At 44.2% G+C, this 72089-nt stretch overlaps 1 long non-coding RNA gene across 1 annotated transcript; it reads left to right on the forward strand.

Annotated features, from left to right (window-relative positions):
* Window positions 1-13305: 13305 nt before the first annotated feature.
* Window positions 13306-41336, forward strand: LOC133105375 (uncharacterized). The gene is made up of 4 exons (XR_009703843.1): window positions 13306-13396; window positions 36768-36904; window positions 40553-40773; window positions 41017-41336. It is a non-coding gene; the product is annotated as an uncharacterized LOC133105375 (long non-coding RNA).
* The last annotated feature ends 30753 nt before the right edge of the window (window positions 41337-72089 follow it).

The raw sequence follows: 72089 nt of genomic DNA on the forward strand, positions 1-72089 counted from the left end.
GTTCATAACTGATGCTTGGTAAATGTTTACTGAATGAAAACATGAATAAATCTCTCCAAGTCAATAGATGTAACAACCTTTTAACAGGTTGCATAACATTTTCTAATATGGATGGACCATGATTGACTTAACCAGCCCCTATTAATGATGTTGTTTCTACTTTTTCTTACTTTAAACAATATTTGTGATAAACATTTTTGCATAGCTACTTTAATATGTTGGTTCTTTTATTTCTATAGGATGTTTTCCCTAAAGCTGGGTTGATGTATCAAGAGATAGGCATATTTTACATTTAATGGCCATTCCCAAATTTTCCTAATTACAGTTCACAGGCAAATCCTGAAAAAAGGTCTCAACCATTTCCCCAAACTGAGGCCAGGGTAAGATTACCCTTAGGTCAGGCAAGGGGGCCTCTGTCCTGGGCCCTTACACTTTAGAGGGCTTTGCGTGTCAAAAAATTAAATTTATTAAAGGCCACACGGGACTTTTTCTCGCTTGGGATCTTGCATTCAGCACTGGGCTGGCACAGTGTGACCTGCAACCCTGAACGTGAAAGCTCATGATTAACACCATCTCCACCTTTCCTCGTATTTTGTCGAAACAGGAAACAGCTGAGTCCAAATGCTGTGAAGGCTTGTGGGTTGACCCCCTGCTGACCTAGGAGACAGTCACTGCTTTGGAGGGAGAAAGAATTGATTGGGCTGATATTTGTAGATAAAATACTCCTGTTGCATCCCTCCTCTCAGAGAGCATGAGTTCAGCAGGTCCTGACATAACCAAATATTATTTTTCAATAGTGCCAAGAGTCTATTTTCTTCTTTTTTTGGTCTAAGTTGTGATTCTGGAGGCAGTCACAAGTTAGCTGAATATTCACAACTGTTGTACATGGTGTCTATGTCAGTTATCTATTGCTGTGTAACAAACCACAGTGAAACTTGGTGAATTAAAACAACAGCAATTTATTTGCTTGCAATTCTGGGCTGGGAGCAGCTGGGAGCACCTGGGCAATTTTTCTTCTGATCTCCATTGAGGTCACTTAGGCAGCTGCTCAGCTCAGCTGGGACTGGATGGTCCAGGATGGCTTTGTTCACATGTTTGGCAGTTATGCTGGCTGTTGACTGGGATACCTCAGTTCTCCAAATGGCCTTTCATCCTCTGGGCTAGAATGGGCTTTTTCATATAATGGTAGAAATGTTCCAAGAGAGCAAAAGCAAAAACTTCTTAAGGCCTGGCCTTGGGAGTTGTACAGTGTTACTTCTGTCTCATTCTGTTGACCAAATGAAGCCTTAAGGAACACCCAGATCCAAGGTAGGAGGTAGCAGCGGTAATAGACTCTATCTCCTGATCTTATTGCAAAGGAGCTGGACGCAGGGAGGTGTGATGTGTTGGGTACCATTACATAAAAATATACCATGGTGTCTGACGAACATTTTGCCGTAATAGAGAATTATATTTTTCTTACATTTGTATACATGTAGTTGTAGTTGTAAGATATTTGAAGTGTAATACAGATTCCTTGCTTTGTTTATTAAGTGCACATTAAACCCCCAGAGTTGTGAAGTGGTGTTTTTTTTTTTTTCATGATTTGAGATTCTACTTTATTTGTTATGGCTTAGACAGAAATTGTAAAATACATTGTTAAAAATCACAATTACAGAATTCAGTAAGTGGCAGCTGCTATTGTTGTTCTTGTTAACAGCAGGACCGAGGGTCACAGCAGTAGCAGTACAGCACTGGCATGGAAAAAAACAGGGTCTAACAGATTAAATGAGCAAAAACACATTTTTTAAAACACTTTTACTACTGAATCACATACATTTCAAGAGCATTTTCTTTTCTTCAAATCAATTTAAATGCTTTCCATGAGCAAGGCACTATACTGGACATCAAATAACAACAAGTAACCATAGCAGACAAGGATTCTGTGCTTAATATACGCTGGGCGCTATGCTGAGCACTGTCCAGACGCTGTCTCACTTAATCCTCACAAAAATCCTATAAGATGTTCTCGCTTATTGTACCAGTTTTTGGATGAGAAAACTAAAGCCTGGAGGGATTAAGTAGCTTAGCCAAGGTCACACAACTAGTGGCAGAACTGGGACTTAAATCCATGTCTCTTTGACTCTGATTTTAGCCAGTATACCTTGTGTAGCGCATTTTGATTGGACCCCATAACAAAATCATGAGCAGGGCCAACATCGTCACTATATGAAGAACACAGCTCCAAAATGCAAGTATAAAACATTTAAAACAACATCCCGCACACAGTAATGAGTGCTCAATAAACATTTGCTGTTATTGTTAAAAAAAAATAATCTGTCAGACTAGTCTCACAAAAAGAAAGTCACTTGCATCTTTTATGCTCCTTGGCCAAAAAGGCAAAAATACACAAGTATCCTCCTCTGTATAACATTAGAGGAGGGGAATTAAGGTCAAATTCATGTAAATTAACACAAGTTGCTGGGGGCAGGGGGGAGGTTTTTGTTTTTTGTGTTTTTTTTTTTTAAATCTAAGGTCCCTTTCCTTAGAATTAACCAGTAGAACCCATATATTTATATTTTAACAGATTGATTGATTGATTTCAACAGACTGATTTCAAAGAGTTACCAGTCTGACTGGTTTGGTAAGACGCAGAATATAGTTCAGGAACCTCTGAAGGAAGAATAAAAAGTCCATCCAAAATGCCATCAATTTTGGCCTGTAGATTTGACTCCACATTAGAATGAAGTTTAGATAAGAATTCGACTGCACCAAGATCAACCAAATGCTGGACTGCTGGGGATACTTAACCAATGTGTTCGACAGACTCAGAGCCTCTTCTTTCATTGGAACAGACAGAAAATTGAACCATTCCAGCAAATGGAGAAAAAGTAGCCTCTCCTGAAACAGATCAGCACAGCAGATTAAGTTGTGCTCGGTCTTGCAGAGAATATTCTTGAGAGTGCGCTCCCTGATCTCGGCCAGCTGATGACCGAGTTTCCCGATGAGCCCCATCAGGCCCATCTCGTCCTGCTCAATCAGCCGCCGCCGGAGAATTCTGAAGTTTTATTTTTATAATAATATTTAATAAGATTTAACTGAAAAGTAAGGGACTTCCCTGGCAGTCCAGTGGTTAAGGCTTCACCTTCCAATACAGGGCGTGCAGGTTTGATCCCTGGTCGGGGAGCTAAGATCCCCCATGCCTCTGGGTCAAAAAACCAAAATATAAAACAGAAGCAATATTGAAAAGTAAAATATATAAATAAAAAATTCAGCTTTATTTAAATACTTTTGATTTTAAAATTTTATATTTATTAATTAAAGTTCTTGTGTTTTGCTTTGTAATGTCAATAAGTTTGAATGTTTTAGAAGAACGACTTTATTTTGTAAACTCTTAGATCATTGGGAATGAGTACAAGTTGAGTTGGGATTGGTTTAGAAAACATGACTGTGTAGCCCAGAAAAGAAAAAAGCCAGAAAAGGAAAGGTATTCAAAAAGATCATCTGCTTAAATTTTTAAAAACCAGAAACACTGAAAGTGCAATCTTCTGTTGAGTAGGTTTCTCATAAAATGTGTGAGCAGAGAACTTCAAAAATTATCTAATGAACTTTTAATTGCTGATTAAAAACTGAAAATGAGCAAGAAAAGTATTCTCATCAAATTCATGACTTGAACAGGTTAAATGAGATCCCTGCAACTTTATATTTTTTTACTAAATGAAGATTTAATTACAGATCCAAAGAATAAGAATGTACGTGGCCTTCATTTGCACTTGAGAGACTTAGGGGTGGTGAAAATGTGCCTGTCAGCCTCTCTCCAGCGTCTGTTTTCAGATTAGGCAGCAGAACAGTGCAGAGTCATTTCCAGAAGTCTGTGCTTGTCAGACTCTTCAGGAGGGATGAGACCCCTGGGACACTCTGGGCCCCTGATGGGGCTGGAGAAAGAGCCACACAGACTCCTGCCAGAGCGACTCCATGGGGCCTGGGCCCTGATGCCCCCGTGGCTGATGCTCTTGCCCCCTACTCTGCACCCCTGGAGTCACCTGGGCCTTTGCTCGCCCGTCCCCCTGAGTAGGTACAGGTGTCACTTCTGGAAATGAAGGCAGCTGCTTTTCTGTTTGCACTTCCCTCCCAGCACAGCCCAGAGCCCTATTTACCTACAGGAACCACTGCAAAGTGACAGCCCCGTCAGATCTGTACATCTAGTAGTTGCCACAAGTCACTCAGTGTAGAATGGGAGGAAATAGAACAGGTTCCTTATCCCTGGATTGAGGCAGTGGAGGCCCAGAGAGGGGAAGTGATTTCTTCAAGATCACACAGCTCCTCAGTAGCAGAACCAAGACTCTCAATGTCCAGTTCAGACTCTTTCGTTGTGAGAATTAGGACTACTGAGCTGTCTTCACATTTTGGTAGAAGCTTGTTGTTTTGGTTTTTCCCCCTTTTGTAAGACAGCCCTACTATCCTGGTAATTAGTAAATGTCCACAGGCTCAGGGATTGGGTGAATTTATGAATGAGAATATAAAGATCTTAAATAAAGATAATGACATTCTCCCTTTTCTAGGACCCTCTGCTTGCTGAGGCAGCCCCGCTTCCAGCCATCAAATCCTGTAGGAGACTTTTGTTTAGTCTGGGGTGTGGGTTATACTTTCAACTGCATAGGTTTAGAACCAAAGTTAGGGAGTCATAAAAAGACCTCAGCATCCTTTTTGTTATGACATGTGAAAAGTGAATATCTAGACCCCCTGATTTTTTTTTTTTTTTAGACCCCCTGATTTTTGATAGCAGAAGTTTGGAAATAATTGTCCATCAAAAGAGGACTGATGAAATGGCTTATCCTACAAACACACAGCAGCCTACTATGGAGCCATAAAAAGAAAGAAATGACACGAGAGCTTTCCTTTTTACTTTTAAAGTCTTTGGCTAATTAATAATCTGCAAATAGAATATCGTGAAAAGCCGGCTTCCCACTCTGTCTCCCAGGCATCAAGTTCTCTTTCCTGCAGGCCACCAGCATGTCCTACTCCTTCTGTAACACTTTAAAAGACATTTCATGCACATAGAAGCATTTACATGGATAGTCTTTTAAAAAACATAAATAGAAGCATATTGAAAAACACTACCCAGCATCTTTTTTTTTCACATAATACATTCATTTATTCAATAAATATTTACTGAGTACCTACTATGTGCCAAGCACTCTTTTAGTCATTTGGAATTTGGTAGTGACCAAAACATTTCTTCCCGTCATGAAGCTTGCATTTTTGTGGGACATAAATAAACAAGTAAATATATAGTGATAAGTGGTAAGTGCTATGGAAAAAAGCAGGATAAGGGGATAGGTAGTGTGTGTGTGTGCATGTGTGTGTGTGTTTGTGGGGGAATTGTTGCTATTTTACATGGCATGGTCAGCAGAAGCCTTGCAGGTTAAGTGGTATTTGAGCCAAGGCCTGAAGAAATGAGGGAGTGAGCCATGCATGTATCTGGAGTTGAACAGTCAAAGCAGAGAGAACTTCCCATGCTGAGGCCCTGAGGGAGGAAAAGACTTGCTGTGAGGATCAACAAGACAGCCATTGTAGTTGGAACTGAGTGAATACATCTCAGATATTCTGTATCATGAGAACTTTCTCATTATTTTTTACATCTGCATTTTATTCCATTGTGTGTGTGTATCATAGTTTAATTAAGCAGTCTCCTATTATGGAAATTTCGGAGACTTTTGGTCTCTTGTGATTGCAATGAATAACCTTATCAGGTGGCCCTTTGCACATGTTGAAGTTATCTGCAGGATTATTTCCTAGAAGTGGAACTACTAGGAGGTCAAGGAGGTGTGTATTTGTATTTTTTATAGATTTTGCCAAACTGTAACCAACAAAGAAGTTGTACTATTTTTGTCCCACTGCCAACAACATATTGATTTTTTTAGTCATTCAACAAATATTTATTGAGCACCTACCAGGGACCAAGTAAATGTAAAGGACTAAGAATTGAAACAGAAACCCCAACTTGTCAAACATATCCTGACTCACAGAACAGATATACTGTGCCAGACCGAGCCATGATATGCTTCACATACTATCGAAACTCAAATCTGCAACACCAGTTTGTTCAGACCTAGAATTCCAAGATAAGACCACTGGCACTTCCATTAATTCTCTAGTTTACAAAATCTAACTGATCCTTGCAAAGAGCACCCTATGACTAGGTACCATATAGGGCAAAATGCACCTGGCAATTAAGGAGATCATTTTTTTCAGGCTAGGGCAATAGGGGAAACATTCATGAATGAGAGAGGTCTCAAAGAAGGGGAAGAAAACTTTCAGTTTTCTAAAACAAAGGAGTCATTGAGGAAGAGCAGAGGCAGCTCTTATCTTGGAACTGTACTGTCACTTCCAGTGTACAGTTCACTGGTTTTTGGTATATTAGCAAAGTTGTGCAGCCATCATCACAATCAATTTTAGAACATTTTGATCACTCCAAAAAGAAACCCTGTACCCATTAGCAGTCACACCCCATTTCCCACTGCCCAGTCCTAGGCGACCATTAATTTACTTCCTGCCTCTGTAGATTTGCCTATTCTGGAAATTTCATATAAATGGAATCATACAATATGTGGTCTTTTGTGACTGGCTTCTTTCATTTAGCATAATGTTTTCAAGGTTCATGTTGTAGCATGCGTTAGTACTTCATTTCTTTTTATTGCCTAATAATATTCAATTGTATAACACATTTTATTTACCCATTAATCATTTAGGTTGTTTCCATTTTTTGGCTATTATGAGTAATGCTGCTATGAACATTTGGGTACAAGTATTTGTGTGAGCATATGTTTTCAATTCTTTTGGCTCTATACCTAAGAGTGGAATTGCTGGGTCTGCTGGTAACTCTATGTTTAATCTTTTGCAGAACTGCCAAACTGTTTACCACAGTGGTTGCGCCATTTTTACATCCCTACCAACAATGTAGGAGGGTTCCAATTTCTCCACAGCCTTGCCAACACTTTTTTTTTTACAGCTATCCTAGTGGACATGAAGTTGGATCTCATTGTGGTTTTGATTGGCATTTCTCTGATGACTAATGATGTTGAGCATCTTTTCATGTGCCTATTTATCTTAGTATAGTTTTAAATTGCATATCACTTTTTTATGAGTAAGGTTAGGCATCTTTATATATGTTTAAGAACCCTTTGTATGTTCTTTTCTATGAATCGTTTATGTCCTTTGTTTGCTTTTCTTTGGGGATGTTGTCTTTCTTTCTTTTGTTTTCTTTCTTTCTTGGATTTTTCAAAGAACCAGCTAATAAATTTATCTATTAGTGCTATAATTTTTATGTTTTCAAATTCACTTCTCCTTTATTAATTCCTTCCTTTTACTTTCCTTAGGGATAATTTTCTTTTTCCCCCCGACTTTCTTGAGTTTTAGGCTTAATTTATTTATTTTTTAATTTTTTTAACTAAAGTATTTTTTAGTATATATTTTTCCTCTGAGAACTGTTTTAGCTATATCTTATGGGTTTTGATGTATAGTTTTTATTAACATTTTTTTCTAGATAGTCTACAGTTCCTTTCTTTTTCCTTTTTGAACCAAGTATTAATTAAGGGATAGTTATTTTTTAACAAGCCCCTAAAGGTAATTACTAGATAAGAAACACCAACTTTCCAAATTATCACTGAAAACGCAAACACAATAATAAAACAAAACCTATAGAACCAAACGTAATTGTCATAGCAATAAGTGTAATTAGGCCAAATTGACCTGTTAAAAGAGACTCTCAATATTAGATCACAAAGTAAAACCTAATGATAAAATGATTAAGAAAGATTGAAAATGAAAGAATGAGAAAATGTGTTTTTACCAAGTAAGTGTAAAAGTTTAGCAGAGATCATTATCTTAATACTAGACTTGGATGAGTTCTAGGATAATAAGGTTGTGAAATTCATGATATAACTCTTTTTAATCTACGTGATATATAACATTTAACATCTATGTAACAAATAATACACATTAATAAAGCAAAAGCTAGAGGAAATACAAGGAAAAAATAGAAACATCAGTAAGGGAGATCATTTACCTCTCTCTTAGGCCATGCTAAGGTAAGACCTAAATAATATAATTTTTTAAATAGAGCTGCTTGATATATATTAAACATAATCTGAAAACTAAAAATTCATTTTATTTTCATGTATCTCTGGTTACATGAAATTAAATTGACTTTACAGTAATTAGTTCACCAAAAAAACTTCAATGAACTCAAAAGTAATGTAACTGTAGTAGAAAAAAGAAACTTTTTTCTTTTACCCTCCTAGGTTCGATATGCAGAAGGCGTTTCACAAAGATATGAGACTCAAGAAGGAGGCCAGATGATGAGGCTCATATTCCATTTTAGGAATATACACACATGTACACAAATATATACACAAAGGAAAGAGGGTTTTGGGCTTTTGGGTTGACAGATAGTTATAGATAACCAAGCAGTAAGGTCTTTTTACTTTCTGGTTCGATAATCAATTTCTAGTTTTGTTACATTATGATTAGAGAATGGTATCTATAGTCTTTTGGGAATTTATTGACAATTTTAATAAATTCTTATTGAAGAATTATGGAGGGTACCAGAATATCACCCAAAAATATGCCACTTTGGCACATACGGATTATTTTGAGCTAATTTAAAGGCAATTGAGGACCAGAAGACTCAGGAAAAGCTCTTTACCTCCTCCACTTGCCTAAAAATAAAGGATTTCCCCTTTTGTAAAGGAAATTTACATTTATGAAGGAAATTTCCATTTACAAAGATGTCTCCATACCAAGAAGAGAGCTACTTTGGAGACAACTGCTTATCACCTGAGAGACTCTTAACCACATAACAAAACAGTCTTATTTACCATACCCCTCACCAGCCTTTTCTATATATAAGATCATGTCATCTGTAATCAGAGATAACTTTACTTCCTTTTTTCCAATTTGGTTTGAATGCATTTTATTTCTTTTTCTTGCCTAATTGCTCTGGCTAAAGACATCTAGTACTACATTAAATTGAAGTTTTACAAATTTTCTTTGTAATGTGAGCAGCTCATCCTGGCTTTAGCACTGAAAGTCCCATGTCCTTGGAAACCCCTCAGTCCCTGGAAAGCCAGGACAGTTGGTCACCCTAATTTTCTTTTATAAGCAATAATGGAATTATCATATTTCCTCTTCCTTTCATTTCCTTTCTCAGGAAGCTCTTTATATAAGTAGTACACAACCTTGGCTGTACCTAAAGGAGGTTAAAAAATCCTGATGCCTGTGCCCCTCACCCCCATAGATTCTAATTTAATTGGTTTGGGGTGTGGCTTGGGCATCCAGAATTTTTTAAAGCTACTCACATAATTCTAATATTCAGCCAAGGTGGAGAACCACTGGTATATAAAGATATGGAACTATCTCCAAGATATATTGAATGCAGGATGGTGTGCATAATATACTACCACTATGTAGAAGGTGGAAAAGAAGAGAAGATATTTATATATTTGCTTATGTATATAAAATTATCTTTGGAAGAACGTAGAAGGATCTGTTAACATTGGTTACTGCCAGGGATGTGAACTGGGGATAGGGAGGGAGACTTTTCACTGAGTACTTTTTTGACTTTGTGAATCTATCATCTATTTTTAAGTTATTTTTAAATTCTACCTCTTTAACCTAGAAAAAATATTCACTGTCCTGCAAAAGTAGATATAACTGAATAGACAGTATGATCTTTTATTTTTTTTAAAGCCCCCAAACCACACAAATTTAACAATAAGACCACCAGCAGCAGCTATGCATAAAAAACATTTTCTGGGGAAGGAAATTTAAAATATACTACATACAAAATTACATTAATGTAACATATTACATTACAAAATTAAAATACATATATAAGTATATATGAGTATACATGTACATATATGTATATGCTGTGTACACACGCACACAACAAAGGGAGTTTAATGGTGAAACTGTAGCTCTTTTGTTTCTTATAGATTAAAAAAATAAACCATATTCATTATTTTTATAATAAATATAAAATAAAAAATAGAAAGAAACCTAATAATCATGTTTTCATCTAAAGGCAGAGTTTTTTTTTTTTTTTGGCTGTGTTGGGTCTTCGTTGCTTCACGTGGGCTTTCTCTAGTTGCGGCGAGCAGGGGCTACTCTTTGTTGCGGGCTTCTCATTGTGGTGGCTTCTCTTATTGTGGAGCATGAGCTCTAGGTGCACGGGCTTCAGTAGTTGTGGTGCAGGCTCAGTAGTTGTGGCTCGTGGGCTCTAGAGCGCAAGCTAAGTAGTTGTGGTGCACGGGCTTAGTTGCTCTGTGGCATGTGGGATCTTCCCGGACCAGGGCTCGAACCCGTGTCCCCTGCATTGGTAGGCGGATTCTTAACTACTGCGTCTCCAGGGAAACCCTATCTAAAGGCAGAGTTTTGCTCCCCTGGAAGGAGTCAGCTTTGCCTTGCTGATGTGGTGGATTTTGCTCTTCTCATTTTCTTTCTGTGCCACGTGGGCTCCTCTTTTCTTGCTCATGAGGAAACCCAACCACTGAGGTTTCAAATCAGCCCAGCTGCCTCATGGCAGCGGCTGGAAGAGGGCTACCACTGGAGCTGGGCAACTGCCAGCAGATGCCCAGGCAGACTTTACTGACTGCTTCTCACATGATGGCATGCTAGGCTGTGTGTAGGGCAAACAATCAGGAGACAGGACCCTTCCAACAAGGCCTTGCCTGTCTGAAGTGGCAGCCAGGACAAATGCACAGAAGCAGGCCTGTCCTAATATTTATGGGGCCAGAATGAGAGTATCAAAAGAGTCCCACATCCCATATGTCAAATACTTAAAAGCTGTAACTCAGGCTAACACACTGTTGACTAAAATATTTATTCTCCTCCCTTAATAAATATAACTTTAAAACACCAGAGAAGGCCAGGTTTGAATGTAGAATTCCCTCTGTGATTCTTTGGAGTTCTGTGCTTGGATAAGGCTGTGTCAGGCAGCTTCTAAGATGGTGTCCACTGATCTCCACCTCTTACCCTCTTGTGGAATCCTCTCCTCTTGAGTGTGGACGTGACCCACAACTTGCTTCTTTCTTTCTTTCTTTTTTAATTTAAGTATAGTTGTTTTCCATGACTTGCTTCTAACCAATAGAATGTGCTAAATGCGATGGGATGTCACATCTATGGCTAGGTTATACAGGATAGTGATTTCTCTCTTGCTAGCCGACTCTTTCCCTGCCTGGTTTTGATGAAGCAAGTTGCCACGTTGGAGAGGCCTCTGTGGCAAGTACATGAGGGTGGTCTCTGTCCAACAGCCAGCAAGGAACTGAGGCCTGCAGTCCAATGACCCTTGAGGAACTGAAATTCTGCCAATAGCTACATGAGTTTAGAAGCAGATGCTTCCCCAAACAAGCCTTCAGGTGAGACCTCAGCCCTGGACAACACCTTGTGAGAGGCCATGAAACAGAGGACCCAGCTATTCCCTGCCTAGATTCCTAACTCACAGAAACTGTGAGACAATAAATATGTGTTGTTTTAAGTCACTAAGTTTGCAGTAATTTGTTACACAACAATAGGAAACTAATATAATGGCACTGCTGGAAGAGTTGTCCTTCAGTCATGACCCCCAGTTAGCTACTCACTTTCTCTTCTGACCCCCTCTTCATCTGGAATCTTGAGGGGCTTCATGCTCATCTTTATAGACACCCCAGCTTCCATGTCAGTTCTGCCTCCCCCACTCCCTACTCCTAGACGCCCTTCAGGCCTAGAGGGGGCACATCTTAAGCTGGTGTAACCAGCTTAAGAACAATGCTGCCCTTGGAAGGGTGGGCTAGGGGATGATTTCACGGCCATTCATGCAGGGAATTCCAGGGTCCTGGGTACTCAGAACATTTTAGAAGAGGGGATTCAAGTCCTTGCCCCCTCCCTCCCGACTCCCACCCCACTGGAAAGGACATGGCTAGAGAAGGGGCAGAGCAAGGCCCTCCAAAGCACAGGGCCAAGGCCAGGGACTCCTCTCACCCACTCTAAGGCCAGCACTGACCTCATGAGAAGTGCTGGTTGAGGGCCAGGTGGATTGGATCAGACCCAGAGAGCTGCCCGAGGAGCGTAAATGAGCAGAGCTGCCCCACATCTGAGGGCAGTCTTCAAAGCAAGCTGTGGGTTGAGTTGGACCCTAAAGGTGGGAGGGCTTAGAGAGCAGGGAAATGGGAAGGCCTCCAGCAAGGCAGCCAGCACTGAGTTGTGGGTTCCCAACAAGGCAGTTTCTTTAGGGCAGGGTGGTGAGAAGTTTGGGCTATGGAGTCAGAGTGCATCTGTTAAAATCCTGCCTCTGCACCCTGGTTGTGTGACTTTAATCAAATTACCACACTCCTGAGTATCATCACCTATAAAATGGAGACAATAATGGCACCTACTCCCTAGGTTCTTGGAGAGGATCAACGCATGTAAAATGCCTGGGAAGTACTTCATGAATACTGGCTATCACTAAGGAAACTGAGGCTTAGAGCAGATGAAGGGTGATCTCTCTGCTCCCCAGTGCTACTTGCCTTGTCTCATAGATCGGAGGGAGAAGTGAGGAGCGGTTTATACAATTGCTAAAATACTCATTTGCTTAACAAGCATTGATGGAAACTTTCAGTCTGGTCCTAAGTTACGCCATCCTTCCTCAAACTGCCAGAGCCATGAAGAGGTGTCGGGAGTGTGGAGATCTGGGTTCCGTGCTGCCTGCCCTTAACGAGTGTGCTGTCGGGCAAGACACCCAGTCTCTGCTGCTTCCTCTGTGAAGTGGACCGGTTACCAGTGTCCCTCCAAGTGTGGACCACGGGGCTGCAGCCTCGGCATCACCTGGAGCCTGTTTGAAGGGCAAAATCTCAGGCCCCGCCCCAGACCTACTGAGTCAGAATCTCTGGGTCTGGGGCCTGAGAATTTGCCTTTCTAACACATTCTCTAGGTGATTTTTTGCCCACTGAAGTTTGAGGATCACTGGTATGGACTGCCAGAGGTCTTCACAGACCTGGCTCCACAGACCCCCTCCCAGGTACTGACGCAGGAGGCCTAAGGGCTGGGCCTCACCAGAGCAGCTCCACTTGTATAGGCACCGATGGGGTTTGGAGGAATCAGATGTTCTGCTTCTACCTGTTAGAGTTTAGAAACTGCTTGTTATGGTCTGAATGTTTGTGTCTCCCCAAATTTGTATGTTGAAATCCTAACCCCCCCAACGTGATGGTATTAGGGGGTGGGGCTTTGGGGAGGTGCTTAAATCTTGAGGGTGGAGCCCTCGTGAGTTAGATTAGTGGTTACAAGAGGCCCCGGAGAGCTCCCTGCCCTCTTCACCTGGAGAAGCTGCAATGAGAAGTCTGTGACTCTCACCCGCCCATGCCGGCACCATGATCTCGGACTTCCAGCCTCCAGAACTGTGAGATATAAATTTCTATTGTTCTTAAGCAGCCCAGTGTGTGCTATTTTGTTATAGCAGCTTGAATGGACTAAGATACTGCTGGGCTAGGAGCAGGGCCGCCCAGTGCAAAAGGAAAATGCAGGGCGCCTTGTTCAAAAAGCAGGAGGAGAGCCTTTTTCTTTTGCCTGTGGTCTCCCTCATGTCTTGTTGTTTTAAAATTTGCTATTTAATGTTACGCCCTCTCAGGCAGGGGATACTTGCGGGGTGAGTACAGACCCTCACAGGCTTCTGGGGTTCTGCCCCAATCCCCACCCTTCCTGAGCTTGTGCCCAGGCCCCTGCTGAGGGCGCTGCAGCTGACAGGGAGACCTCTGAGCTCTGGCTGGAGCAAAAGTGATTGCAGCTGGAAGAAAGCAGTGCGGCCAGCAGCCACCGGGTACTTAGGGTGATTAATGAATGCGTTTGGAAATTTCCTCCTGCTTCAGCCTCAGCCGGCACCTGAACTGTGGTCGATGCAGCAGTACCTTTCTGTATAATCTCTTTTGACAGCTGGGAGGAGGGCAAACCCACAAGACTAACCCAGTTACAGCAAAAGAGAAATCTGGCTGCTCCCTGCTGACAAGGGGAACACAAGGGCGTCTCAGTTCAGAGATATAATGCTTCAGGACCGGCGAGCTGCCAACACAGAAAGTACTTGCCTGTCCAGCTCTCTGGCATATTTTTACTTCGTGACAAATGGTGGCTGTCACTGCTCGGCTGTGTCAAGTAGGGTGATGTGGAGGGAGCCAAGTGGATTGGGCTCCTCGTACCCCCATAGCCAGGCCTGCGATGTGTCAGCCCGGGAGGAGATGTACAGTAATAAGACGCCTGATCAGGGACTCGGAAAAGCTGGGGTCTCTTCTGATTCTCTGTCTCACGGGGTGGCCTTGGGTAGACATTCAGCCTGCCTGGCCTCAGTGTTCCCATCTGTAACATAAAGGTATTCAATGAGATTATCTCCCAGCTCCACCTCTCCCATATTTATACATTTCATATGATTCATATGATTAAGGATTAAGAGATATTTCAGCCTGTGCAGTTAGTTTTACAGGAGGAGCATTAAGAACGTAGGGCAGAGTGGGATATAAACCGGAGGGTGAGTTGGTTACATCACAAAAATGTCATTAAAGAATTTGATGCTTGTTTGTAGGCCATGGGGGACCACTGAAGGCATCTCAAGAGGAAAGGGTTATGTTCAGAGCTGAACCCTAGAAAGATGAAGTAGGATGCCAAGTTTCAGAAGAACAGAGGACAAAAGAAGCCAGTTAAGGGGCTATGCACACACATATTTGCCCTTACAGGACGGCACCACTGCCTTCCTAAGGATGGTCCTAATTCACATGCCCACCAGCAGGCTGAGTTCTTGTTTCCTCATAATCTCACTATTACTTGGCATTATCAGACGTCTGCATTTTTGCCAACCAAATGGGTGTGAATTGGCATTTCACTGCAATTTTAACTTGCATTTCCCTGGTTAGTAGTGGGGTTGAACATCTCTTTGTATATTTATTGGATGTTCCCTCTTCTGTGAGTTTGCTGTTCAGTCTTTTGTCTATTTTTTCTTATGTTGTTAAAAAAAAAAACAAAACCCATAGATTCTGGTTACTAATCTTTTGTCAGTTACATGCAGTGCACATGTATTTTCCCAGCTTGTAGTTGGTCTTTTAACTTTGTTAATGGTGACTTTAGAAAAGCAATCAGATAATCGTTAACATAGTTGAATTTATCAACATTTTAACTTATGGTTTGTTCTTTGATATCTCTTTAAGAAATTCTTCTTGCTCTCAAATCATAAAGCTATGTTTGATTTCTCCTATGTTGTCTAAAAGTTTTCATATTTTCTTTTTCATCTTTAGGCCTTTGCACACTGAATTTATTTTTGGGTATGGTGTAGGGTAAGGAAGGATCAGATTGGCTCTGGTTTTATCTTTTTCACACGGATACCCAATTGTCCCAGCACCACATATTGCGTGGTTCAAGGCTCGGCTCTGGTGCCCAGGGCCCAGGAGAGGGTGAGATAAGCGAGGTGCCCACTCTCAGGGGCGTGAGGGTCTGCAGCAGAGAGTGAGCGCTTCCTTCAATTTTGCGCCCTGGGTGCCTTGCTTGCCTCATCCTATTTGGGCCCTGAGCTCGATGTCCCCTTCCCTTCAGGGGACCCAGACTGTGGCAGGAAGGCTTGTCCTGATAAACGACACACATGGACTTTGGGTCTCCTGCCCAGGAATGTTGGTTCCCGAGACAGAAGAATCTTTGTGAAGAAGGAGGAAAAGGAGCCCTGGAATCTCCTGTCAGCCCAGGCTTGGGCTAGGGAAGGAGGGATGCCCGGGACTGGGTCGGGGGAGAAGGGCGGACCGGGACTGATGCCCCTGAAGTGCTATTTTCTGAGGCTTCTGGGGGCAAGTGGCTGGTGCCTAGGGGGCCTTTCCCCTCCACGAGGCCTTGAGCAAACCCTGCAGGGTCTGGTACTTGTGGGTTCTGCCCCTGCCTTCTCCACAGAATGTGGGAGGTCTTGAGGGCACCCCAGAAGTTTAAGCTACTGCATAGACTTGGAACAGATAACAGAGTAGAGAAAGATTTTTTTTCTTTTAATTCTCTTTCAATCCTTCTAATTGTATCTGGGAGAAAGTCTCCCTTTGGTCTGACTTGTCTAATACTTGCTAATCCCTTCTTTTAACTCCTAGAGATTGGACCTCAGTCTTTGCAGCCTTGGGAGCTATGGTATCTGACTAGATAGTTAATCACATTGTTTTGTTTTCACTGTATTTATTTTAGGGGAGTTGCCTTCTATTCTGGCAAGTGATGGCAGTTTGCTGTTAGTGATGCTAATAGGAAGTTTCCTTTTTGATACGCGTATTTGAGCAAAGAAGTTCACTTTGTGTATGTAAAATCACATTTATGTGTGCATTTGGATAAAGAGAGGTATGTTGATGGTGGTGATCTCATGGTTTTTTGCCTTCCTTATATTTTTTTGTGTTGTTTGCATTTTTTTTTTTTTTTTTACAATGAGCATACATTATTTACATAATCAGAAAATAACTATTTTTGTTAAGGAGAAAGCATGTATGTTTACATAAAGTATGTTTAAAGGAACACATTAAGTATAGAATAACACAAGGACTATGGCTTTGGTGACATAGTTGACAGCCAGGGGTAGGGCTCCCTCTGGGAGACTGAGGAAGGGGGAAGAGCAGGCTGAACCCAGGCAAAGGGCAAGGACAGCTTTCCTGTCGTGGGAAATTCAGGCACCTACTGCCCAGAGGTTGGGCTTTGTCCCTTCAGCATCGTTCAGAGGATTCTGTTTTAGAGTCTCAGTTACAAGTTTTGAATCACGTGGATCCTTTGGCGAGATGTGGCCAATTTTCTGTGGTGTGTTAGATCTTTGCCTTGCCTGCATTTACATGCCCCAGGTTGGGGTGCACAAAGGGAGCCTGGCTGGGGTCTAGATATCTCTTATTTGAGAGTGCTGTTCTTTCAGAGGTCTGTTGTGCCAGAGCTGACAAGTGACAGCTTTCTCCCTGCTGGGCTGTTCCCCGTCTGCAGGTGACCGCTGTCTGGCTCTCTTCCCAAAGAGTCCTGGCAGCTGGTGCCAGTTCACGGTGCCGGCCCTTCCACGGGGTGGGGGGCATAATTTAACAGGAGCTCCTGGGGCAAAGGATTCCTGATGCGTAGCCCTCTGAATCCTCAGTTCACTGCCCTTAGGAAAAGGCTTTTTCCAGATCACACCCCGAGTTACTGTTTAATCTTTAATGGGGTCAACAGAGTCCAGGCACAACACAGAGCAGATAATTAATCCCAGATCTTCCTTCAGGGTTTATCTGGCTTCAAGGTCTGATTCCTGGGCCTCTGATTATGGGACAGACCATGTGGCCACTAATCAATAAGCACTGTAGTCAGTGGGACAAGACAGTCACAGGCCCTGCCCTCCTGGAGGTGGCAGTCTGTTGGAGAAGGCAGACAAATGATGGCAGGTGTGAAGAGGGTTTGCAGGAGATGGGGTGGGCTGCTGTGGAACTCAGCAGTCATTTGAGAAGGGGATGGAGGGGTGTCTGAACAGGAGATGGTTAGACTGAGACATATAGACAGAGCTTGCCAGGTGAGGAGATGTGGGAAGGGGCGATCCAGGAAGAGGGAACAGTGTATGCAGAAATCTGGACCCTGCTGTGTTCAGCTGGGAGATGCCCTTTAGGTGGCTAAAGAAGAGAGACCAGGGTGGGGAGATGGGCAGGGCCCAGATCCTATAGGATCTCTTTGGACAGGAGTGGGGGACAGGGCGACTTTGTGCCCCAGGGACATTTAACACGGTTGTCACAACTTGCTTGTCACAAGTGTGTGTGGCGGGGCCCGGGGTGGGGGAGCCACTAGCATCTAGTGGGTGGAGGCCCCGGATGCTGCTAAACAAACCACAATGCACAGGACGCCCGGCCCGGCAACAAAGAATGACCCAGCCCCAAATGTCAGTAGTGCTGAGGTTGAGAAACCTTTGTGTGGGACCCAACTTTAAGGGCTTAGTTCCTTATTCTAAAGCCGAGGGGAAGCCATGATGGGGTTTCGCACAGGAGAAGGACATGATCAAGTTTATGTTTTAAGGTGATCACTCGGGCTGCTCCTAGGAAGGTAGTTCTGGACCCATTCATTCTCCAGCTTGGGAATTTCCAGCCTCTGTGATTCCCTGCCTTGGGGGCTTACCTTTAATTGCTTTGTGGCTATCTGGGTCTCTACTAGGGCAAGGAAACCGATTCAGATATTTAGACACTGAGCAGGCCAGGGGCTTTCCACTGGGCACAATAGGCCCTGCACTAGAGCCTATAAAATGTTTAAGGCCCGTGTGGCGGACAGAAAATGTCCCCAGAGATGTTTGTGTTCTAATTCCCAAACCTGTGAATAAGTCACTGTACATGGCAAAAGGGATTTTACAGATGTGATCAAGTTAAGGCACTTGTAATGGGAGGATTAACCTGGATTATCTGAGTGGACCAGTGTAATACAAGGGTCCTTAAAAAGGGAGCAAGAGAGTCAGATTCAGACATGTGGTAACAGAGACAGAGTCCAGAAAGAGATCTGAAGAGGCTATGCTGCTGGCCTTGAAGATGGAGGAAGGGGCCAGAGCAGTAAAATAATGAATGCGTGTGCCACTAAATTTCTAGTGATTTGTTAAAACAGCAACAGGAAACTAATACAGCCTGGAAAAAGTTTTAATTAATTCTGAAATAAAAAAGGAAAACTGCACTATAGAAATTAAGAAATGTCATTTATTTAAAAATTTGTTTTATAATATTTAATATATACAAAAAGTACAAAGATGAATTCAACACACAGCCAGATATACTCACCTGACTCAAGAAATCAAGCAGTTCTCATACAGCTGAAGCCCCTTGCAGACCCACCCCGGATCTCATTTCCCTCTCTTCCTTCCAGAGGTAATCAATATCCTAAATTTGGTATTTATTATTCCCATACATTTTTAAAAAATTTATTTATTTATTTACTTTTGGCTGTGTTGGGTCTTCGTTGCTGTGCGGGGGCTTCCTCTAGTTGCGGTGAGCGGGAGCTACTCTTCGTTGCGGTGCACGGGCTTCTCATTGCTGTGGCTTCTCTTGTTGCGGAGCATGGGCTATAGGCGCAAGGGCTTCAGTAGTTGTGGCGCACGGGCTTAGTGGCTCCGTGGTATGTGGGATCTTCCCGGACCAGGGCTTGAACCCGTGCCCCTGCATTGGCAGGCGGATTCTTAACCACTGCGCCACCAGGGAAGTCCCTATTCCCATACATTTTTTTTTTTTTTTCCCCCATACATTTTTATACCTGTGTCCCCAACCACTATGTAGTACTGGTTTGCATGCTGTTTCATATACATGACATCATAATGTGTGTATTCTTATGCAACTTACTTTTTGTATCTAACACGTTTTGAGAATCATTTTTGTTGATGGATGTAGTGACTGCATATTATCCTATTGTATAAATATGTCATAATTTATTTTGCTGATAAACATTTAAGTTGTTATCAATTTTGGCTATTGCAAACAATGGGACTGTAAACATTTTTTTTTAATATTTATTTATTTATTTATTTTTGGCTGCGTTGGGTCTTCGTTGCTACGCAGACTTTCTTTTTTAATAAATTTATTTATTTATTTATTTATTTATTTTTGGCTGTGTTGGGTCTTTGTTTCTGTGCGAGGGCTTTCTCCAGTTGCGGAGAGCGGGGGCCACTCTTAATCACGGTGCGCGGGCCTCTCACTGTCGCGGCCTCTCCCGTTGCGGAGCACACACTCCAGACGCGCAGGCTCAGTAGTTGTGGCTCACGGGCCTAGTTGCTCCGCGGCATGTGGGATCTTCCCGGACCAAGGCTCGAACCCGTGTCCCCTGCATTGGCAGGCAGATTCCCAACCACTGCGCCACCAGGGAAGCCCCAGACTTTCTTTAGTTGCGGTGAGCGGGGGCTACTCTTCGTTGTGGTGCGCAGGCTTCTCATTGCGGTGGCTTCTCTTGTTGTGGAGCACGGGCTCTAGGGCACGTGGGCTTTGGTAGTTGTGGTGTGTGGGCTCAGTAGTTGTGGCTTGAGGACTATAGAGCGCAGGCTCAGTAGTTGTGGCGCACAGGCTTAGTTGCTCCGTGGCATGTGGGATCTTCCCAGACCAGGGCTCAAACCCGTGTCTCCTGCATTGGCAGTCAGATTCTGAACCACAGCACCACCAGGGAAGCCCTGTAAACATTTTTGTGCCTGCCTTTTGGTGCGCCTCTGCAAGGGTTTCTCTAGGGTTGATTCCTAGGAGTGAAACCCCTGGGATCTTAGATAAACGGATTTTCCAGAGAGTTCCAAATGCTCTTCAAAAAGGCCAGGCCAATCTATACTCAACTGGCAATGCATAGACTTGGTAGTGATGGTAGTATTGGTAGACTGTAAAATTTTTGCTGATGTGATGGGTATAAAATGATATTTTATTTCTGGTTTTAACATTTATTTTCTAGATTCTTATGGAATTGAGTATCTTTTCCTATGTTTATAGATCGTCCCTGTTTCTTCCTCTGTGAATTGCCTGTTCATCTTTTTGCCCATTTTTCTATAGAGCTTTTTAGTATTAGTATGTAGAAATTCTTTATTATTATTTTGGATACTAAATCCTCTGCAGCAACATATGTTGTAAATATCTCCTCCCACTTTGTGGTTTGCTTTTCATGAAGACATTCTGTCTATTGAGGCAGGGATATCATCTTACTCCAAGGCAGCATTTGAGCAGAAATTAAGTTCCACAATCCCCTCAGTATCCTGGTCTATTACTTAGTTTCAAGGCTCAGCTGGTGCAGATCGTTAAGGGGTGCTCCATAAAATGATTTTCAAAGGTGAAGAGAATCTTCCGGACATGCTCTGAATTATTAACATAATTCATTATGAAATGATGCACACATATTTATTCAAACCAGAGGTTACGAACTCAACGCCTGCAGGGGGCCAGGTGGGTGACATAAAAGATTAAAGTAGGCTGGGTAGGATGTGTAGCCCTCTCAGAGGCACTTATTTGAGGCTGCCCTAAGCGGTTTAATCCTCCCAACCCTATGAAGTAGATTCCAGAATTACGCTCATCTTACAGATAAGGAAATCTTAGGCTTGGAAAAGTTAAGCAGCTTGCCCAAAGTCACATAACTGGAAAGTAAAAGAACCAAGATTCAAAAGAACCCTAGGGCCGTCTGCCTTTAGGGCCCATATTCTTAACTATGATGCTAAAATGCTGCTCAGGGTATAAGAAATAGTTCACGTTTCTTTTAACTCTATGATAAGAAACATGGCAGTGCAGGTGAGAGTATAAGTGGCAAATAGTGTTGGGAACTATTAGGGCACAGTGAGGACTGTAGCAAGCTGGAGAGAAAATGCCTGTTACGTGGGTCCTCGATTCCAGCTTCCTGATGTCAGCAGGGAATGCAGATCAAGTGTTGCCAGATTTTTTTTTTCCCCAAGAAAACCTGGAAATCTAGATTTTTATGGGAATGGCAACTAATTTTTATGTACTGGCTATCAAATTCAATACTTTTACAATATTGCTCAGAACAAATAAAACATTTTTGTGGGCTGCCACTCTAAGACCTTTGATTTAGCCCAGAATAAATTATTTGTTTACAACCTGAACTACCTTTGGGAGTAACCACTTTCATAAGAATCATGAAATAATATTTCCTTCTACTTGCACTAAAATAACCTCTTTGAAATAACAAGTATCTCCCTGTATCATAATGCTTAGGAATTTGGAGTCCCCAATACAATCTCACAGACTTCAGTCATATCTCATATTCATCATCTTCTTTCCAGACAGAAGTTACAACTGATGAAGTAGTCATAGAACCTGGGACTGATGGTCCTGGTATTGACTAGCTTTTTACTGAAACTTATGAAAATGATTGTTTTTTTCTCCCAGGTCAAAGCAAGTGTCTTGATGTCAGTAATTTACTTGAAAATACTGCAGCATAGATGGTGTAATGCTGGGTACTTGCTAGTTAGATTAAGCTTCAATTCTAGGAGCAGTCTACACCCCAGGGCATCAGCTAGCATTGTATCAGAAAGAAATTAATATAAATTAATTTATATTTTGATCCACAGCAGACACTGCTGATCAGCACAATGAATATCCTAAACGGACTTTATGTGATGGAATTAGTGGCTTGGTAATTAGCATGAGGAATGATAGAAAAGGGCTCTCACTGACAAAGTTAAAGGTAGTCAAGTATGTGAATAGGCTAAAATATTGTAGAGGCACTCCTCGTGTTTGTTTGGACAGAGTATCAGAGCCTAGCAAGACCTTTAGCATGAACCTGTGAGGATGGTGCCAGACACTTGATCCTGAGCCACTCCTGTCTTCAGACGTAGCTTTGGGAGGGTTCTGGTTGTCTGATTCTGCTACCACAAGGATAATGAAATCCTGCCTCTGAAATGTTGTTGGTTATGCCTCCAGTGGACTGTTCATGCCAGGTAGTGGTTGGATCCCTTAAAAGGACAAGAGCTGGGACTGCATGGAACCTATGGAGCCAGTTGCATGAAGTGTTCTGTGCCTAATTGCTCATTAATATTTGTTTAAAAAATGTCTATATACGTGGATGGACCTAGAGACTGTCATACAGAGTGAAGTAAGTCAGAAAGAGAAAAACAAATATCGTCTATTAACGCATGTATGTGGAATCTAGAAAAATGTTACAGCTGAACCAGTTTGCAGGGAAGAAATAGAGACACAGATGTGGAGAACAAACATATGGACACCAAAGGGGGAAAGCGGGGGTGGGTGGTGGTGGTGGGATGAATTGGGAGATTGGGATTGACAAATATGCACTAATATGTACAAAATAGATAACTAATTTTAACAAAATGTCTATATAGGGGGGACTTCCCTGGCGGTCCAGTGGTTAAGACTCCATGCTTCCACTGCAGGGTGTGTGGGTTCGATCCCTGGTCGGGGAAATAAGATCCCGCGTGCTACATGGCATGGCCAAAAAAAAAAATGTCTATATAGGGGGAACATTTTGGTCTGAGATTTACTTTCATTATAACTTAATAGCCGGGTGGTGAGTAAGCAGCTGACTCTCACCCACTTCAAACTGTTTGGGCTACTTATAGACGAAAATGATCTTAGGCCAGTTCCCAACCACAAGAAAATGGAGAAGCCAGACCATAGCCATGTGAGGTGGTAACTGCAGGCCTCAGGAGTCTGCACGCCGTCATCCTCGCTTCCCGGGCCCTCCACACTGCAGATGGGCCTTTGAGACTAGACTCGAGACCCCTCTCTTCTCTTCCCTCCTCCAGCCTTGGAGGTTGCTTGTGAGGTCCGAAAATGTGCACGTGCCCAGTAGAATCAGGCAGCTCCTGTAAGTCTGGCCCCTCCCACAATAAGAAACACACAGAAAAGCTGGGCTGCAGAGAACCAGCCCAGTGGAATGCTCGCCAGCAAACATTTTAATCTAAATTCTGAATTAGTCAAAGAAGTAGTTTTTCAGTGTGTGTATTTTTGGGAAGTATCCTCCACACTGTGCTAGGTTACAGAAACTTACAGACATGTTCCTTGCCCTTAAAAGATTAACAGGATATCTTTCTGTTTCAATAAATAGATTGATAAATATAATAAAGCTCTCCTTCAGAGATTACCACAGCACAAACCAGTTCTTCCCTCGGAGAAACCCCTGTGGTTTTCCTTTTTCTTTAAGTCCATTCCTTTCTTTGTGAAATCTTGATTTCATAAATCTTTCTCTTGTCCCCTTTATTTTTGCCTGCTATGGTCCCTAAAAAGCTTTCTGTGGTCCCCCTTCAAACTTCAGCATCCATTGCTCCTTAAAGTTTTACTCATTCCCTGGCATGAATCTTTTTTTTTTAAATCATTTAAAAAAATATTTATTGATTGATTTTGGCTGCGTTGGGTCTCAATTGTGGCATGCGAGCTTCTTATTTGTGACATGCGAACTCTTAGTTGTGGCATGCAGCATCTAGAACCTAGGCCCCCTGCATTGGGACTACAGAGTCTTATCCACTGGACCACCAGGGAAGTCCCTCTGGCCTGAATATTAACCTTCAAAATTACACTCAAAACAGGGACTCTCCCCTGTTCTCAACAGAGATGAGTGTCAATGGATTTCCAAAGCATTCCTCTGCTTCATGTATAGATATCTTTTCTCCCCAACTTCATTTTAGACCTATCAAGGACAGGGTCTAATTTTAGCTTCTTTTGTATCTCCCTGCCTTATAGCACCTGCTCTACAAATAAATTCTCAGAAGACAATCACTTCTTACCCCATCTGGAAGACTGATAATCCATAAGTGTACAGTTCTATGTAATGGAAATGGAAAGCTCTAGATTTGAGTGGGGGGCACCATTATTGTAACTAACATTTTTTAACATCTATTAATCTAGCATTTCACTATGAAGTAGGTACTATTATTATCCCCAGTAACCAATGAAAAAATTGCAACACCATAAAGTTTAGTAATTTGTCCAAGGTCATGGGGGAGCCCTAACTGAGGGGAGTCCCAAGCACTGCAAAATGATCTGGTAGAAGAAGGGGAAGGGTTGTACGGGGGGGCGCGGATTTGCTTCTCAGCAAGACTATCAAGTAAGGCCTCTTAGCTATTTTGGTAGTTCAAACATATATTCACAAATTCTTTGATACTTCTCCCTTCAAGAAGTGAAGCCAAATTACCTCCCCTTGAGTGTGGGCTGGCTTGCTTATAGGATAGCATGTGGCAGGAGTGACAATGTTTGACTCCTGAGACTAGGTTATAAAAGGCACTGTGGCTTCCTCCTTGCTTTCTATCCTGGTCACTCACTCTGGGCGAAGCCAGCTGCCATGTTGTGAGGATACTCACTCAAGCAGCCCAGTGGAGAGGTCCATGTAGCAAGGAATGAGGCCTCCTGCCAACAGCCAACAAGGAGCTGAGGCCTTCTGCCAACAGCCACGTGAGCAAACCATCTTGGAAGCAGATTCTCCAGCCCTAGTCGAGCCTTCAGATGATAGCAACCCCAACTGACTTCTTGACTGCAATGTCACAAGAGACCCTGAGCCAAGTCACTTGGCTAAACCACTGCTCAATTCCTTACCCATTCAACCTGTGAGATAATAAATGTCAGCTGTATTAACACTGCTAAGTTTTGGGGTAATTTGTTATACACCAATAGATAACCAATGCAACTAAGTTAACCTCTAAGTAAGCAGTTCTTAACCTTTGGTGAGGTATCAGGAACCCCTTTGAGAATCTCATAAGAGCTATGAACCCTCTTAGAAAAATGCACAGACACAAAAACATGTAGCTCACAGTTTCTCGAGGATCGTATATTCTGATAAAGCCCATTCATGGATCTCAGGTTAAAAATGCCTTCTCTAAAACTAGAAGAGTCCAAGTATAAATTGTTTCCCACAGAATCCTTTTCCTGTGGATGACTAATTTAAAGCATTTTTAAAAAATTCTTTCCCTCAGTTTATTTTTCCTTGAGATAGAAGAATCAGTTAAAGAAGAACTCTCCCCGCCCCTCACCTCTACCCCTCGCCCCCACCCGATTCCCCCAGGCTCTTTCCACCCAGCACATTTCAAAGAGCAAAGGGGTCAAACTCACTTTTCTCATGGTTCTATTTTTGTGATTCAATTCTTTTGGAAGAGAGAGGGTAACTCGTGGGATTTCCAGAAAAGTCAAACAGTAATTACTAGAAATACAGGAAGGAAGTATGTTCTTGAAAGATTAAAGCTCCAGAGTTCAGAGCTAAATGAGTTGGCCTGGTTTGTATTCTCGGGAAACATTGGCGCTTTGGGGGAAATCCTATTGAGCTCACTTTTCATCCACTTGAGGCCCCCAGACCATGTTTTCACATATACCCATCTCCAGGCTGACATCACTGGTGCAAAGGAGAAGCAGAGTTATTCCTCTCCATTTTCTACTTGGGAAGATAAAGATGTCAAAGGGAACACAGACACAGGAGGAAGAGCAATGAAACTTCCTCTCTGAGGTCAGTACCTCCTGAATCCCTGGAGGCCATGATTTCTGATCAAACAGTAATTGCGGCTCTGAGTTACTTCTGCTTTAGGGACCCAGAATGGTTTTCAGTTCTATTCATGGGCACATTTCTCTGGGCTGCAGAAATGTATGTAATGCGATGCAGGAAATGTAACCCGGGAAGAGAGAGAGAGAGCTTTGGGGGCACCATGGTGTGTTAATTTGGGGCAAATTAAGACATCCTATAGGGGTTGGATATATGCGACTGGAATTTTGGAGAGATCTGGGTTGGGAGATTTTTGGTAGTTAAAACACGAGGATAAAAGAGCCTGCTCGCGGAGAATGGAACCCTGAAAGCTTATGGGTAGAGGAGGAAGAGAAGCCCATTGAAGTGTGGGAGGAATGGTCGGGAAGCTGGTGAGAAGAACCAAGAGACAGAAGGATGTGAGAGAAATCAATGGCCAAGGGAGTTTAAAGATGGAGAGAAAGTAGTTTCAAATGTGAGAGGATGGATTAGGGAAGTGACAGTTGAAGCATGTCAATTGTATTTAGCATGAGTAAGGTTCACTGATGGTCTTGGAAAGAGCATATATCAGTGGCATAGAGGAGACAGAAGCCAATTCGAGCAGGCTGAGGAGTGAATGAGCTGAGGAAGTGGCTCACATGAATATGGCTAAACAGAGTCACCCAAGATTTGAAACCAGATGAGGCAGACTTCTTTCAACACTATCGTGGGCAGGAGTGTAAGAGGCAGTTGGAAGGCTGTGGCGAAAGGACCATATTCACTTTGCTGTTTGTTCATAACCTACTTTCGCTGAATGAATAAAATCATATCTTTAATAAACTGAGGGAGCTCTCTAGAGATATAAACTTTGGTATGGAGAAGATGCAGCTAAGTGAGCAAAAGCCATCCGCCCAAATTAGAACTATCAGAAGAAAAAAGTCTTGCCAGGCACAGTGACACACAAGAAGCTGATCAGGAATCAAAGAACTAAAGGGTAAAATGTGGTGAGGGAGCTGCAAGTAATCCAGAGGTCAGGGAGGGAGATAAGGTGGTCTCTGCTGCCTTGTCTAAATGCAATAAGCTCTGAGACACTCGGCCTCTCTGAATAATCAGCACCGGTCTTAGATGATCTAGAGAGCAAAGAGGAGATGAACAAATTGCAACAGACAATCCTAGGACTTAGATTCAGAACACAGAGAACATGGGACTTGTAGTATTATTTTATTTCAAATACATTGATTTTCTGTGTGTTTTAACAAATATCAATAATGTTATAATCTTTCTGGTTTTAGAAATTGAGTACAGACAACATTTTCTAAGAAGTTTCCCCAGACGGCTGGTAGGGGCTGCCCTCAGACTCTTGCTGTGTTTCTCTGTGTTCCCTGAAGGCCTATCCCTCCCTCTATGACTGTGTTACTATGACAACCTGTCCATTGGTTCTGTCCCTTGGAGACACCGGTTGCATGTGATCCCCAGCCCTTTGGCAGAGCCCAGTCTGCAGGTCCTCCGGGCCACACCCTCGGCCTGCGTTCAGGTTTAGGTAACACTCCTAGGGCCTCAGGCCCCACAGGACTCGCTGGCCTAGGTCGGGACCCTGTTCCTACTGGAGACTGCCCTGCCGCTGCTCCCAAGCTTGTTCCTGCACCCACTGCTGCCCCCGAGCTGGTGTCTCCTGTTGGGACACCAGCTGTGTTATGCAGGCTAGAAAGATCGAATGTGAGGGCCAGCACCAACTTGCAGGAAGTAAGGCTGGAAGCCCACAACTTTTTTGTGATGTGCTCAGCCTCACAAAACCTCAGCTGACTGCCTGCTGTATCCACAGAAAGCTCCACCACCTCCATTAAAATACAAGAAGAGAAGTAATCAAAGAAAATTTTCCTGTCGAACATTTGGTGACAACCAGGTATAAGGAGAGGAACAATAAAATATGAAAATGATGATGACTGTTATGCTCCCAGATGCCCTTCCTGTCAAAAAAGTCCAGCTTGGAGGATGGAGTGGGGAACTTGGTCACACAGCTGTGAGCGCAGGACAGTCACAGGGGCAGTTCTCTTGCTTGGGGGTCCAGAAGAACAGAGCGAGCCTCCAGGTTGATTTCTGGGAGCGTTGGCTTCTTTGATGTCACAATAAAGCAAATGTTGGACTTTGTCAAAAATTAGAAGGCAGGCCTGACTCACTTTGCTGAACTTAAAGCCATGTGGCTTCTTTGGGGACTGACTGTGGAAAGTCCTTAATGCCTGTAGTGCCATTTGCTGTTGAGGAGTTTTCTGCCACAGTGGCTGCGAAAACAGACCCCCAGTTGGGAAAGGGCCTCCTAACAACCCGGTCACCTTGTGTCGGCTGTCACAGGACCCTGAGATCCTATCTCCTGCCTTCTGGACCCACCACCTCCTGGGACCTGAAGTGGAGCCCCACCCCTAATGCCCACCGAGAAAGTTTTTTGGAAAATAACGTGAAACAATGATTTTATTGTTTTTGTTTAAAATAACATATTTATTATAAAAATTCAAGTAATATAGAAAAGTACAGTAAAAAAAGTAAAAAAACCAACTCACTATGAATCCTACTGCCCAGAGACAACCATTCCCAACATTTATAAAGCATCATTAGAGGCTCTATTGGTATGTGAATAAATAGATAGAATGACTGAAAAAATTTTATAAAAATAGGATTATACTCTGCACACCATTTTAGATGAAAAAAAAATTAATATTGTTTTACTTGAATATAATGTTAGAAGAATTGAAGCAAAACTTAGAAATGACTAAATTGGTTGTTTCTTCACCACAAGTTCTTAAAAGAGTCTTTTAGAATTACAAAAAAGAATGAAAAACATTAGAAGATTGAATTTGCTATGCTTTAAAAAAAAAAGACAATTTTCAATTTTAAGTAATATCTATTGATCTTCTGCTGTGAATGATGAGGAATTACCCACTCTTACATTTTATCCCATGCCCAACTCTTGTCTCTTGACTTTTATTATATTCCACTGTTACTGTTTATCTCACTTCATTTTGTTCTCTGACTGTACTTCTTGCTGTTGTTTAGTTTTAGCTCTGTATTTAATGAACTCAGTGCTCACCCCTTCATGTTACCTCAGTGTTACAAGTTCAATTGTATTCTCCCCAAAAAAGGTATGTTGGAGTCCTAATTCCCAAGTACCTCAGCATGGCCTTATTTGAAAATAGTGTTTACAAGGGTGATCAAGTTAAAATGACGTTATTAGAGTGGGCCCTAATCCAGTATGACTGGTGTTCCTATAAAAGGGGAAATTTGGACACAGATATGCACAGAGGGAAGACCATATAAAGAGACATAGGGAGACCACCATGTGAAGATTGGAGTTATGCTGCCACAAACCAAAGAACGTCTGGGGCTACAAAAGCTGGAAGAGGCAAGGAAGGATCCTTCCTTAGCTCCTTCAGAGGGAGCATGGACTTGCCCTCACCTTGATTTCAGAATTCTAGACTCCAGAACTGTGAGACAATATTTTTCTAAGCCATCCAATTTGTGGTGCTTTGTTATGGCAGCCCTAGGAAACTAATGCACCTAGGTTCTCTATTCTAGAATTTATTTTGACTCCTTCCTTGGTTGGATAGATGTCATTCAAAAGTTGTTTTTTGATAAGGCTCCTGGATGCTTTATTCCCTAAGGTTTTGCATGCCTGAGAATGTTTGTCTTTATACTTGAAGGATAACTTGGCATGTACACAACCCTTGAATTTACTTTCCTTCAGACCTTTTTAGATGTTGGTCCTCTGTCTTTTGGCATTGGGAAGAAGCCTGAAGAAACATGATTTTTCTCTCTTTATATGGTTTATTAACTATCTGACTATCCATGTGAGATTTTCTTTATCCTTGATGTTTTATAACTTCAGTAGGATATATTCTGACGTTGAAGAGTCTATATCAATTTTTCTTGGAATGTATATGCCCTTTGTGATTTGTAGGTTCAAGTCATCTTTGTTTTAAGAAAGTTCTCTTCAATTTTATTTTTGAAAATAATTTATATTTAATTCCTTGTATTCTCCTTCTTCAGAAACGCATATGCTCCTTCAGAAATGCCAAGGATCCCATTGGTCTTCTATAACAATGGCAGTTTTCTCTAGAAACATTAACAAATCTTGGTTTCGTTGTTGCTGTTCATTTTGTGTGATTTCCCAGATTCTTTCCACTATAGTTCAAACTACAGTCAGTTATTTGTATCCTATTTTCTTTTGCATCTAATATAGATTCCATCTTTATCAAGGTTTACTCTTCCATTTTTATCCTGAATATACTAGCTTGCTTTTTATCTTTTTCTTTAATTTTTAAAATCACTTCTTTGAATTCTTACGTCTTTTCTTTAGGGTCTTTTTCTAGAAAGATAGTGTTATCTGAAATTTCTTTGAGAATATAGAAAATTTATCTGAACATCTTTTCTGTTTCCTTGGGTAATTCTTCTTGTGATATTTATTTTTTAAGCAGCTTTTGTGTACATTCCCTTTCTCTACAATTTCTATGTGTAAATCCCATTGTGGTTTCTTTTTGATTATTACTTGTCATTGAATGAGGTCTACTACTGGCTGAATAATAGTATGACAAGTAGAGAAGTTGGTGGGGGAATTAAAGTCCTTCAACTTTAACAGGTCTTATTGTCTCACACACCCTTTCAGTTATTTCCTTTTCTTTGGGGACCATCTCCTCTTAGCTTTTAGTGTTCTGGAAAGCCATGTGACTTAGACTCATAAGCTTCCTGTGGTGCAATCCAGTGGTCTCTGCCTCACTTGCGCCATCCCCTTGCATCACCCCATGCACTGTTGTCACATGTCTCTCTCTCTGGAGGCAAGGTCAGCAAGGTGATTCCTGCAGCCCTACCTCCCCTGCCACTCTGCAGGATGAATCCCACTCTCTACAGGACATTCCCCAGTCTCTGGAGGCAGCCTGTGCTACCACATCTTAAAGATGGAATAAAGATGTCATCAGCCAACCTTCCACCATGGACCTTTGGAAAGATATGGGTCCTACCGCGGGTCCAAGGAGGCACCTGGCATCTCTCTTCCCTATTCCGGTTCTGATCCCACAGTAATCAGCAGGTTTACTCATGGTTTTTCATTGACAGGTTTGGTCCTTCCTTGTCTCATTGAAAACAGAGGCCTCCTCCCTCTATTTTTCATTTCTTTTGCTTTGTTCATTTAGCTTCATAAGAGGAGAGTGGAATAAATATTTTACAGGAAGCTTCTGGTCTTGAAATGCTAATTGATAATAGAATCTATTTATAGCTTGGGAAGATTTATTTGTATTATATTTATATCTGAATATACTATAAATTGTAAATAGGAACATGATCTATTTTTCCATTTGTTTATATTCTTCTGCTATCTTAGTTTTAAAAGTGTCCTTGTTTATGTCATGAATAGCACTCCTTAGATTCTCTTTGTTTGCTTTCAAAATGAAGATGTCTTCATGACTTTTTATTACAAAAATAGCACATGCTCATTGTAAAATATTAAACAATACTAAAAAGAAAAATCACAGTGAAAATCACCTAAAATCCCACCATCTATACATAACTACTATAAATTTGTGTAATCATCTTTTGAGACATTTTCTAAGTGTACATAAATGTTTCTGTAATTTGACAAAATGAGGTCATAAATGCTGTTTTGTAAAGTTTTAAGATGATAAAAGTTCTGTGTTAATACATTATCAATGGAAGAAATTCAAAGGAAGAAGAAAGCCCCTCCTTACTCTCTCCATCCTCTTCCCCTCTCTTGGGAAAAGCACTTGTCTCAGACTTCAGACCTCTCTCTGTTATTCATTTACATACATTTATAAACACATGAAACATACATGATTTTTGAAAACATGAATTAGATCATACTGAATATGACTGAAATTCTAAATTCGGTATTTTCTTCTTTGTTATTATTGTGAATAGGATCTCATTTTTAATTAATATTTCTAATCAGTTCAAAGGAATTAAGCTGTGTTTTGAATATACACTGCATCTTATATTCATCCACTTTACTCAACTGTTTTATTAATTCACATAAAGCCTCCGCATGGCTACAGTGGCCACACGATCATTTTCGGTGGCTGGGGTGAAGGTGGGACTCACAGGGCTTCCTGTTTTGCTACTATTTTTAATAACAATGTCTGCTTTGCATTAAAGATAAAACCAGCTCTGTTTTAAATAGCTCCGTATTATGTTATTGTAATATATTTCTATTCCTCTTTTTTAAAATGAAAAGTGACTATTGAATTTTATCAAGTGCTGTTTCAGCATCTGCTGAAATCATCACATTTTCATTATTTAATCCAGTGAATTGGATGATATTTTATTGTTATTATTAATAATAGTTGCCTTTGTGTCAAACCCTTCAGTCATTCTTAGGATAAAGCCTCTTTGGCCATAAATAAATATTAATGAAATTTATGTATATTTTAATGTGAGATTTGTGGGTGGCTTCGATCTATAGGTGAAGATTCCCTAGACCGTGCTTCTTACTCTTTTTATCACTATTGTCCCCCTAATAAGAATTTTTTTCCTTAGTTGTCCCCCATGTAATTTTAATTCCACAGATACACTATCTATCTGTATTTGTACTGTTTGTATATCTGCACTTCCTACATAAAAAAGAGTAAGATTCTGTAGCCCCTTCAAGAACCAAATTGCTCCATTGGAATGCATGGAGCTGTCACCCCATTGTGAATACATGGCCTATAGTATTCTCTGTTTGTATATTACCTTTATTAGATTTCAGGATCAAGCCCTGTGTATCTTCACATCTTGGAATGAACTATGCAATAGGTCATACTTTTCAAGGTTCAGAAACAATGTATGGAATAGCAGCGCTGCTTTAAGTAAAGACCAAGTCTATTCATCAGCTCCTCTCTGACCATCCTAATAAAAACAGACCAAGAAATACATTTGACCTTTGTCATCACTAACAAAGTCAGCCCCAGGGCCTTCCAATTCTGGTTCAGTCTGTCCCTAAAGAGACTTTGCCAGGCAAGACTTTGTAAATTGTAGCCCACAAGCTCTTTTCTTCACAGCATCAATCTCAGGCCCTTCAGCATGTGGATCAGAGTATTTGCAATACTTAGTGGATAAGACAGGTTATAGGACAGGAGAGGAAACCAAGGGGTGAGGGCCTAGAATGTCACTAGACCCCTAAAGCTGTATGCATTGCTTAGCAGGAGAACATGGCAGCCATGGAGAACAAGACTCCATTGGGGCAGCTGCTTGTAAAGCCAAGAAGTGAAGCCAAGGATTGACAGTACAGTAGCTGGGTTTGAACCCAGAGAGAAGAAGTGGAGGGCAGAGGTTGGAGTCACCAGCTGAGCTGTAGATTGGGATGTTGCAATAGGTATTAAAGTACACAAGGGTGAGAGCCCCAGGCTCTGTTCTCAAAGGCTTATATTGCCTGTAGCACATGCCTCTTTTGGAGCTTCAGTCCTGTCTTAAAGGGCTAGAACTCCTTGATTTCCATTTTTCACGGGAGGTAGTTAGTCTGGGAAAGTTTGGGAGGATTTAGTATTCACCCATATTGTGATGGACACACCCTAAGGTGACCTCCAATAAATAACACTCCTGTATAATAATCCCCTCCCGTTAGATGTAAGTGGAACCTTGTGACTTGCTTCTAACTAGTGTATCATGGCAAAGGTGATGGGGTGTCACTCCTTAATTACATATGATAGATATAGATATAGCTAGCTAGCTAGCTAGACAGACAGACAGACAGACTGGAGAGATTCTCCTGTTGACCTTGAGGAAGCAAAATGCCATGTTGTGAACTGCCTATGGAGAGGGTCACATGGCAAGGAGCTGCAGGTGGCCTTAGGACCTGAGGATAGCCAACAGTTAGTAAGAAGCTGGGGCCTTAGGCAAACAGCCATAAGGAAATGGATTCTGCCAACAGCCAATGAGCTTGGAAGCAGATTTTTCCCATCAAGGCACCAGATGAGAACACTATACAGTTAACACCTTGATTACCACCTGTGAAACTCTGAGCCAGGAACCCAGCTAAGCTGTACCTGGACTCCTGAGCCAGGGAAACTGGAAGATAATAAATACGTATTATTTTAAGCTGCTGGATTTGTGGTAATTTGTTATGCAGCAACAGAACACTTGCCATATGTGTGTGTGTGTATGTGTATGTATATATATATATAAAATCTATATCTATATACCTGGACACTTCTGGTTGAGTAGCTTTCTAAATTTCCTTCTCCCTCACAAGTTATTGGTTTAATATTTACTAGGTTAAGTATGGACTTCCATATTGTAAAGAAAAAAAAATTGTTCTTTTCACTCATATGTTCAAATCTTATTAGCAAATGCTTTTGTGTTCTATTCTTATTTTTAAATTTTATATATTGGTTGGTATCTCCTTTCTCAATTCAGATTTTATTGAAATGCCTTTACTTTTCAAATACTTAGCTTTTGGTTTTATTTACTGAGTCCAGAGAAATTATTTTTTACTTTCAAAATGATCTCCTTCTGCTGTTATGGTCGTATTTTCTTCTTCCTCTTTAGTCTGGCTTGTCTTTTCCTTCCTTTTCTCATATTGTAAACTGAATTCTTTCTAAAATATTCCCTTTTATCAACCACCAAAAAAGAGAAAATTTTAAATCATAAAATTTCCTAAAAGTACTGCTTTGACTACATTCCACAGAGATTACTGTGGCATGTTTTAACCAGCATTGTTTTCTGAATAAACTCCTTTTGTGTTCTTTATTTCCTTTCCAATTCAACTGTTGACTCAGTAAGTATTTTTACATTTCCAAGTAGTTGGTTTATTTTTATTTGTTTTGGTTGTTACTTTATATTTCATTCTATTTTGGCCAGAGAACATAGCACATTTCATTTCTGTTCTTTTTGAACTAGTAGAGATTATGTCTGTGGTCTAGCATGTGATGTATGATACCATATGGGCAATTGCCATGGACAGTTGGAAATTATACATAGTACAAGATATCCATTAATTCTGTCTCTAAGAGATTTTTTTCTCAGGGGCTGGGACAGTCTCAGGAGCTAAAGTGAGAGTTGAGGAATATCTAAAACTGTATTAGGAGGGGGACTCTGGTTCCAGGCTGAGCTGGGAAGGGCACCACTCAAGTAGCCTAGGAGTGTGTTGCTGAAATAGAGGGGGAATAGTTAAGAGAATAGCTGGTACGACAGGCCAGAGAGGTGGAGAAATAATGTGTCACATGCACAGTGAGGCAGGTCCAACAGTAGACAAGCAAAGAAGTCAAAGAGGAGATAAAGAGTGAGGGGTGGATCTCTCTGGCATATTTTGGGGTGGTATTTTCTGCTACCCTTCAAGGTCAAGAACAGCACACTGTAGGAGAGCCTGAAGTTAGGAGGAGCCGGAACACTTGATAACTTCCACAACCTCTGCACTGGCCCTGGAGGCCTGCCAGACTTTACCTTACTTAGGAAAAATACTCCATTTGATTCATCTGCCATACCTGCATTTCTATTATTATGCAGTTGAATTCAAGCCTCACTGAGGATAGGACAGTAAAATCTCTTACTATAATTGTTTTTCTAAAATGAAATTTTCTTGTATGTATGCCCATTTTTGCTTTCTGCATTTTATAACTGTATTTTAGGGTCATATATATTCAATGTTCTTAATATTTTATTATTAAACATGTCTTTTCCATTATATGATGATCTTTTCATTCTTTTGAATACTTTTTCCTTTTATTTGGTAGGCAGTGAAAAGCAAAAAAATTTTTTTCTCATAGAAGAGAGTTAAAAGTTCTGATTGTTGTTAGTTAGGATCAAATGTAGAAAAGAAAATGTTTATTGTTTGTTTTAAGTTAATTGCCCATTACTGCTAAAAAAAAAAATATGACTTACCACACATACTTACTTGCAAGATACAAATAAGGAAAAGAGAGACGGAAATATAAAAATTAAAATAAAATATGACCCCAGGAAATGACTAAACATGATAGTAAATGAATACAGTCAAAATTCTTCTACTGTATACAAAGCACCCCAGTTCATATCGAAAAAGAAAATCCATTAGTAAATTATGAGGTACACCCAAAGGTTTTTTTAAAAGAAAAAACTTGGAAAGTTAGATGACTATTTCTATCAAAATCAAACAGAAAGAAGGGAAAGGAGGATTTCTAGAATCACGAGTGGCCTCTGAGGGCCCCTCATCTCCTCAATCCGGTTCTCCCAAGGAGAGGGGGCCACTGCCCCCAAATGCCTCGGCTCTAAGGTGTGCTGTCAGGGGTCCCTGGAGGCTCCCCTTGTAGTGGGTACAAATCTCAGTCCACCAACTCAAGTGAAGAAGAAACAGAAGCTTCTCTGTTCTCCTTGACGCAGCTCAACTTCTAGTATAGTCTCCCAGGCCATCAAGGTGTCCCGATTCATCCCAGCCACATGCGGTCCGCCCCCTTTTCCTCCGGGTGTCTAGTTCTGGAGGACTTCCTGTGGCATGAGGATGGCACAGCAGGTGCTCCTTGGTTGCTATGGGGACACAGGGTCCCTGGGGACTGGGCGCCCCTCCACTGCTGTGCTGCTCTTGCGTGCCTGCAGGTCACCCTGCCAGGCCATGCCAGGCTCTGTCTGCCTTGACACACTGCACACCCCCTCCCTTCTATGGGGTCTTGGCACCTCTCTGAATGGGATTCTATGTAGAAAATGAGGCACAGGCCCCCTGTTCTCAGATCCTACATGTTCATTCAGGATTTTGCTCTCTCCCTGGGGCTGTGCTCAGGACACAGGTCCCCAAACCCTCTTGTCCATGATCCACTAACATTTAAGACGGGGGTAGCAAACAGTCTCAATCCAGTCCAGGAGGTTTTTATCTGGCTCAGACAGTATTTAAAGATTCTTTTGAAAAGATTATGAACATCTTTTTAAATGAGAGTTTTGGCATTTAGATCCAGCTACCGATTTACGGGAAATGCAGAAGACAGAGGAAGTATGTTAAATGACACCAACAAGATCCAGACTGTGGAACCCTCTACACGATAAAGGACCTGGCTTCATTAACAGATACATCGCAAGAGTCAAAAAGGTGGGGAGCAAACCTAGAGATGAAAGGAACCTTGAAAACATCAATCACTTGCACAGTGTGGACTTTGGGTCCTATTTCAAACAAACTATAAAAATAAAATAATATAAAATAAAACACTTATGACCACCACGAGAAAACTGTAAATTTTAACACTGACAGGCTAATTGATTGGAAGTTATTGGAGTTTATTTAGTGATGATATTGTGTTATGGTTTAAAAAAACATGAGTTCTTACCTTTACAAAGAAAACGATGAGTCTGGGATTTACTTCAAAATCATTCAGGACTGGGAAAGGGAGGGGTTATAGAAGAAACGAAATTAGCCATGAGTTGACAATTGTTGAAACTTAGTCATGGGTACAAGGAAGGTCATTATACTAGTTTGCCTAATTTTACATATGTTTTGAAATTTGCCATAGTGACTTTTTTCTTTTTTTTGAAGGAGACCTTCCACATAAAAATTCTGATTTTGTATTCTTTTGGAAAAAGGGAAATACCTGGTAACACTAGCCCAGACCTCCACCGTGTAACAACCAGCCGAATTGAGAAGTGTTACAGGAAGGTGCCGTCCAGGGAACCACAGACCCCACCACTCCCTGGTGCCCTTAAAGCCCACTTCCTGTATCTATGCTCCAGCCTCAACATCAGCCTCTGGTTTGCAATCCATAGGAACTTTCCTTTCCTTCCTTCTGGGCCTTCACTCTCCTTCACTGGGCCCAGCCATCACGGGTCAGGTCGGGCTGGGCCAAAGTGGGTGCTTGACTTTCCCTTCCTTTTCACTATGTTTTTCTCCCAAATCTTTTTTCTGTGCTCTGAAACCTTTTTGGTCCCCCAAGAGTAGAAGATTTTGAAACTCAAAAGCCAGAAGGAGACACTTCTCCCTCCTCCATCCCCTCCGAGGCAGTGCTTCATATCACATCCCTTCCCTGAGGGAGTGAGAAAGAACAACCTGAGGCTTTAAAAGGGGAAACAGCAGATCAGGATGGGAAGGAAACCAGGGGGGAAATTTGGATAAGAAGGAGATATGGGTCTTAGACATATCAGATTGGCAAATATTAAAAAGTTGGACGATATCAAGTGCCACCAAAGGTGAAGGAAAGCAGAATATCTCATAGGAATGTTAACTAATCTTTCTGGGAAGCAGATTGAAAGTGTTAAGTGAAATGGAATATGGGCCAATCCTACAACCCAGTACTTGGGGACGCTGAGCCCAGAGACATTCTTGCCCAGGCCCCCAAAGAAACGTGTGGATTTGTTCTTGTAGAATTGTTTGTAATAAGATTTGGAAACACCTAGAAGTTTATTCATAGGAAAGTAGATAAATAAAAGGTTATATGAAAATGCTGAGTACCATTCAGCAGATGAAAGGAATGCTCTGGTCCATATTTACTTTTATTAACTTGGAGCCATCTCAAAATCTCATAGTCTGGACTAGAAAAAAGTGATAAAAGAATGACACGTTTACCAAAGACTACTTAAGCATATTTTTAAAAATATGCACAAAATAATACCAGTATTGGGCCTAGATACAAATAGAAATATAAATTGGCCAGACACAAAGAATCACAAGGACGTAAGAGGAGCAAAATGAGATTGGGGATGGGGCGAAGGGGTCAAAAAAATAAAGTAAAATAAAAGTGAGCCCTGCATATGCTAATAAAGATGGTGTGCATGTGGCTAATTGATCCTGAGCAAAGGAGGTCTCAGCAAACAGAAAACTAAACCAAAACAAAACATCAGTTAATGTTTAAAATATTAACCTGATGCCTGTGGAAAGAGAACTCTGTGAATAACCAGAGGTCTGATGTGTGCCCAGAGGTGACAGAGCAGTTCTGCAGTCCCTGTGATTCCCTCCCACTGATCTCCTGCTGGGGTCACTCCATAGCTTGGCCTTGAGTTGCTTTTATCCACAGACTTTCAGCCTCCTCCCAGCACCGCTGACTGCTCTCAGGAAACCTGTTGGATCACGAGATTTTCCCACAGAGATCGTCACCCTGGGGTATTTTCAACCTGTTATTAGCCTCGAGTTCCTCCAGCAAAGTCAGGATATCCTGGGAACAAGTACTCCTCCAGCCCCTGAACCCTCCTTTTTAACGCGCCTTCAGTACCAAAAACTTTCTCAGAGTGTTATATGATGTCCAGCTTTTTTTTTTTTTTTAAAGAGTTTTATTTATTTGATTGATTGATTGATTGATTGATTGCTATGTTGGGTCTTCGTTTCTGTGCTAGGGCTTTCTCTAGTTGCGGCAAGCGGGGGCCACTCTTCATCACAGTGCGTGGGCCCTTCACTATCGTGGCCTCTCTTCTTGCGGAGCACAGGCTCCAGACTCGCAGGCTCAGTAGTTGTGACTCACGGGCCTAGTTGCTCCGCGGCATGTGGGATCTTCCCAGACCAGGGCTCAAACCTGTGTCCCCTGCATTAGCAGGCAGATTCTCAACCACTGCGCCACCAGGGAAGCCCTGTCCAGCATTTTTTGCTTGGGGTGTGGAGGACAGAGGTGAGCGGTTCTGGCCAGCAGCTGTGTTTCCGCTTGAAGCCCCACTCTTGGGGAGTGAGGGGGAGAAAGACAGACGATGAGTTATTTGCTGTCTCCCGAATCCATCCTTCTCTCTCTTCCTCTTCCCCTCCCTCCTTTCCTTAGAAACATATATTCAGCGCTGAGTGTGCACAAGGCACGTGGCAGCCCCCATTGAATCTGGCATTGTCCCCTGCCCTCAAGGAGAGTCAAGTCCAGGGGGGAGCAAGCGGTGAGTGTGGTCAAGCATGGCAGGGATTTGTGAGGGGCGAGAGAGCTTTGAGATCACAGAGGCGGGCAGCTATATCACATGGGAGGCTTCTTGGAGGTGGTCCTCCTTGAGCTGAGTCTGAAAGGGTAAATAGAGGTAACAAGAAGGGGAATAATGGGGGAAAGGTATTCTATTGCAGTGGCTGGGAGGCATGAAACAGCAGGACACAGAGGGAGCTGTCAGCAGTTCATCATGTCTGGATTTGGGGCTCCGGAAGAGCCTTGGGTGCTAGGACTTCGCTCATGTTCTATCTCCTCCCTGAAGCCTGCAGAACTGCCCCAGTCCTGCCAGATCCCCCTCCTCTGAAATCTTGGACCAACCTTTTATAATTGCATGTTCCCCTACTGTTATGGTGTGTGTATGTGTGTGTGTGTGTGTGTGTGAGTGTGAGTGTGAAGGTTTTGTTTCCCAGTCTCAACTTGGAGAGGGGCCCACAAGCCCAGGGTTTCTCCCACCCAGTGCCTTGCATCCAGCCTTCACTCCACTGAGGGGGTGGCTCACCCAGTTCCGAGTGGGTGTACTGTTCAGTGGGGAAGCAGACTGAGGCGGTGGGTAGCGGCACCAAATCCCACATAGTGCGTTGGGTTTTCAGTCTTAGCGGCTTCTGTAAGGATACGCCTGACCGGGCTGTCATCTGGGCCAATGCCCAGGTGAATGTTCTTCTCAGAGGGAGACCTGAAAGCCCTGGTATTCAGCCTCTCAGATGGTGCCCAGTGAGTCCCACCTCCTGGTTTTCATGCTCTTGTGCAGTCTCCTCCCACATTGTGTCAGGATTGATCGGTATGACCAACAGAATACAGCAGATTGATGGCATATGCCTTTGAGGCTAGCTCAATAAAAGACACTATGACTTCTGCATTAGTTTCTGTCTTGGACTGCTCACTCTGGAAGAAGCCAGCTGCCATGTTGTCAGGACACACAAGCAGCCCTATCAGAGGTCCATGTGGTACGGAACCGAGGCCTCCTGCCAACAGCCATGAGAGGAGCCATCTTGGATGTGGACCCCCAGCTCCAGTCAAGCCTTCAGATGACAGCAGCCCCGTTCAACATCTTGAGACCTTGAGCCAGAACAACCCAGCTCAGGTGCTTCCAAATTCCTGACTCTTAGACTGTTAGAGATGATAAATGTTTATCATTTAAGTCCTGAAGTTTGGGGTAATTTGTTACACAGTGATAGATAACTAACACAAAGCACTTGGCAACACTGTGTGGCTTTTCCTGCTATGGGTTTGGGGGTTTCCTGGCTGGGGTTTTGCCTCCTCTGACAGCAGAAATATTAGGGCTCCCAAAGGTCACAGCCACTCACCCCATTCCTTCCTTCCACAGGTGCTTCCCTTGATGGGACCAATAGCCCAGCAGCAGATGCAGAAGAACTCTCCTCTGAACTTCCCTTATCTGCCTGGCACAGAGCATGGAGAATCAGCAGCCACCACCCCACCTCCACCCTCCAGCTGCTCTCCAGTCAGGGAGGCACCGACCTTGGGCACCAGGACATTCCCAAAGAAATTGTGTAAACAAGCCTCATCAGAGCCTTCCATCCTTTGAAGCCCTCCCCCTCCCCCTTCCCCGCCTGCTTTTGTTAAGTTGGTATATGAACCTTTGCCTCTGGTTACTCAGTGAGTTACTCATTACACAGTGCTCCTGCACTCAGTGTGTGCACAAACTTTGTCTTTTCTCCTGCTAATCTAGCCCCTACCCCCAACCCCCCAAACCTAAATTGGTAGAGAAAAAAGTTTTTCCTCCCGATACTCTCTAATCAAAGGAATCCCCAAGGGCTATCAGATGGGAAGTTCTGGAGCCCTTTGCACTAAGTTTGCTCTCCGGTCACGTGAACTTTCCTTAAGAACAACCACCTCTGCAGGGTAGCTGCCCCAGGGAGTCTCAACCCCACACCCCAGCACAGGTGGCCAGGGGCCCCCAGAAACACAACTGCTGGACCTGAGGTCACAGCAAGGGCAAACTCTGACTTACAGAAGCTGCATCTCCTGGTCTGTAGCAGCTTCTTTTCAGATTTTGGCTTATTTAGCAAACACTTAGTGCTTGCTCTGTGCTAGGCTCTGTTCTAAGCACATTAAGTCATTTAATCCTTATAACAACCCTATGAGGTCAATGCTATTGTTGTCTTCATTTTACAGATAAGAATCCTAAGGCACAGAGAGGTTAAGCAATTTGCTCAAGGTCACACAGCAAGTAGCAGCGTAGGAATTCGCACCTGGGCAGCCTGGCTGTGCACTCTGTCCTGAGGTAAGAATTGTCCATTCGGTGATCATTCTGTGCCACTGGGGCACTGTTTCTTGGCCAGGGCTTCTGGGGCTAGACAGGGTTATGTATTTGAGTTCTGGCTACAGGGAATGCAGAGGTCCACATCCAAGCTGGGCATGGCCTCCTGAGGAAGCCAGGCTACATCCTTACTAGGGAAAACCACGGGGGTCTACCTTCTGAGGTCAACCTCTGTACTCAGTCCTGAGGGTCTGCCTGAGGCCTGCCTGGGGCAGGAGGATATCCTCTCTGACCACGTTCATTCTTGCCTTCTCCCCTTAGCTCGGCCAGGCACCTGTGGAGAGACCCTCACACTTCCCCGTCTGCCTACACCAGTGGTTCTCAACCAAGAGCAGTTTTGCCCCCCAAAGAACATGTGGTGATGTCTAGAGACATTTTTGATTGTTGTGACCAGAAGGCTGCTACAGGCACCTAGCAAGTAGAGGCTAAAGATGGTGCTAAACGTTCTGAAATGCACAGGATCAGGCCTCACAACAAAGGGATTACCTGGTCCAAAAGGTCAGTAATGCCGAGGTTGAGAAACTGACCTGGGCCCATCTCACAGCCTCCTTGAGGCTGAGGACCCTCCACCACACACACGTACACACACACGATCTGATTTCTGTTACGGTGGTGGTCCAGGGTCCTGGGGGTGGGGGCAACATGCATCCTCACCTCAGCATCTCTTAGAGGCCACATCAGAACATGAAAGACTCAGTTTGCACTGCAGCTACAAGTTTTTGGAAATAAGAATTTTGAGGCACTGACAAATGTAGCTGATGTTATTTTGTATCAGGCTCTGTGCTAAGTAAGCATTTCACATATTTAATCTTAGGAAATCTTCATAAACCAGTCTTAGATGCTATTATTATCCCTATTTCAAAGATTGGGAAACTGAGGCTGAAAAAGGTTAAGGAACTCACCCAAGGTCACACAGCTAATAGGTGACAGGGCCAGGTTTCCAGCTGACCCAGGCAGACTGATGGCACAGATGTACATACCCAGGCAAAGTAAAGATAGCAAATTTCCAGGGAGAGCCCGCCTGATGCCCACCCTGGGGCTGCCGGAGGTCAGGGGCTTGGTGCCCTCCCCTGGGACGGAGGGATCAGCACCACTCCACTGCACAGCTGCAACCAAGACTCTCCGAGCTGGGCAGAGAGCAGCTTGACCTGCCATGGTTCTTAAAGAGGGAGGAGTGGAGAGAAGGCAGAGGTGGGTTGGTTTTGTACAGGGACAGTAAAGACAGAAAACCCGCCAGGAAGAGATGGGCGAAGAAGGCAGGCTTGGGAGCTCTTTATTATTTACTATAGCAGGGGAAAGTATGGGAAGCTTGTTCCTAAGCCATAAATGCCCTCCTTTGATCCCTGTGCATATCAGAGATAAATGAGTCACTTAGGCCTCAGAAATGAATGATTGTTCTGATTATTACCTTAAGTGACCTTCCAGCAGTAGTAATTCTCACCACTCCCTGCAAAGTAGCTGTGTCGGGGTTTGACCAGGGTTGGGGAAGAGGCCGGGACTGAAGTGGGGAGAGTTCGTTCGGTGATTGGGCTCAGTTTGCAAAGAGGAAATCAGCCTCAGCTCTTTAGGCCAGAGAACAGTTAGACCCCAACTTCTGGGCTCTGCCTTCTTCTTTGCCTTCAGGGCCCTGTTGAATCCTGACCCACTGAGAGGGTTGGACCAGAAGTGTGTGCAGAGCTGCAGGGCCATCTGAAAGCAAGAGGTCCTTTGGTGCAAAGTTAACACGACCTTCCGCAGGCCCCTTCCCATTCAGATTCAAGGAAGAGCTTTGAAGTTTCCTTTGTGTGCATGTTTTCATAGCCCTGATCCTGCTGTACTGGAATTAGCCTGCAGCCCTGCCCATCCCTGGAGATTTATTCCCCAACTACAAAAATCTTAGAAAAATACTGCAAGCTCCACCCACCATCCCCAAGCCACTGGCTGCTTTTTCCTCAGGCTAAAATACAAAGGAGACCTCAGAACCGCCACCAGGAGACATTTTGTACGTGTTTATAGTTTCTCTAGAGTCATTCCGATGACCCCCTAGAACCGGATCTCAGGGCAAAATCTTCCAAGATGTGCGTGCTGGGAGGTGGGGCGAACGTGGTAAGAGGAAGGGTGAGAGAACAGATTGTCCCTGAAGCTGCCAAGGGCCAGGGCAGTACCAGCAGGGTCCAAAGAGAAGAAAAAGCAGGTGGACTGAGCCTTTCCAGTCGTACCCCATGAGCCAACCACTGCACTTTGTGTAGACAAACATCAGTCTCAGGAATCTTTGTTGCTCTGAGCGTCACAAAAGGGCCTCTGCTATCATATTGCCCAACGCCACCAGAAGCTCAGTAAGTCGGTATTGAAGAAGGGGGGGTGGGGCAGAGGGAGGGGGAGTGGAGGAAGAAGAAAGACTAAAACAGATAGACGGACAGAGAGGGAGGGAGGGAAGCCCGGAATCCCAAAGCAGCCTTAGATTTTGCTTGCCTGATTTGCTTTTTAGAGTAAAGACTCTGAGCAATGGTGCCATCTTGTGGTCATGAGGAGGAATTACAACCAGTCTCTCTCTCCCTCCCCCCACCTCCCTCCCTCCCTCCCTTTCTCCCCCCCCCACCTCTGTCTCTCTCTATTGGGTACATAAATAGATCACATAATAGGAAGTACTAATAAGTGTAAGGAAGAGAAATCTAGCAGGCGAATTGTAAGGCCATTTCAGGTAGTAATTGACCAGGCACAACTTTTATTAAGCGGCTGACATTTGCTCAGAGGCCTGAAGGGGGCGAGGGAGCAGGCCGTGTGCATATCCGAGGGAAGAAGGAATCGCCAGTGTAAAGGATGCAAAGGCCTGAAGCCTCTGTGTGGATCTCCTCAGGGCTGTGGTTCTACCAGAAGCAGCTGTAGGAGATGACACACGAAGTGATCTAGGGGTCTAGAGTCTAGGGGCTAAGAATAGATCTGACATGTATCCCTTCTCTGGCCAGCCCTGTTGTCAGCATCCAAATATACCTTTAGAGAAATCCACCTGCCCAGGGCCCACAGAGACGTGGGGAGGCCATGCTCTAGGACCACAGTCAGGACCTTTTCTGGCTCCCATCCTTCCAAATCCAGAAGCTGACTTTCTCCCCCCAGATGGAGAAGCTTAATTAACATACAACAAGAAAATTACAATTTCTAGATCCTCAAAAGATGCCCCTAAAACTCCATAAAAATGGAACTGACCCCATTTCTTAGGGCTTCAGTTCTGCTTCCTTTTTTTTTTTTAGAAACATTTAATTTCTTAAAAACAAAGTAATATATATTCGTAGTTTAAAAGTCAATAGTATTGCGATGTTCATAATAAAAAAGAGCATCCTTTCTACCTCCTAGTCCCTTTCTCCAGAGGCAAGCACGTCTAGTACTTTTGGCTGTGTCTTCCCCTATTTGAGCAGCTGACTTTTGATGTGAGAAATCCAACACGCTTCACTGTCTGGGCCGATGTTTTCTTTCCCCAAATTGTTGGACTCCCTTATGTGGCCAATGGTGATCCCACGACTCTGCCTTTGCTTATATCAGACAGTCCAGATCTCCAGCTGAATGACATGTCCACTAAGAACGCAAAGGTGAAATAAAAAAAGAGCAGCTCTTTCTGAGAGAGAGAACACCCAAGTGTTCGAGAACTGCCTACTGGCCAGTTCGTGTTCCGGGCTGGCCTGCTCTGCCCCTTGCTCATTTCACAAATGGTGCACAGTGTCCAGGTGTGTTTTGCTCCATTTCCAGGTTAACAGAGCACAGTTTGCAGCTGTGCTTACAAAATATCACCTGGAACATTATTTGGGGGTAGGGAGTGGGTTGCTAGGCTTTTTTCTTTATTTCTGTAGGTTTATATTCTCTGTAGGCAGGGAGCCAGTTGCTTACAAGTAAAACTGCTCCAAACTAGATTGCTATCAGAGCCCATTTGGTTTTGCTTTTCCAGCATATGAGTCAACAAGAATGAGTCAGATGCTTCCCGAGTGGCCTCTGGGTAGATGAGGTGACTGTTTCGTCAGGTTACTTGACTCAGAAGGTCAGAAATGCCCGCAACAAGAAACCCGAGGACTTGATAGCTTTTCTTCAGTGTTTGCATTCACAATCCTGTGCAGGGGCCCCAGTCTTTTCCCTGAGAACATTCGGTAGCCTGGGTGGCCAGGTCAAATGACCGCTACCAAAATAAAAAAACAAAACAAAAGAAAACAAAACAAGACCCACGGGAATGTTACAAAACAGTGAATTTAGTCTTTTCATTTTTGTGGTTTCGGCGACTGCTTTATTTGGGTATGTTCTTTACGGTTGATGGTTTCAGAGGGTTCTATCCAAGTGGAAGTCCTCTGATGAGAAAGTGTAAGTTGTTCCTTGTAACATTCCCCGTGTTAGGGAACTTGGGCTGACTGCAGCTCCAAGCTCTTGCTCTGGGCTCTTCAGGGTCAGTGTCTCCTGCTCAGGTAAGTTTGGCAGGTAAGTTTGCTCAGGTAATACTGTCTTGTTACAGGGCTACCAAGGGGGGACCTGCCTGGGTCTGGGGAAAGGCCCTGGGAGAAGCTTCCTCTCTGAGCCTGTACCTGGGCCTGTGTGTAGGGAAGGCAGGTTGGTCACTGCTGCCTCAAAGCTAACCCAGCCTTACCTGGATCAGGAGCTATAATAGACTCACCTAGAGTAAAATCACTGGCTACCAGGGCAAAGCAGGACTTAGCTGTCTTCTCCCTGCCACAAGAAACAGGTCTGCCGCTGCTACCTCTCCAGTGAGAGTGAGGATGACATTTGCCTCTGTGTGGTTTTCAGTTTTAGGAAGATGGAGGTTGGGAGCTGGGGGCACGGGGAGGCCTGGCAATTTTGACAAGGGCTTAGAGCAGGATTCTTGGGTGCTGCCCACAGGACTAAACCACGGCAACATTTCATGAGGCCAGTTTGCCGAATGTATTGTGCCCAGGTCCGTCCTGGCTTATTGTTAGTTATCAGTTACTGTTAAATTTTAAGATTACTCTTTTTCATTCTTAAAAATGTCCTGCTTTGGGGGATAAATGATGTGGCCACCCAATATTTGGGGTACCTTTGGGGAATGTATCCTAAGAATGTGTACAAAGATGTAGCTTCCAGAGATGTTTATCACAGGGCTACTAGGCACGAAGAAAAGTTAGAGATACATTATGTGTCCTACAATAAAGGATTAACTAAATTAGTTAAATAAATTATAGTACATCCACATAGTGGAATGCTAGGTAGCCATTAAAAAATGAAATGTAACAAAATAGTAAATAGCATAGAAATACATGCATACTATTAAGGAAAATTACTAAACACTATATATATGTCTATATAAACATATATATATATGGTATTATTCAAACCTAGTTTACAAAGAAAAGGAAACATATACACTTAAAAGGACTGGATACACAACACTGTAAAGCAATTATACTCCAATAATGATGTTAAAAAATAAAAATAAAATAAGGACTGGATGAATACACAATAAATTGGTGGTGGTTATCTCTGGGAAGTGGGGTTAGAAGTGGCTTCTATATTCTCCTTTATGCTTTTCCTGTGCTTCTAAATTTTCTACAATGAGCATATATGTTGTAGCAGAGTAATGACCAGAGATGTCTACATCCTAATCCTCAGAGTCTGTGACTATGTTAGGTTACATGACAAAAGGGAATTAAGTTTGCATATGGAACTGTCACTGCTAATCAGCTGACCTGGAGAAGGTGAGAGCAGCTGGGATAACCCAGGTGGGCCCCATGTCATCACAGGGGTCTTTACATGTGGAAGAGGGAGGCAGAACATTGATGCCCTGCGAGAAAGTCTCCACCAGCTATTGAAGACGGGAGGGAGCCAGAAGCCCAGAAAAGCCGGCGACCCCTAGAAGCTGGAAAAGGCAAGAGAACCGGTTCTCTCCTAGAGCCTCCAGAAAAGGAACTTGGCCCTGCTGACACCTTGCTTTGAGCCCAGTGAGACTCATTTTGGACTTCTGACACCCAAAACTTTCAGATGATAAACTTGTGTTGTTTTAATCTGCTAGGTTTGTGGAAGTTGGTTACAGCAGCAATAGGAAATTAATACAACAAATTTCTCTTTTAGTCAGAAAAAAAGAGATGATGATAATAAAGGTCATTTTAGAAGAAAGGACTAGAAATCGCTCCTTGTAATTTAACCCAACAGCCATCCGAGGAGGAGGAGCTAGGAGGAGGCCTGGCACAGTCTTCTTCCTACAAAAAATCTGCAGGAGGTGCCCATAGGCACAGCAGGCTGTTGTTTTGTTATTAGTAGAAAATAATAATGCAAGGGATAACTAGATAACCCGAAGGGCCAGCAGCCTGGGAATTGTCCTACAGCAGGGCACAGTGAATTGCACAAAATCGGGCAAGAGCAACAAGTACCAGGGGTCCAGAGAGGGAGAACCAGGGAGCTGCTGCTTTTGAGAACTCTGGGACTAAGCAAGGAAACCAGACTTGAAAGGAAACCCTTTTCAAGTGAGTGGAAATTGCCAGGTGGTTCTGCTGGTTTGTGCTGGCAAATCCCATTCTGGCACCAAGGGACAGAAGAGGCGTGATGGGCACGGCTCATGGGGAGGTTTTCCAGCCCCACCCAGGGGCGCGTGTTTGCAGTCTTGCCCATTCTGGACTGTTCACTGAAGCACGCTCACGGTGGGGAGTTGCAGAGGATTCTCTCTTACATAAAATCCTTTCCTGTTTGCTTTAAGGGAACTTTTAAGGAAACGCCAGACCCTTAGTAAAGGCTGCAGTGAAGAAGGCATCTGTAAATGGAAACAGCATTTTTTTTCTTTGTTAGTGGGTCCCAAACCACGTCCCTTTCTGACAGATAGGACTGCGTGCGTGGAGGTGGGTGTTGAGCTGGGCCCACGCGCTCCACAGGGCGCTGCCTCTGCTGCGTGGCTCTCAGCCCTGGACATGAGACGTGGTACTTCCTCTCCGAGTCGGGCCCCAGGCCTTCTTCACCTGCCCGTCGCCGTCCCGGAGGCTCGGTCGGCCAGCACAAGTGCTCAACATTCATAATCCACTTGGTCAATGGGGCTTCATTTTATTTGCTCAAGCCATACCCGCCACACATTCCAGAAGGTGACGCCTTTTCCTAGTATTTCAGAATTTGATGAGCAAGTGGTTTATTTTATTCATGCTGTTCACTATTTCATATATATGTTTAAAAACCTTAATATATCATACATGCAAAATGATACGTGTTACGTATATATAACCACGCTTGAGTACCCGCCCCCCCCCGACCTGTTAGGAAACTTACTGGTACCTTTGAAGTCCCCTGTGGTCCCCTATCTCCCAGAGGTAGCTCTGGGGATCACAGTCTTGAATTTCAGTGCGTCATTCTTTGGTTTTCTTTACAGTGTTACCACCTTAGTATGTGTTCCTATACAATATGCTATTTGTTTTTGCTAGTTTTAAAAAATTCATGCAAATAGAATGCACTGTATTCTTCTTCTGTGATGCTTTCTTTTCACTCAATATTGTGTTTTTGATATGCAGCCCTGCTGTGGTGTGTCATCTTACCTCTCAGGCAGCCCCTCCTTAGCTTTCATCTTTCCCGTGACCCTGCAGCCTGAAGGGCCATGGGCTTTGGGTTTGTCTTTGTCCGGTAGTCCCGTTGGAGACCCCCTTTTCTTTCTAATTACCCTCCCCTTGCCTCCTCCTTGCCGTCTTCCACCGTAACCTCCTTCAAGTGCAAAGACCATCCCCACCCACACACCCAGGCATGTGCACCCACACACAGGGTTTTTGTGCCTTTGTGACAAATACACAACCATAACGCTCACGTGGAGGGGGTTTAATGATTGTTACTTTGCTGAAGTCTGGATCCTGGCAACAGAAATACGTTTTTCTTCCTATTTTAGGAAAGTGAAGCTTGCTTTTACTGCTCTTGGACTAGGCAGGCCATGCTTTGCAAATGTTAGTGAGCACAAGAATTACCTGGGGGTGGGGATGAGGGCTTGTTAACGAGGAGTATTTCTGGACCCCGTTCCCTAGAGGTTCAGAGCCCGATTATCTGGGGTGGGGCCCAGGAATCTGCATGTTAGTAAACATGCCTCTCTCTGCCCAGCAATTCTGATGCAGACTATCTTTGGCCACTCCTTTGGCAAACACTGGCCCCTGTGCCAGCCAGAATCAGGGGTGCTTGACTAGCCCTGCGGGGGGGGGGGGGGCGTTCTGTGGGCCTGGGGCCCACTGGGAGCAGCCTGAGATGGACCCGGGGAGAGGCAGGCAGGTGTTCGTGAGCCAGGCCTTTCATGCCACGCCAAGGGAGGGTTTAGCAGTGTGTGTCCTGGTCCTGCATCTTGGGAAGATCATCTAGTTGCTGTGTGGAGGGGTTAGGGCTGGAATCAGGGCACCAGTTAGGAACCTGTCTGGAAAATGACCTTGAAGTCATGACTGACAAGTCAGACAAAGCTGAGGGAGACACCAGGGTTCAATGGGGCAGCATTTTAGTGTCTATAAGGATGTATGGTCCTGAGAACCTGGAGAAATATGTTAAGAATGACACTCAAAGTTCTAGAGATAGGAGAAGACATTTATACTATCTAGAGAACCAGGGAAATGCAAAGTCCAATCCAGTGACAAAGCCCACTGGCTGTAATCTAACTTGAAATCCTAAGCAGCGGTGACACACCTCTAAGGCAGGAAGGCCACCTCTCCTAGCTTACAGTGACCCTGCAGAGGAAGATACATAGGGTTGAGGTGTCCTTTCAGAGTTACTCACAAGAATCTAGTCAGAGCCTGGCCGAAATCTGGTCTATAGATGTCTGAGAAGAAATTTTTCCCTAAGTAAAGTGTTTCCAAACTTCTAAGATAAACCTGGGGCTTTTATGATCATGCAGATTACCTAGTCTTCTCCATGGAAATGCAGATTCATTGGATCTGGGTTGGAGCCTAGGAATCTGTATATTTAAGAAATGCCCCACATGGTTCTTATTTTCTGGGAAGTCTGGAAAAATCCCACCGTCTGGGAAAACTTCTTTCAGCCCAGGAAGATTTATAACCAAGTATAGAAATGATTAAAGATAAACCTATAGTATTGATTCTTTTGTTCTAAGAATACCCTATGCATATTTGGCATTTTAAGTACTTGTAACGTTGAAGAGAATTTGCTCTATTAGAGGAAGGGTGAGACTTATAATTCAGATTTTAAAGTGTAATTGAGTAAATGAGTTAGACTTACGATTTTGAGTTGAAAGTTTAATAAATTTATGTATGGTGTTGAAAGTTAGGAAAACCTAAATTGTTACTATATTTATCCATTTAACTTATTAGATTTATATGTTTTTCAAAAGTTCTTGGTAAGATTTTGTTTGAGCAGACAACTGAGGTACTTAAGAAAAAATTGCATATGTTAAATTTATAAATGTTTGAATGTGTTAAATTAATGATGCTTATAAAGTGGACCAAATATTAACCAAGTAACTACTAGCCAAAGAAATCCTTAAAGATGTTTGTTATAGTTTTGTTTGCTAAATTTATAAATAGGGAAAATATTTTAAGAACTTAAAAGCTAAAGGAAGATTTTTAACAGATGAATGGATAAAGAATGCAATGAACATAGGAGTGCACAGATCTTTTCAAATCAGTGTTTTCGTTTTCTTCAGATAAAAACCAAGGAGTGGCATTGCCGGGTCATATGGTAGTTCTATTTTTAGTTTTTTAAGAAACCTCCATGCTGTCTTCCCACCAACAGTGCCCGAGAGTTCTCATTTCTCCATGACCTCAACAACACTTGGTTATATTTTTGATGATAGCCATTCTGACAGGTGTGAGGTCATGTCTCATTGTGGTTTTGGTTTGCATTTTCCTGATGAGCATCTCTTCATGTGCCTGTTAGCCATCTGTATGTCTTCTTTGGAAAGAATGCCTAGTCTCCTCAGGAGTTCTTGATTTCCATTCTCCCAGTAGTGATCACATCCCAGCTGTGCTGAGGCATCCTGCCCTTCATTGGATGATGCAGAACAGCTGCCTCATTGGTGAATCAGCCCTCAGGCCAGGGCTGCCCTAAAGGAGGCGTCAGTGGAGGCTTTGTCTGGCCTCAGACCTCTGCTACTTGGAAAGAGAAGGCAGCCTCGGTCAGAATGGGCCTCCACACGGCCTTTCTTCCTCTTGGTCTCCCTCTCTTGCCTGATGGCTGGAAGAGAAGCTCCTCAGAGGCCAGGCCCCAGCCCTTGTCCACAATCAGGTCTCAGGTCCAGCTCCATGCCTGGCCTGGCTCCCAGGCCCTGGGAGAAGGTGGTGAGTATGGAGGGACTGTCCAGCTCCTCGTGCAGGGAGAGCCCGGCCTGCCACCCTCTTGCTCTCAGGGAGCCCCAGGTTGAGGGGTCCACCCAGGAGTGGGTGGCACATGGCTGTACCCCTGTGGGGATGGGGCCAGCCTCATCTCCCCAAATTGCACACCAGCATCTTGTTCAGAGCCCTTTGGGGGCCCCCGGACAAGGGAGTGAAGCAGGGGGTTAGGTTCCTGGGGCCATTTGCTAGATGAATAAGCGGGGAAGGTGAGGAGGAAGTAAGGGGGTGAGAAAGGCCTCTGGAAAACAGGTGCTTCATGTTCCTACCAGGAAGCACGTCTCCTGCTGGACTTCAGGCCCTTGGATAGTAGAGAGTGACACTTGTGACATCTACTGCCTGCTGTTGCTGCAGGCCGCCCCTGTGCCTTTAATCATGTTTAATTCTTGAAAGAGCCCTGCAGGGGGGAAGAACACCCTTCCTCTTCCAACATTTCTGCCAAAACATCAATGCCCCAGAGACCCTGCATGGTTATGATCCTGCATAGTAAGGCTTAGCTGCTGACCTCAGGACACCTGTCATCTGTTAGGGAGGCCAGGCCACCACCTCGGGCAGAGAAACAATAGTGACCCAGGTGAAAAAACTCTCAAAGAAGAGGTGGATGACACAAGTCAGGTAGGTTCCCAGAATGGGTATAAAGTCTCCTTTGTCATCAACATTTGGGGACTTTGGCCTTCGAGGCAATGAGCGAGGTGGTCATCAAATCGTGACCCTTAAGACCAGGACGAATTCTTTTTTTCTGTCATCTACCTCTATCTTTACTCCCAAACTCCAGGAAATCAAGAGGAAATAAGGTCAGAGTCAGCCCTGGGGCCAAGCAAGCAGCTGATGCTGGTTGATCCTTCCCTGAAGGAGCTCCCACCAGCCTCTACACAGTGTTGCCTGTAACCAAACACTGGCATTAGAGTTAGGGCCGCACGATGGCTCGTAACCTTCTTAGGATCTCAAAGCTGATACCATTTGGTGTAGCAATAAAGTCCTGAGGTCCGGCCTGGGGAGAAGCCCATTGGCCTGGTATTTGATCTCTGCTTAAGTGTTCCTTGTCCCTGTATGGAGTCATTTCTCAGAGCTGAGCAACACGGGACTGCCAAGCACCAGGGCCATCAGAGGGCCCAAATGAATGATCCAAGTAAAACAGAGAACTCGCCATGTCGGCACTGACATTCCTGAGTTAGAATACAGCAGCTTTTCTCAGTTTTGGCTGAAATATGGGAATTACCTGGGCAGCTTAAAAAATATCAAGGCCCAGGTCCCACCCCCAGAGATTCTGACTAAATTGGTTTTGAGTTGGGCCAGGTGACTCTAATATGCAGCCATCAGCACTGAGAGCCACGTTAACACCTGGCTGGCCAACTGGCGTCTCTGTCGGGATTGAAGCCCATCCGCACGGCTTCTGGTGCACGCTCTGTCTTTGACGTCTGTTGTGTTGGTCCGAGGAGAAAGGACAGAGGAGAATGCTGCTCTTGGTATGTTTCTGGGTGGTGTATTTCTGGCAGGCCAGAATTTAGAAGCTTTGGGTGAAGAATGAATTTTCTGCTGCCTTCTTCTGTCTCCAGCCGTATCGGGGGTCTTAATGACCCAGGATGAATGTCCATGAGCATCATGTCCCGGTGCTCACTAGATACCCCTAAAGGTCGCCCAGTGGGTGGTGAGTTCCCGAGGCTGGGGGTCATCTCCAGGTGGCAGGGGCACATAGCGGCCTCTGTGGACTCTTGTTCCTGCCATAGTTCTGAGCCCTTAAAGTGGATATTCACAACTTGGATTTGCTCTTCTTCTTCTGGTCTGAGATGAGGTGAAACAAGCCTGTGGAGTGACTAGGAAAACTAGTGATTAGAAAGATGATCTAGTGTCTAACCTGTGGGAGCAGTTCCACAGGTATGAAGAAGAGGAAGGGCATCGGGGACCCGTGCAGTCACGGAAGGCTCCGCAGAGGAGGTGAGACTTGAATCTGGAAGAACTTAGTTTTGAGGATCAGGGGAGGGGACCCTTTAGCAAAGGTGAGTGAAGATGTTCAAAGAGGAGATGACAAAATTATAAACAAAGATCAGCTATTAGGATCCATGTGGTGAAAGGAGGGGCAAGCATGTTGGCTTTCTTCAAATAAGTCTCACCCTGGGATTCTTTGGGCAGAAATGAAAAAGATTTTCAATTTTTTTTTTTTTATAGTTCTCAAAATGAGATCCCCAGACCCGAATCATTAGCATCACCTGGGAGCTTATTAGATATGCAAACTCTCAGGCCCCAACCTACTGAATCAAACTCTGGAGGTGGGGTCCAGTAATCTCTCCCTTTCCAAGCCCTCCTGAAGCTCATTTGTTTGAAGGCCACTGTCCTACTCTGCCCCCTTATCTGCTAAGTGGACTCTGGTTATTATTGTCAGAGACAAGGGACATGTTTATTCTGAGATATGTCACTGCCCTCCCACTGGTCTATGGTCATATTATTACTGACCTTTTGTCCTGTCCAAGTGACACAGAGTCAAATAGTTGACAGACTCTTATTCACATACTCAGCCAGCCTTTATGGAACAGCTGCCATTTGCTAGGTGCTATTCTATGCTAAGCCCTGGGAATGCAACAGTGCACAAATCAAAGTGTGTTCTTCCATGCAGCTTATGTTCTAGTCAGGGGATGATCCATCAATTAAACACAAAAATATCTATAAGTTCTAGACTTGGAGAAGAAAAATATAAGTGATGGGGAGGGGTGTTTTCTCGACTGTGGTTAGAGAATATTTATCTGAGGTGATATTCGAGCAGAAACCTGGTTGAAATGAGGGAGAAACCACATGAATTTGAGGGAGAGCACCCAGGCAGGGGGAACAGAAGTGCCAAGTCCCTGAGGTAGGAACAGAATGTTCTAAGAAGAGAAAGGAAGTCAGTACAAGGTGGAGAGAGACAGGCCCAGGAGGCAATGGCTAGATCACGAAAGACCTTAGTGATCCTGTTCAGGTGACTTCCCTGTGAGTGAGGGCAGGCTGCTGGAGGGTGTTGAGGGTGTGAATGATGTGGTATCTCTCTGAACAAAAATCACGCTGAAGAATGGACCATTCCATAAGAGTAGAAGCAGGGAGGTGAGTTAGGAAGGCACTAGAATAATCCAAGTGAGAGATGTGGTATAGAGATGGGAATGAAAAGTAGTTGGAGTCTAGGTATGTCAAAGGAGGAGCCCAAAGTCCATGCGGATGTGTTCCTTTGGGGCAGAGAAGACTGGACAGTGGCTTCTGGGTTTAGGCGACTGGACCTGCCTTCTTCTCTGGTCTAAAGGCCTCTGATGATTTCCCTGGCGGTCCAGTGGTTAGGACTCTGCGCTTTCACTGCGGTGGGCCCAGGTTTGATTCCTGGTCAGGAAACTAAGATCCCACAAGACACGTGGTGTGGCCAAAAAAAGTAAATAAATAAAATCCTATTAACAAAATAAAGGCCTCTGTCTTCCCACAGTTCTACACCTGCAGGAGGGATGGGGACAACCTGGAGGCATTCAGAGGATCTCTCCCTTCCTCTAAACTCTGCACTGGCCATCGGAGGCTGCCTCGTAAGCTTTTTTTTCTTTATAAATGTCATTCTTTTCCCATAACTGAACTGTGTTCTCAAGGGCTATGGCTAAGCTTCCCTGAATCTCCCCACCCCATCCATTCCCAATAGAATAAAAACAGTTGTGAGAACACAGAAAAGCATGCTATGGATTAAACGTTGGCTAAAACCCTTTGAAGTAAAAATGGCAGTCTTAAAGACAAGAAAACTGAGATTCAGGGAGTAAAGCTACTAGCCTGATAACAGCTACCCATTAAGAGAGCTTCCTTCCTGCTAGGGAGCTTTGGATGGTCGTGTGTGTGTGTGTGTTTTCTCACCACCACCAAGCAATTATCCAACACCAGCTAGGTGTCCTACAATTCAACTCAGTTCTGAAACTACCTAGAGATAGCATCAGATTCCACTGGTTAAGGGCTCAGTCCCACAGGTCTGCCCTCACTTCAGATGCCAGTCACAAGTCCAGGTTGTTACTTGTGCCTCTGACTCACTGGCTGTAAATCAGAGGTTCCCATGACCCCCTCCTCAGGTTTGATTAATTTGCTGGAGTGACTTTCAGAACTCAGAAAAACAGTTTACTTATTAGATTACTGGTTATATGTAACTCAGGAACAGCCAGAAGGGAGAGATGCATAGGGCAAGGTATGGGGAAGGGGCACAGAGCTTGCAGCTCTGAGGGTACCACTCTCCCAGCACCTCCATGCGTTCCCCACCTGGAAGCTCTCTGCATCCCGTCCTTCTGAGTGTTCATGGAGGCTTCTTTACATAGACATGAATGATTAAGTCACTGGCCATTGGTGACTGAACTCAATTTCCAGCCCCTTTTTTCCTCCCCAGAGGTCCTGCGGAGGGACTGGAATTTCCAACCTTCTAATCACCTGGTTGTTTCCCCTAGAAACCAGCCCCCATCGTTAGGTGAACTAGGTGCTTTCCAAAAGTCACCTCATTAACATAAAAGACACATGTATCAGCATGTATCAGTGTCCTCACTTAGGAAATTCCAGGGTTGTAGGAGCTCTGTGCCAGGAGCGGCAAAGACCAAATATACAACTATAAATCACAGTATCACAGGTGGCAATGGCTGAGCTAGGTGTGGGCCTTACAGCTTCTCAGGTCGTCTTCGTGCTGAGCATCGCTGGCCCCCTGTCCCCACCCATCTAGTCTCAGCAGGTGCCAGAGCTGCCTTTGCAATGTCTTCTATGAAGATGCTTTTCCTCTGTGAGTGATTTCACCCCTCATCTCCCCACGTCCCTCCCCTTTGAGGGAATCAGTCTTAAATGCCAGCTGAGGGGAACACCATCTCCTACAAGTTGGATGTGATTTTTTTTGCTCTTATTTCTTAAACAAGCTCTCCTCACACCTTCCCCTCAACAGCTTGAAGGCGCTAGTCTCCTGGGCCAGGCACAGGAAAGGCGTGAAAAAGAAAAATACGAGCTTTGCTCTGTAGAGCACTCATGTGAACAGGGTTTCTTCCCAAAGCCTCTACCCAGTTCTTTTTCTCCTGCAGGACTTGGACCTTCTTGGACAGAAATCTACATCCTCACGAAACGCCGTGCCATCCTGAAAGGCAAGATGGGTGAATTCTCCATCCCGATGATGCAAAGTCAGTTTCCTCAGAATATCTGGTGCAGCTGGACCATCCGGGCTGGCCCCCAAAGCCATGCTGTTGTCTATGTCAGTGTGTTTAAGGTCACAGGAAATGATGACTGTGGGCCAAACCCTGAGAAGATTGTGTTCCAGGGGGTCTCCCCTGTGGCAGAAAGCAGTATGGTCCATGCCTATTGAAAGAAAAGGGTGCACGTTTATGCCATCCAAGCTCTGGCTGTGCACGTGGTCCTGCTATCTCAGAACTATGCTCGAGGTGGGAGATACAGGCCTTTCAGGGGGAAGTGTTATGTCTTCCGAGATCCCAGAGCAGATTCAGGAGAAAAGATCATGAAGCCCCAGGTTACACAGGCTCCCATCTAATTTCAAAGACCTTTCTCCAAACCCACTGCTAGCACCACTGGGCCAAAGACTCAAGCAGAGAAGAAACTTGGGGTCTCTGGAACTTCTATGCCCCATCTGGTTCAGCCAGGCTTCCTCATGTTCCTCACCAAGCCTGCAGCAGACAGCATCCTGGCCACTAAATCTGGAAATAAGTGGGAAGGATCTTTGAAAAATAGCCTCTTCTCCAGCCCCAGGGGAACAGCAGTCTCTGATCCCAGGTGGCCAGAGATCCCAGAAAAAAGAATCTTTGCCGGGCCCTCAGGCAGTGGAGAAGCCCCTTCCAGCGCTGTGATTCCTGTAACAAGCTCTGTGGCAGCCACTCACCAGCAGCTTGGTCCTCGCCTGTAGAATGGGGAAGGCTGGAGGGCACTTCAGAGGATGTGCCAGCCACGAGGCCCACCCCTGTGGACTCGCTGAGATCAGCCAACCGCTCAGATTTGGGATTATGGGAAAGGACTGCACCCCAGGAAGGGGAGCTGCTTTCTCCCAGTCCTTCTCAGGTGGTGGAGAGCATTCCTGGAGGAGGCCAGCAAACGCCTGTCCAGACAAGAGTCTTGCCTGGTGAAATACCATGCTGCTACGGGATGAAGGGCAGGCTTGGCCACTGAGGCCCAGCTGTCCCTGGAAGGCAGGCTGTATCCTTTCCCTGTCATCACACAGCTTTCTCACATCCCCAAGTCCTTTTTCCTTGTGTCCCAGGCTGAGAGCTCTCTTTGGGGAATTCTTGCTGCTCCTGCAGACACCCTAACTTCTGCATCAGGGTTTGCTTGGCTAAGCACTGGGCTCATCTCCAGTGAGGCAGGGGTCACCTTGGTGGCTGCACCTCTGGGTGGTGAAGTGTTGTCACCACCTACTCTCTCCATGGCCTTCAAGTGGCTCCCTCTGAGGCAGAGTCATAGCTTGTCCCTTGGGTGGGCTTGTCCTTACCACTTCCAGAGCCAGGACAGACAGCCTGCCCCGGAGTGTGACCTCTGAGTGCGTCTCCTCATGGTATCATGGGCATCTTCCAGAAAGAGACCCAATATACACTTCCTGGAGTCCAGAGGGGCTGGCCACAGAGCCACTGGAGAGCCCGGCCAGAGTGATGCTGACAATGGCCTCCCGCTGAGTTTCTCAGCCACCGCTGGCCCTGAGTATGCTCCCCAACCCTCACTGGTATTCCCACCCTCGCCTACCACAGAGGTCCTGGGATACCAGAGGGGGCCACAGGGACGTCTACACCAGCTTCATGGCTGGTGTCAGGTTTACAGTTGACTTCGGATGCCCTGTCTGAGACTGGAGGGCAGGTCTCAGACAGCGATACCTCCCTCTCAGCTCCCTAAGTCCAGCCATGCCCCAGGGCTTGTCCAGTCAAGGAAAGAGCACAGTGGCTGCTGGCCTCTCTGCTGTGCTCCCTGGGAGCTGCAATTCAAGCTTTCTGTGATTAACGCTTTCCTTCTGCAGAGCTCACTGGTTTTTCCAGTTCCCTCTCCAAGTCTGGCCTGAGCAGAGATGGCATCGAGAAGTTTAGTGAGTGCTTCCCTGGCCTGAGCCCAAGGAAGCAGTTCCTAGCGGGGCAATGGCTTATCCTCACTATTTGAGGAGTGGGAACTTGCTTCCAACTACATCCTAGAAGAGAGAGCACAGAAGTAGCAGGACTGCTTAAAGGAAGAACACTAGATGGTGCTCTGCGTCCTTTTGCTTCTGAGTTAATTTCCTGGTTTTGTTGCATGGCAAACTGCCCCAAAACTTAGTGGCTTAAAGAAACAGCCATTGTTTCATCTCTCTTTTGTGGGTCAGAAATTTAGGCAGGTCTCAGCAGAGTGATTCTCCCATTCCACGTGGGATTGACTGGAGTTTCTTGCTGGTATTTAGCTGAAACTTGAGCTGGTCTGGAGGGTCCAGGATGGCTTTGCTCATAGGCGTTCATAATACGAATGGTTGGTGGGGACAGCTGGAAGGCTGGGCACTGTGTGTCCCTCTTTATATAGTTTTGAGAACTCTTTAGTCACATTTCTACAAGGTGGCTGGATTTCCCCGGAACAACTTTCCAAGAAACCAAGATAGAAGCTGAATGGTCTTGACGTTGCCTCGGGTGTCATGCCGTGTGACTTCTGCTGTGGCCTGTGGATCAAGCCAGTTGCTGAAGCCAGTGCAGACTCAAGGGGAGAAGAGCAAGACTCTCCCTTTCAGTGGGTGGAGTAGCAGAGTTTTTATGGCCACCTTTAATTACTACTTTGTGCATCTTGGACTTGTGGATGCATGTTTTTTATCCGTTTGAGAAAACTTGCAGGCATTTCTTCCTCAGGTATTTCTTTAACTCAATTTTCCACTCATTTCTTCTGGGACTCCAATTATAGAGCTAAGACTTTCTTATTCAATCCTCCAAATCTCTTAACTTCTCTCATAGTTTCATCTCCTTGTCTCTGTGCTGCATTCATGGGGGATTTATTTGGTTCATGAAGGTTTTTTCTTCTTCTGACATTTATTATAAATATTCAAACATATGACCAAGTTAAAAGACCTTTACAATAAATGTCCATATACCTACTACCTATATTCTACCCTTGACATTTTATTCGGTTTATCATATCTGTCTATCCATCTGTTCATCTTATTTTTTGATATCTGCAATTTACTTGAAATGTATCAGTAGCCATTTCCATTCGTCATTTCTAGAAGTTCCCTTATTTTCTAATCTGCCCATATATTCCTAATAGTGTCTTTTTGCTTTATGTTATTTCTTTTACCATTTTCCTGCACAACTATGCTTATCTGACAATTCCAGTAATTCTTTGGGTGTCAATTGGCTTTTGTTGTCTTTTGCTAAAAGTACTTGATCTTAATCTATGTTGCATTATCTAATATGGTAACTGCTAGCCACGTGTGGCTACCTAAATTAAAGTTAATTAAAATGTGAAGTTAGAAATTTAGTTCCTCAGTCACACGAGCCACATTTCATGTTCTCAGTAGCCCCTGGTGGCCAAGCCTTCGGGTTTGAAGGGCAAGAGTGCAGAACACAAGGTTGTCACCTGGCCCCGCGGCCTGCTCAGTAGGTTCACGGCTAATCGCTCAGCAGGTACTGCTGGAGACCATACCCTTGTCCCACCCAGAGTTCCACAAAGGCCAGGACACAGGGCACAAACCCACAGGCTTCCTCCCCTGCCAGGGTGAAGAACTCGACCATCGATGGCTTGTCCATCTCAACCTTGGGTGTGGACAGAGGCCGGTGGGGAGGACGGACCACAAGGGGCTGGCATCCTCTGCACGTACACGTGGGAGGGTGACCCAGGGACCAACACCTCGAGCTGTGGGGTGGTTTTAAGTGCTGTCCTGCAGCGAGGCAGGCCTAAGAGAACTGGGCCTGAGGTTTGTCCTGTTGGTCAAAACTTACCTGTCCTGTGTCCCTCACCAAGTCCAGCTTCCCGGATCACCTGCCTTCTGTCACTGGCTATAGCTCCTTACCTGTCCAACTCCTTTTCATCCTCTAGGTTTCAGCTCAGATGCCATCAACAATTACTGTCACATCACCCCATTCAATTCTTTCAGAGCACTTATTGCTATTGGCAGTTTTCTTGTGTACTGTCTGCCTCTCTCACTGGAATGCCAGTGTCACGAAGGCACGTCCCCTGACTTGTTTACTCGTGTATCCCCAGGGCCCAGCAAGTTCTTGGCACATAGCTTATAACTGGTGGATGAATGCTACCTCTCCTTGCAGTATCTTTTTAGGAACCTCAGGAAATACAATGATAAACTCAATGCTTTTAGACTTTATGGAATCCTAATGAGGGAGGGCTTTGAGTGAGGGGAAGGGTCTTAATGAATGCTCTAGAGGCATTTTCTCAGTTCTGGGGGGCCTTGTTTACTTACATCAATGGGGATCCAATGAGTTGAATGAGTACCAGTTATTCCTTCTCAAATACCTTACAGGAAAATAGATGGTATTTATTCCATCTTTTGAATCCCCTCTACCCAACTCTGCCAAATCATTAGGTTTTAGAATCCTATCAGATTTAAGTTACACTTCCTTCCCCCAAAGCCCACGGTCTGAAGTTGGTGGGTTCCTGGCGCTGAGCCCGGGAAGCTGATTCTACTCTAAAAGAGCAAGTGCTGGGTACCCTGGGGCCCCCCGAGTGTGGGGGCAAAGGCGGGTTCCCTCCAGTGAAGTGATTGTGTAGCATATGGAAAGGAAGCCTGGCAAATGCCCGACAGCCCTATGACTTAGACATTCTGGATCTGCTGGCTGCTCTGCAGAGTGTCACTTCCCCATGACTCACAGAGCAAAAAACAAAATGCAGCAACTTGTTAACCTTTAAGATAAGACAGCACCGTTCATTTCCCGTCGGGACCTGTCGGGAACAGTGACTGCACATCTGTAGCTAGAGGTGCTTGTTCCAGGAGGCTGTTCATGGAATTTCATTCTCTGCGTCCGCTCTGCCTGGAATGAACCAGTTTCACCAAGCAGAGGGCCGTTCCTAGGGAGACCTTGAACTGAACTACAGGGCTGCACAAAATCTCAGTTTGTTCTTGATGGTATCTTTCTCCCTCCCTTCAACTGCTCTTCCCCGCTCTGGGCTCACGGGGCGGGTGGCCCCCTGCACCTCTGAAGGGAGAGGGCAGTGGCTCACTGAGGGTGGTCATAGCCTGGATTCTTGCTACAGCTGCTGGAATAGCTGTTGTCTAAGAGCTCGGGAGGAGGTCTTCCCGCTGGTTTCTCAGTAACTGCTGGGCTTCTATGGCATTTTCATTTCAAATAAAGCTGTTAAGCCCAATCAGAAAAAAAGAGGGAAGAAAAAGGGTTGGGATGGTGTCAGCTCTTAGGCAATGCCAGGTGGTGTGAGAAGGATCTAGGAAATGTTGAGAGGGAAACTCCATTCTTTTCAGGAATTTAATAATGGAGTTGTATCAGTCAGAGTACACGAAGTTACACTGCGGTAACAAACGCCACCACCATCCCAGTAGCTTAAAAACAAAGGAAGATTTTTTTTTCTCTCCCAGGCTACAGTCCATCCCATTTGGCAGGTGCGCTCTGCTCACAGTAGGCCCTGGGGTACCCAGCTGGTGGTCTTTGGATGCCTCGCCAGAGGGGAAGAGCTCCGGAGGGTCTGTCTTTGCACTGGCAGTTAAATGCTGTGGCCCAGCAGTGAACTCATAGGCTGGGAGTAGTCACACAAGCATGCCCCAACACAGGAGAGTCAGGAAGGATAATCCTACAGTGTCTGGAGGGGGAAGAGCTGGAAACGGGGCTGCCCCAAAGTCAGTAACGGGAGTTGACTGAGTTGGCCTTTCAGGCTTCAGAATGGTTCACACTGCGGAGCTCCAAGACTTTGACTCGAGATTGTTTTAACCATTTAGTGGGCTTGAGGGCCACAAAAACTTGGTCTCATGGCCTTGTTCTCCTGCTCTGGCCTCGAGAGCTATCACGGTGTTTATTTTCTCACCGCTTTGTAGTCAGTATGAAGAGGCAGCTTTGGAGGATGGAAGGTAATTGGGATTAGGAGAGGAGATCTGGTATCACAGGTGTGGCTATTTTAATGCTGTTTGGAGAACACAAACTTGGGTCACATTAATAGAAGTAGAAGATGCAGATCAAGGGAGGGGATGGTGTTCCTTTATTCTACGGTAGTTATACCCGGCCTGACACGGTTCTATTCTGGGTATCATACTTTGAAGGCAGTTCTGACAAGCTTCATCAGGCTGGGACCCAGGAAGGGTTATCAGGGGAGTCGGGAGTCTTGAAGGTTATTGAAAGGGGTAACTTGGCAGCTGCTGTTTTTGAAGAGCTGTCAGAAGTTTTCCTTTTACTGGTGAGGAACTTACCTCGCCGTATTGAGGTGGATTGGACTGCATGGTAAATGGCATGCTCATTACTATAAGTGACCAAAGAAAGCCGGGGAAGGGAGTTTGACCCTCCAAACAAAGGGTGGCTGTAAGAGGCAGCTTCTTGGGTCCTTTCAACTCTGTCATGATAATTCTCTGATTCAGTTTTTGTTTTTGTTTTTTTTTGTCATGCCCTGCGGCATGTGGGATCTTAGTTCCCTGACCAGGGATCGAACCCGAGCCCCCTGCATTGGAAGCGTGGAGTCTTAACCACTGGACCACCGGGGAAGGCCCTGATTCAGTTTTTTCGCAGAAATGAAAATAAATCTTTCCTCATGGGAGAGGGAGTGAAGGCCAGTTGAGACTCCACTATACAAAACACTGCTGCTCACAAATGCTCCTCTGCTAATCCCTCAAGAATCTTGAAATTGGTGGTAGACACTCCATTTTACAGGTGAGGTAACTGAGGCTGAGGATGAAGGAAGTCAGGCACACATACAGCCTTACAAGGTGTTTTGGTTTAAGTGTAGAGTCTGGAGTCAGACAGCTTGGGTTTGAATCCTGGTTGTGCAGTTTTCTAGCTGTGTGACCTTAGGTGAGTCATTTAACCTCTCTGTTTTATCCTCTGTAAAATGGAAATGATAGTACCTCTTAAGGTTGTGAGGATTAACCAATTTAATTAATTATAGAGAGCATACTGAACATCAATACCTTGGCACAGAATGTGAGCTAAATAAGTTCATCTATTATTAAAATCATTATCAATGTTTGAACTAAGTTTGAAACACTATAGGAATTTGATTCATACAAGTAGGAAAGCAAAACTAATTTCACTTTCTCCTGTTACCCATGTAGATGTAACAATATTTTCTTTGTTTCCCAGAAATGGCTCTGTTCTAGCATTTCAACATAGTCATAAGTAAGATTTCATAGTTGAAGAAGTAAGATTTCATAGTTGGAGAGCACTAGATATATTCCAAATCGATTAATCATGTTTAGAGACCTGAATCCTCTAAACTCATCCTGCAAGCCGATAGCAGAGGAAAGTCTGTGTATTCAGGCCACAAAGTATTGTCTTCACTAGTCATGACAGGAAATTGACAAAATCAGTCTTTCTGATCTGGACTTCAGGCTATGTGCCTTCCCAACCTTTACAAGTACACAAACAATACATTTTTTAAAAGTATATTTTAGTATTTATAATATATATATTTTAAATATATTTAGTATATTTAGCATAATGTCTAAGGTTTTGTTTAACAGGCTTAACCTGAATAGCAACATCACCCAGGGCCATTGTCTCAGAATCCATTCCCAAGTCTAAATGCAAGCAATGGGAATGTGCTTTAGGTCAGTTCAGGGGGTAAAAGTCCCAAAGGGGCTTGTGAGATTGAAGCACTGTTGGTATGTTTTGTTGATATGTTCCCTCCCTCCCCACTCCGGCAGATGTCTTGGTTAAGGTGATGGTTAAGTAAGAGCACCTGAAAGAACCTTTGGGCGGGGACTCTTCCAAAGTATTAAAATCTGTGGGGAGAGAAATTAAGCCGGAGGTAAGCTGAGGATTGAACTAAGTGGCTGTGTGCCCGTCGACGCTTCTTGTTCTGGTGACAAGGTCAACAGTCCCTGGTAGGAATCTCCACCCCCTGCACATTCTCATTTTCTCCCTCTCCCCCTCCCCCCTTTACTCCCCCCCTTCTCCCCTACTCCTGGCTTTTGGCTCTTACCCAGGTGGGAAACTTTCTCCTACGTCCTGACTTGCTGGCCCACCTTCTGGCTGGGATCAGGGAACACAACTGAGGGGCACCAGGCATGACGGGGAGGTGTCAGACCGTTTAGATGATTAGGCTCTAGTCCCAGATGAGACCCTCGTAGGTTTTTGGACAAAGTCCCCATTCCAAATCCGCTTTCTTAGCTCTGTAAAATCCACATGTGAGTTTAACAAAGGTTCTAGTTCTAAACGTTACTCACTTGCCGAGATCTAATTGACTAGGAATACTACTACTACCTGCATTATTGCCAAATCTCTGAGCTGGTTTGGGGAAGGACCATAGCTACTTAGACGGTACAAAGGACCCCCCCCATCCCACACTCCTTATCTCCTCACAGTTCAGGTGGATGCAGTCTTTTGCTGTAACATATCAGTGATTGTGGCAACTCTGGTGCCCCTCATTGTTCACCTTCAGTTGACAAAACTTATGCTTCCTCAAACGAATTTTCCTCCTGTAAAAAGATCTGGCATAACTTCTGTGCCTCAGTTTCCTCTTCTATAAAATGGGAACAATAATAGCACCTACCTCATAAGATTGTTATAAAGATTAAATGAGTTCCTATGAAGAGCTTAGAACAGTGCATGGCATGTAATATAAGCTACAAAGTGTTAGTGGTTATAAGACATTACTTATAGGGCTATAAATTGCCATGTACCTTCTGGAAAACAGGGTAACAGACATATCAAGAACCCAAAACAAATGGCTCTCTAACCCACATATCCAACTTATAGAAATCCCAGAAAGATATTACTTGTTAAACTCATATACCAATATATTTCTCATAGGATTATTATAATAAAAGTTAGAAATATGAATGTTGAAATCATATGGGTCAAATAAATCATGGTACCCTGTACATGATGGACTCCTTTATAGCTGCTAAAAGACTATAGCAATACAAGTTAAAAAAAATCTACAAACCTGTGTGCACAGAAGTATAGTGATGAACACTCCATGTGAAAAATGGGTGCGCACACAGGAGGGTGTGGGCCGTGGCCTTGTGAGTTTTCCTTTTTTCTTTCATAACTAAAGAGGAGATCTGCAGCACATGCTAAAGATAGTCAAATCAAACCAAAAGTGGGAACAGAAGACAATGAGTTTTTTTACTTTTTTTCAGGAAGACTTGACTTTAATGATAATTGTCACTTAGCAGTTTTTCCTGAAACTAGTTGCCTTTCATTTTTATTTTTGAAGAAAGTTTGCTCAGAAAAGGACAATCCTGTTAGAGATAAGCAACAGCTATCTACCTAATGCTGCGGTGCACCGGGTCATTTTTTGGGGCATCATTCCCTTGTGTTCCAGGGCTGAAGGCAGCCTCCATAATCAGTCGGTAGGAATGTGTTGAGTCTTGACCAGCTGTAATAAAGAGCAAAGGTGGTCTCACACAATCTCTACTTTCGTTTACAGCTCTTAGGAAGAAAAGACTCTATTCAGCCCCAAATGATGAAGGCAGGCTGACTGGAATGGAACAGTACATGTTCTGGAAGTTTAGTTGTTTTATTCAAGATGTGTTAATGTGTGGTTACTCCATTTGCAAGGGAAAAAGTCTAATTCATTTCTATTATGTCCAAGTGCCCAAATTAAAAGGAAAAACCCCATCAAGGGTTAAAACCAGAGTGTCAACCGAGACCTTCACGAAGCTTTCCCTTCCCTTGTAGTAATCGGGGGAACAACCTGGTAAAACACAATGAACTGTGGCCAGAACCACTGATAGCACTAATGTCCCCGGAAGAGTGTGGTTAAAAACCACCTCCTTGTGCTAAATTTTCATGAGAGAGAGGAATTTTCATACAGACATGAACCAAGACTTCTTACTTGATGGAAATGATGTGAGTTTAAATAAGAAACTAAATGAATTCAACAGTCTACAATACAGTTTCATAACTAAATTGTTTAGCCTTAGACTCTTTAAAAGCTAACATTTCTCTACCAAGAGGTATTTAGGTTGTGTTTTCTTTTTCTCCCTTCTAAAATATTCCTAGAAGAGATGCTGTGAATGTCACATAGGTTTTCTGGCGACACTTACAGTCTCAAAGGGTAGGTGTGACTAATTTCCTGTCTTACCAGCTAAGGACCCTCATCCAGGATGCTCTAGGAACCCATGAGGCAGAGAAAAGATGGCCCTTCCTCAAAGGTATGGATGGTCTTTTGGCTGTTGGTGGCAGTCGGTACTTACTTTGCTTGGAGGATTAGGTGTGCTTCAGCCAGAATCGAGTGAACTGCAAGTCCCTAGTGCTAGTCTATGTCATTTACTGTGGAGAGCAGGCCCCCTCTCAGTCTTCATCATGGAAAAGTTATGCTTGCACCCCAGCCCAAGGAAGAGTTGGCTATGAATTCATCCATTTATGTCATATATTTTATTGCATTCCCTCTGTGGATCAGGCATTGTCCTGGGTCCTGGGGATTCAGTAGTAAACCTAAAAGACTAATCCCTTTCCTTATGGACTTTACAGTCTAGCCAGGAGACAGACAAAACTATGGAGTTTATTAGTTGATAAGTTTCATGGAGAAAAATCAAGGAAAGGAGGACAGAAAAGGGGTGGTGTTATTATGGTCTTTAAAAGGTGGTAAGGGAAAGCCTCATTGAGAAGATGTAGGAGTGAGCCATGAAGCTAGCCATCAGGGTAAAAGGATTCCAGATGGCGCTGAGGCCCTGAGGCAGGGTTGTGCTTGATGCGTTCAGAGAGCAGCATGGAGACCAGCAAGAGAGGGAAGGACAGAGGAAGAGTCATTGGAATAGTCTGGAAGATAGTGTGGCAAAAGGGACTAGATAGTGAGGCTAACCAGAATAGTCTATTTCTCCTGGTTTTTGATGTGAACGAGTGTAAAACTGGCCTGGAGCTCTGTGGTGATGGAGCAGATGTGTTAACAGAGTTGGTTGGCACTTACAGAATAATATTTTATCGTGTATACCACATTTTCATTCACTGTTGAACTTCTTAGAGTTATTTCCAGGTTTTGGCTATTATCAGTAATGCAGCTGTGAACATTCATGTCCATGTTTTTGGATATGAATGTTCATTTTTCCTGGGCAGATTTCTGGGCGTGGAATTGCTGGGTCAACTGGTAATTTGTCTAACTTTTTAAGAAACTGGCAAGCTATTTTCCAAAGTGGTTACACCATTTTACAATCCCCTCAGTAACACATGAGGATTCCAGTTTTTCCACATCCTTGCCAAAGCTTATTATTATCTGTCTCTCCCATCATAGCTCTCCTACCATCATAGCAGTGGTATCTCACCATGGTTTTAATGATCCCTGCCCTCCCTAATGCTAATGATCTTGAGCATCTTCCATGTGCTTATTGGTTATATATTGCACCACAGAAGATTAATGACTTTTTGGCTGTTGCTTTTTAAAATCCCAAGAGAGGGAGATTATAAACATTTCTAGGGGTAGAAGTGGATTTTCCGTCCTGCTCATTAACTGCTTTATCCCAAGCACCCAGCACAAGAGTTTGAGAGGAAAAGGTCATGTATTCATTTCTGATGGCTGCTGCAACCAATTACCACAAAGTTGGTGGCTTAAAAACAACACACATTTATTCTCTTACAGTTCTGGAGACCAGAAATCTGCCATCAGTTTCATGGAGCCAAAATCGAAGTGTCAGCAGAGCCTCCGGGGGAGAATCCATTTCCTTGTCTTTTCCAGTTTTTAGAGCTGCCTTTTTTGCATTCTTTGGTCCATGACTCCATCTTCAAAATGAGCTGAGTACCATCTTAAATCTCTCTCTCTGCTTCCTTTGTAATATGGTTTTTTTTCTCTGCTGTAGTAAAATCTTCTCCATCTCACAAGGATGCTTGTGATAACATTTAAGACCCACCTGAGGAATCCAGGGTACTCTCCCTATCTCAACACCCTTAACTTAATCACACCTGTCAAGTCCCTTTTGCTTTATAAGGTAACATTCACAGGTTCCAGGGATTAGGACCTGATTATCTTTGGGAGCCATTATGCAGCCCACCAGTCAGTCACCATCTGTTAAGCCAACGCGGCTTCACTAGCTCTGGACTTGGAATTGGCTGGTCCGGGGAAGACCCTGATGCGGGAAGCCTTTTGGAGGCACAGGTAGGCCCTGGAGGGATACTAGCGCCATTTATACTGCAGATCTCTTACCTTTTCCTCCTTGCTTATATCCTCCTAAAACACGAGGAGTTGATGGCGTCTGAGAGCTGGGAGGGGCTGCCAGCCCTGTTACTGGATGACGGTGTGGGGGGGCAGAACTAGAACTCAGGGCCTCTGCCCGCGTCCCTGCCTTTCCCTCCCCTCCCCTCCAGGCCCCCTGCCCCCAGACAGGGTCCTCGCCCGCTCAGCACCTCCCGAGGTGACTCACTGTCACAGTCTCGGCGGCAGCCACGCTGCGTCCCCGCGCGCGGCCAGCAGGGGTCAGCATCCTCCGCGCAAAAGGCTGCCTCCGAGGGGTGGGACTCTTCGCCGCCTTTCTTCCAGCCGCCGTCAGTTTTGTTTCTGTTGCTGCGTCACCGTCTTAGCCAGAAGGCTTTTTGCGTCTTTTTTATTTCTTACCCTAACGGGTCTCTCCCGGCCCGCTCGGCGTCTCCCCCTAGACCAGGCAGACAGCCGCCCGTGAGTGGGCTGGTGGAGGGCTGGGGGGAGAGGGCTTCCTCCTCCCCTGGGCCTGGAGGAAAAGCGGCCTTGTCCCCAAAGGCAAGAGGAAGGCGTGTGTGCCTGGGTGTGGTCGTGCTGTGAGGAATAATGGGCGCAAGGATGGGAGGCAGCAGTTTCTCTGTGCGCTGAAAGCCCAGGGGAGGACTTCCTGTTAGCAATGAACCGCAGATGGTTCTGACTGATGTAGGATGGTGCAACTTAGGATGTTTTGACCTTATGACGGTGCGGAAGTGATATTCATTCAGTAGAAACTGGACCTTGCATTTTGTCTTTGGGCCTTTTCCCCGGACTAGGGATGTGCCGGTATTCCTTTTGAGATGCTGGGCACGGGCACCACAGCCCCAGCTCGCTGTCAGCTGCCCCATCATGGAGGGTGAACAAGCCATCAGTTTTACAAATCATTCTGGACCCGGATAACCGTTTGCTTTTCACCTTTAATACAATATTCAATAAATTAACGTGAGCTAATTAACATTTTGTTGTAAAATAGGCTTCGTAGTAGATGATTTTGGCCAACTGCAGGCTAATGTAAGTGTAAGGCAAGGTAGTGTAGGCTAAGCTGTGATGTTGGGTAGGTTAGGTGTATTAAGTGCATTTTCCACTTAAGATATTTTCAACTTAGGACGGGTTTATAAGGACCTAACCCCATCGTAAGTGGAGGAAGATCTGTATTAGAATTGGAATGAGTTTCTCACTAAGCTCATCAGAGCTTCCCAACCAGATTCTTGACCAAAATTAATCTGATTAGGAAGTCCCCATGGTTCCGAGTGGGAGAGTGCCCATCTCCAGAAGATGGGGGTGGAGATGTGCTGCCGGGATGCAGAGGGCTGGGCTAGCCCAGTGGGAATTTCTTAGCCCTGGGGCAGAGTAGGGACCTGCTGCTAGCTTTGCTATAGGCTCTGAGCCAGGACTGTGATTAAAGCCTTCATCGAATTGGCTGCTCCCCTTCTTGTTTGTGGCCTGACCTGAGGGGTTGCTGCCAGCAGCCTCTGGTCCCACCACTGCTTTGCCACTGAACCCGGAAGTGGCTCTTCTACTGCAAAGGAGCTAAGACCTTATTTTCTTGCACCAGCATTTCTCCCCTGGCTTATTTCTCTAACCTCCGAGAAGACAGAGATTAGATCTTAGATCTGATGTCAGAAAAAGATCTGGATGTTAGATCTGATTTTGCCCCTTACTAGCTAGAGATGATGGGGAAGTTTCTTTACCCCTTTATGTCTCCATCTTCTTGCCTGTTACGTGAGGGCTGCTAACAGAACCTACTGCATAGGGCTATTATGAGGCATTACCCAGTACTTGTAAAGGTTAGAGCTCCAGGCTTTTAAAACCCCATCCCTTGGTCTGGGCATCCCAGGAGGGCACTAAGGCCAGCTGATGGGTGAGGGCATTCCTGTGTGTGGAGGCCGGGTGGCACACACACTGCAGGGCAGGAAATACAGCTTGGCCAAGCTGGCAGAGCAGTACTCTGCAGTGTATACCCTCTTGGGAGGAGGCCTTCATGCTCCCCTTCGGTGCAGCTCAGAGATCATCCTCAGTAGTTCATTCTGCCTGTGAGGTGGCAACCGTAGCGACTACAGGAGCTGGACCACGTGGGTTCAATCCCAGCCCAAGACTCACCAGCTGTGTGGCCTTGAGCAAGTTACTTCTCCTTTATGGGGATTGGTTTTCTCATCCGCAAAATCCGTATAACATAACCCACTGTCTCGTTACATCACAAAGATCAAGAGGTAATGCACATGATACTGCTGAGCTGGGCACCTGCCCCTCAGCAACCTGGCACTGATGACCCAGATGGTGAACGCATGGATTTTGATACTAAAGACAGAAGAATATTTTGAGTAGAAAACCGAAGATAAGTTGGGCCTTCTGGAGAGGCTCTTGCAACTGCTGGTCAACTTGCTTGTTTCTACAGCAAACCCAGGCCAGGGCAGTGCTTTAGGGTTCCTGGACATTTGTGAGCATGACAGCTGACCCCAGAAGCACCTTCAGACACTCTGCCAATATGTATTCCCATAGACAGTTCAAAGAAAAACTTAATTCTGGTTTTGAAGTGAATTAGCTTCAGTTTTTAAAGAGGATTTACAATCTGTTATGAATAAAGCTGCTATGAACGTTCATGTACAACTTCACTTCTCT

This window comes from Eubalaena glacialis, chromosome 14, assembly GCF_028564815.1.
Source record: "Eubalaena glacialis isolate mEubGla1 chromosome 14, mEubGla1.1.hap2.+ XY, whole genome shotgun sequence".
Taxonomy (NCBI): domain Eukaryota; kingdom Metazoa; phylum Chordata; class Mammalia; order Artiodactyla; family Balaenidae; genus Eubalaena; species Eubalaena glacialis.